Source organism: Xyrauchen texanus, chromosome 34 (assembly GCF_025860055.1).
Source record: "Xyrauchen texanus isolate HMW12.3.18 chromosome 34, RBS_HiC_50CHRs, whole genome shotgun sequence".
In the NCBI taxonomy this organism is placed as follows: Eukaryota; Metazoa; Chordata; class Actinopteri; order Cypriniformes; family Catostomidae; genus Xyrauchen; species Xyrauchen texanus.
Window position 1 is genome coordinate 37,245,926 of NC_068309.1, and position 72,089 is coordinate 37,318,014.

At 40.2% G+C, this 72,089-nt stretch overlaps 2 protein-coding genes across 4 annotated transcripts; one reads left to right on the forward strand and one right to left on the reverse strand.

Annotated features, from left to right (window-relative positions):
- Positions 1 to 18,775: 18,775 nt before the first annotated feature.
- LOC127627927 (G2/M phase-specific E3 ubiquitin-protein ligase-like) lies at positions 18,776 to 35,415 on the reverse strand. Of its 2 annotated transcripts, XM_052104543.1 has the most exons (9): positions 34,651 to 35,415; positions 33,545 to 33,626; positions 32,431 to 32,645; positions 31,047 to 31,314; positions 30,418 to 30,565; positions 29,574 to 29,810; positions 29,239 to 29,483; positions 27,991 to 28,142; positions 18,776 to 19,530 (listed from the first exon to the last, which is right to left on the reverse strand). In XM_052104543.1, the coding sequence occupies exons 1-5, from the start codon at positions 34,761 to 34,763 to the stop codon at positions 30,470 to 30,472; spliced, it is 774 nt and encodes a 257-aa protein (XP_051960503.1). In that variant the 5' UTR covers positions 34,764 to 35,415; the 3' UTR covers positions 18,776 to 19,530; positions 27,991 to 28,142; positions 29,239 to 29,483; positions 29,574 to 29,810; positions 30,418 to 30,469. The 2 variants fall into 2 exon arrangements, with proteins under 2 accessions (XP_051960503.1, XP_051960502.1); XM_052104542.1 differs by lacking the exons at positions 18,776 to 19,530; positions 27,991 to 28,142 and having other exon boundaries at positions 29,147 to 29,483.
- A 14,446-nt stretch (positions 35,416 to 49,861) lies between these two features.
- LOC127627970 (S-phase kinase-associated protein 1) lies at positions 49,862 to 69,170 on the forward strand. Of its 2 annotated transcripts, none has more exons than XM_052104599.1 (6): positions 49,862 to 49,959; positions 50,573 to 50,669; positions 50,774 to 50,847; positions 57,209 to 57,352; positions 68,593 to 68,733; positions 68,835 to 69,170. In XM_052104599.1, the coding sequence occupies exons 2-6, from the start codon at positions 50,573 to 50,575 to the stop codon at positions 68,868 to 68,870; spliced, it is 492 nt and encodes a 163-aa protein (XP_051960559.1). In that variant the 5' UTR covers positions 49,862 to 49,959; the 3' UTR covers positions 68,871 to 69,170. The 2 variants fall into 2 exon arrangements, with proteins under 2 accessions (XP_051960559.1, XP_051960558.1); XM_052104598.1 differs by having other exon boundaries at positions 49,875 to 49,968.
- The last annotated feature ends 2,919 nt before the right edge of the window (positions 69,171 to 72,089 follow it).

Consider the following 72,089-nt stretch of genomic DNA (forward strand, 5'->3'; position numbering starts at 1 on the left):
GGTAGACACAAGACACAATTGCTCTGATGTCCATGTGCCGTAAAAGTCGGGCTTAAAGTTAGCATGCTCTTGGGTTTGGAGAAGTGAAAGTAGAACTACATAATTAAAAAGATGCTAGCACCAGTGGATATGGACGGTGCTCATTTACTAAAAAATTAAAAAATGAAAAGCAAGATATTCATGTTGCTCTTGTTATGTGAAAGTCCTTTGTATCCCCTATAAAGGTCACAACCATTCCGAGGTTGGAATTGATGGCTGCAGTCATTTTTAGTGGAGGTCATTAAAATCTTAAAAGGTAGAGCTTTGATAAACTGACATCACAGAGTTTTTCTGGACTGACTCCAAAGTTGTTTTGGGATATATCAAAAATGAGGTCAGACAATTTCACACATTTGTTGCCAACGGAGTACAAAAGATTAATCTATGCATGACTCCACAGCAATGGATATATGTCCTAACAAAGGACAATCCTGCAGATCATGTCTCGAGGGTCCTTAGTAAGAGCAATCGCACGAATTCAGCTGCGAATTCATAAGGACAAATCAAATGGTCTTTCTATAGTCAAGGAAAGAGCAAAGCGCTTTATAATTAAACATCTACAAAAACAAGTGTTCCAAGATGAATTGCACGTATTAAGTAAAAGTGCCCAGCTATCAACTCACAATTAATTGTATAATCTCGATCCATTCCTTGACAGTGGTGTGCTTAACATTTTGTCTCTTTGCAGTCTACTTAAACATCCTACAACTATCCCCAAAGATCTTCACATTACAAAACTGATTGTAGCTGACTGCTAAAAGAGTTAAACATAAAGGTAAAGGCTTTACCATCAATGTAATCCACTCAAGAGGTTATTGGATCCCTGGCATCAATCGTATTGTGGCATCCTATGTGCGTAATTGTGTTATTTGTAGAAAACACAGGAGACCAACAGAAGAGCAAAAGATGGCTGACATGCCTTCAGAGAGAGTGAATCCTACTACTCCACCGTTCACCTACTATAGAATGGACTGTTTTGGTCCATTCCTTGTTAAACAAGGAGACATGGACTAATCTTTACTTGTCTGTCTTCATGTGAAATTCATATTGAGATGCTTGATTCTCTGTCAATGGAATCCTTTATTAATGGCTTACTCTGCTTTATACGTGGGGCAGTCTGACAGATTAAATCTGACCAAGGGAGCAACTTTGTTTGTGCTAAGAATGAGTTGGCTGAATCCCTCAAGGAACTTGACTTTGATAAGCTGAATAGCTTTTTGGCTGAGAACCAGTGTGATTTTGTAATGAATGGCTCCATGTGCTAGTCATACAGAAGGTGTATAGGAGCGTCAGATTAGGACAGTGAGAAGTGTCCTTCAGTCCACACTCTTAATTGCTTCTGAAAAGATTGATGATTCATCTTTGAGAGCCTTCTTTATGAGGCAATTTAAATTGTAAACAGTCACCCTCTTGCTGTGGACAAACAGCCATGAACCTATAACTCAAAAAATATAACTGAATTTTTTTATTATGTAATCGACCATTGCTTTACCTCCTCCAGGCAAGTTTACTAAAGAGGACATATATTCCAGGAGAAGATGGCATCATGTCCAATGCAAGATTGTATATGCAGAAGAATTCCAGCAACATGATTTGAAACATTAAACACAATCTTTCAGTTTGGAATGTTGCAACGTCATAAATGTTACTAAGAATGGTAACTATAAGGCTTAACTTGATATAATGCAATGATGTGTAAAATCAATATGATTTTGTAACCAGGGATTTTCATGTTTTCTTACCTACATGTATACAGTGCATCCAGAAAGTATTCACAGCGCTTCACTTTTTCCACATTTTATGTTACAGCCTTAAATTCATTATTTTCCTGTAAATTCAACAAACAAAGTGTGTTTGAAATCTTTGCAAATTTATAAAAAAAAGGAAAAAACAAAAATCACATGTACATAGTATTGAGCAAAGGCTGTGAATACTTTTGTTGAAGCACCTTTGGCACCAATTACAGCCTCAAGTCTTTTTGTGTATGATGCTACAAGTTTGGCACACCTATTTTTGGGCAGTTTCTCCCATTCTTCTTTGCAGGACCTCTCAAGCTCCATCAGGTTGGATATGAGCGTCGGTGCACAGCCATTTTCAGAACTCTTCAGAGATGTCCAATCAGATTCAAGTCTGGGCTCTAGCTGGGCCACTCAAGCACATTCACACAGTTGCCACTCTTTTGTTATCGTGGCTGTTCTTAGGGTTGTTGTCCTTTTGGAAGATGAACCTTCACCCCAGTCTGAGGTCCAGAGCGCTCTGGAGCAGGTTTCCATCAAGGATGTCTCTGTACATTGCTGCATTCGTCTTTCGATCCTGACTAGTCTTCCAGTTCCTGCCACTGAAAAACATCCCCACAGCATGATGCTGCCACCACCATGCTTCACTGTAGGGATGGTATTGGCCAGGTGATGAGCAGTGCCTGGTTTCCTCCAAACATGACGCTTGCCATTCAGGCCAAAGAGCTCAATGTTTGTTTCATCAGACCAGAGAATTTTGTTTCTCATGGTCTGGGAGTCCTTCAGGTGCCTTTTGGCAAACTACAGAGAGGTTGTCATGTGCCTTTTACTGAGGAGTGGCTTCCGTCTGGCCAATCTACCATACAGGCCTGATTGGTGGAGTGCTGCAGAGATGGTTGTTCTTCTGGAAGGTTCTCCTCTCTCCATAGAGAAACGCTGGAACTCTGTCAGAGTGACCATTGGGTTCTTGGTCACCTCCCTGACTGAGGCCCTTCTCCCCAGAGCAGCCAGCTCTAGGAAGAGTCCTGGTGGTTCCAAACTTCTTCCATTTACAGATGATGGAGGCCACTGTGCTCATTGGGACCTTCAATACTGCAGACATTTTTCTGTACCCTTCCCCAGATCTGTGCCTCGGAGGTCTACAGACAATTCCTTGGACTTCATGGCTTGGTTTGTGCTCTGACATGAACTGTTAACGGTGGGACCTTATATAGACAGGTGTGTGCCTTTCCATATCATGTCCAATCAACAGAATTTACCACAGGTGGACTCCAATTAAGTTGTAGAAACATCTCAAGGATGATCTGTGGAAACAGGATGCACGGTGTCATTATGGGGAATTGTTTGTAGAATTGAGGAAAATAATGAATTTATCCATTTAATGAACACATTTTGGAATAAGGCTGTAACATAACAAAATGTGGAAAAAGTGAAGCGCTGTGAATACTTTCCGGATACACTGTAACATCCATAAAAAATGTAATGTTTAAGTACGTACGCGTTTGCTGGCGTATGCAGAGAAAGCTGATGACAACGAATATCAGGTCTCTTGTACCATTCTCAAGATATAAAAGCTCATGATTAAATATGCGCTATTTTTGAGTGGGAAATTTGTAAGTCTGAAACAAAGAACCATAACTCAACTGTCGGAAAAGACAGCCCAGCTGACCATGTGACTCTGAAAAGTCACTTCTGATTGGCGCAGGACACCTTTGGGGATGTGGCCAATTTCAGTTCAAATATTTCCAAACGGGAAGAACACCCTCTCTCGTCTCTTCTCCGGTCTCTTCTCTTCTGCCTTCATGTGCTTCATCTTCTGCTTCACTGACTGCTCAGACTTCGAGCTGACTCTTCCCCATGTGAGGTCCAAGGGAGCTCGGAATTCGACGTCCCGAGAAAACTCATCACTATCTATGGCCTCACTTCAAAATTATCATTCATACAGACAATATACTTCGATCATACAGAGATTAAAACATCGACGGAACAAACTTTCGACCAAGCGCCAAGAAACAAAGCACACAAGGAAACACTACAAAGACAAGCAAGTACATCTCCAATATTGTGCTCAAAGTGCATCAGATTTATCCTCTTCATTGCATTATATCAAGTTAAGCCTTATAGTTGCCATTCTTAGTAACATTTATGACGTTGCAACATTCCAAACTGAAAGATTGTTTAATGTTTCAACAGTAATGCATATCCTCTTGGATAAATCTGATGATAGGGTATATAGTGATCATTAAGGACAAGGATCTACTCAGGCATAAATGGCCTTTAGGTAGGATTGTAGACGACTCTTGATTCAGATGTGAGGAGAGTTAAAGTTCGCCTGAGTGACAAAACTCGTGTTTTACTCTAGTGTCAACGGATTAAACATGTTGGGAAACATCAGTTAAGGAGTCCTGGCCATCAATTCAGTTGGGTAGCTACAGGCGTTCCATACAGATGGAGGCAGATCTGAAAGAAAGTTTATAATCAGTTGTGGAGGACTACACACACTGTAACAGTTCCACTATTACAGGGTGTAATTTTCTCCCGGCCACTAGGGGTCACCGGGGAGAATGTTGTCACTAGGACCTGGTTTCTTTAAAAGAGGGAGAGAAGAAGTAGGGAGGACAGGTGCTATGGGGAGATGGTGATTTAACTGTTTGGGGCCCTCCACTACGGCAGGGGATACAATGTTAAGTGAATGTATTTCAATGCTTGACATATGATGTTTTGACATATTGCTAAACATTGACAGAGTATTGATATACTCTGTGTTTGGAGTCTGTAGAAAACGCCTGCAGGAATGAGAAAGGTGGCTACATGCAAACATGACTGAAGGGACTGCGGATGAAAGTGGATACAGATTTTTTCCATGCACCATTTTTTGGATTGGATTTACTCTACTGCTATTGCTTGGACTCAGTCTTTTCTAATCATTTCCATCAGAGACTTGGCCTAGGTCTTCCATGCACCTTTGGACTCTAACAGATAAGTCATGCTTTATGTGATTGTCTAAGTAATGTTGTCTATGGAATTGAGGAGTATTTAAAGGAATGGGTAATATTGGAATACTGCTATTGTGTCCATCTGAGAGGGAAACAAGCTGCTTATGATTGTCAACGTATAAGTTTTGGTATTTCTATTTTTTTTTTTTCAATGTTTTGTTAATTCATATGGCTATTTTTGATGGGGTTTTTTTCATTACACGGTGTAGTTAAAAACATTAAAAAGAGGAAAAATCAGAGGGTTCTCTCATGACCTGAAGATTCTGGTGTGATTTGCAATAGGCAATTTTCAATGGGTGGAACCCCTTTCTTTTGTGTAGCCTTTACCTAGGTATAGTAGGGAGGTGGTTACAACACTGCCAGCAACCGCTTTCGATGGGGAAGAAGTTTGTTTGCAGCAGGCGGAGGAGGACGGTGAGCAGGAGAACACAGATAATGATTTTATTGTGGGAATCAGGCCTTATATATTTGAGCCATTACCTGCTGAGAGTACTAAGGGTGACCTGAACGTGGAGGCTCAGGAGCAAGTTCACCCTTGAGGAGCTAGACATCGAGAGTTCACATTTTTCAAAACGAATTGTTATTTGCCCTTACTGCTGCAACCTTTAATAAATTAACCGCTGTTTAATTACTGCCTTTTGGCAAGGGTGCACTGCTTAGAACAGTTGTCTTGGCCATTTGAGTGCGTGTGCACACGACAGGAATTGTTCAAAACGGTCCCATACCTAAAACATGCCAAAGCTCAGTGCACTTATCCCACACTAAATCCACACTAGTGCGAATACTACTTTCGAGCGGTCTTTTTAGTGTATCCCAGAGTTCAAGTTTAGGAGCCACACCCCGCTTACCCGGTGTATTTTCACCATGATGATGTCAAGGGAAGCTTTTCAACATAAGTTATTTATTATCAGATACTGAAATGTAAATGACGCGTATAAATAAATTTATTCAACATTATGTAACGTATTTGGGATGAATTAATAGGAGCATCATAATTACAAAATATTATTTGTGTATATTTATATACTTCTTTGTTATCCATCTCATCCAATAATCACATTATTTTGTTTGTTCTTGCCTAAGACTGCTGGTGATTTTTGTAATGTATCAGCCAGTGTGGCATACAATATGCAGTCTAGTAAATGTTGCTTTAAAATTTACAAATTATTAACTACTACCATGGTTTCTTTCTCATCTTTATGTATTTAAAATAAATGTTGTAATGCATTTTATTTGTTGTATTAAACCACATACTGATAAGTTGTGCAAAGCAGTCTTTGGTTGTCTTGATATGCATTGACTTGTCATTTATATATTTAAATGGTTTGTATTAGTAGATATTAATGAATCACAAAGGTTTATTGAATAAAGTTAGTATTTTGTTTTTTATTATTAAGTTTTATGCAGTGAATTGAGAAACAAACTAGAAAGAAATTGCTTATATTCATATTTTTAACAGTAAAACAGAATTTTACAGTTAAACCTTTTAATTTTCAATACTTTGCACATTAAAAACAAGTAAAAATAAAGAACATTTACAATTTTCACACAATAAAAACATTATAAAAAATTGACTTACATATATTCTACAGCACAAAACACTTCCAACAACCAGTATGTATGTAACAGTGTATTACTATATGGACAAGTGGGTAAGTAGGCAAGACCAAAATCGCAAGTGGGGGTATTGGGACAGGTCCTGTGTCTAAATATATAGCTGACAGACAACGCAGCTAGCAACAAAATCTGTTTCAGACGAGCTTGCTAGCTAGTTTCACCTTCCCTCAAACTTTGTGAGGTACCAAGCTGTATCTGTTAAGGACAGATATTTCACAAACCCAATGTTCTGTGGGGGGTTCCGTCAGTGTTCTGTCCAATTTTTGAAGCATTCGTGGGCAAAATGCCTCGAACATAACTGCGATCTCTCTGATATCCCTCCTTCTTTGAAATGCAAAAAAAAAAAAAAAAAAAAAAAAAAATCAAGCCGGGGCTTTTGGTTTTGGGAAAAGAGTTTTGGGATATGGAGGCCCAATCCTGCATAAATAATAAATGAATAAATGTAAAAATAAAAAAATAATAAAAATGTCTTGATAAAACAAATATAATTCGTTTTTTATAAAATTTATTCCTGAATTTATTATTGTATGACTTCATTCCTTTATTATTTTCTATATTTATTTTTAACTTTATTTTTATTGTTTTTAGCTTTTAATTATTTATTCATTTTGCATTTTTTTTTTTTATTTATGTGTTAATTTATTTTTTATATTTATTTCAATATTTATATATTCCCATATATATTTATTTATACATGTATTTATTTAAACTTTTCTGTGTGCAACATGGAAATGAGGGAGGCGGTCCTTGCGGAGCTCCAGTGCATCATTGGATGAGAACTCTATTGTACTTATCGGAAGCAGATGGACGTCCCACCTTAGCACCCGCTGACTCGCACAGATTTTGAATATGCAGGGAAACATTTTGCAGAGAGTTTAACAATCCAGAATGTGCTTCGACATTCATACCAGCCTACAGCTCTCCTAAAACATCAATAAGCACCACTACTCTAAATGAAACATTTGATGCGTGGTTATCGACTTAATTCGCATGTCGCGCAACTCTCTAGATATATGTGAAGAGTCAGCTGTAGATTTTTTATGTATACATACATAAACAATCAGGGAAATGAAGCATGGTTGTATCTTATACAATGAACAATCATAACAACAGAAAACAATATTATGGATTTGCAGACATCAAAATATGAAGTTATATACACAGAAAAAAAAAGAAAAGGACAAGGTTAAATCATATCATTTATGAAACTTGCTCATTTTGTGGTTTTGTTGCAGAAACAGCTCCCCATTTATTTTGTGATTGTAGTATAACCAATAAATCTTGGATTGACTGAAGCTCTTGTGTTTTTAGCCCCACAAATATCTATAGTTTACACGCGATATGGCGATGACCTAACGTCACATCAAAACAAGTCAAGAGTAATCGAGCACACGCTTCAATCTACAATAAGCCAATGGTAAGCAGGACCCGCCCACATAATTATCATACAAGAGACAGAAATGTAAGAATAAATACAAAAATAAATGTGGGAATATTTAAATATAGAAATAAATAAATGTGGGAATAAATAAGTATAAAAATAAATGAATGCATAAATAAAAAAAAAAACAACAAATGAAAGAATAAATGTTTTAAAAAATAAAGGAGAAAATAATAAAGGAAAAAAAGTCATACAAAACTAAATTCAGGAATAACTTTCATTAAAAACTAATTATATTTATCAAGACATTTATTCCTTTATTTTCTTATTACATTTATTTATGTTTTTTTTTTTTTTTTGCATGTTTTGTCCTCCATATTGGGAGAGCCATGACCTAAAACGCACCTCCTCACAATCGGTGTTTGTTACACGTCTTTTTTACTCTGTCAAAGCTCGACACAGACTGGCGGTTGGAGGGGAGTGGTTATAGCATGTTCTGCCCAAGCCGTCAAACTGACGTCAGAGAAGGAATGTCATTCCAGAGGTGAAGCTAATCGTCCGATTTTGAGCGATAATTCCGAAGATAAACAAATTTTCTGTGGATTAATTTGCAAGGATGAATTGTTCACCTCAAGACTATTAATGTAAGCTAACAAAGTAAATAGGGTAACATGGAAATTTTAAGAAACATTTTAAAAGCCACAGATTATTTTTGCAAAATTGCCAAGATCACATATGTATGGAGCCCCTAAAGGGACATGGTGGTGAAAAAAGTATGAGATGGGAGGAAAAATATTTTTTTAAATATTTTGCATTCTCTCGCAAAGATATTTGCATTCTCACAAACCCTGTAATGTTCTCTCACGAAGCATGTGTCATCGTTGTTGATGTGACATCATTGTTGTAGCTCAACGATAGACGAGGATCAACAGTTTTTAAGGTCACGACATGTTCCCAAAGAGGACATCATTCACATGAAAAGGGACAAGTTGGATAATGTGTCATAGTTCAATGGGCCTACATTTAGCTGATATGTTAATGATAATGATGTAACCAAATATGTTGGTGTATCCCTATGTGTGTAAAAGTTTTCAGGGTTCGTACGGTCATGAAAAACCTGGAAAAGTCATGCAATTTTTAAATGGCAATTTAAAAAAAGAAGATTGTGACAGCAACCCCGGACAACTGCAGCCAGCTGGCCCTCACCCCACACTGGGGGCGGAAGAGGATGCAGAGGCCTTCCCGACCTGTTTGAAAAAACAGCGGAGATCTGGGGCTGGCCAGGCTCCTCCCATTACTATCCAGGGAAGCCCAGCTTGCTTCCCAACATTTTCCGGCAACTAACCTCCTGGCATATGCGGACCTGAAGTAGGCTATCCTGCAGCAGGTGGGTCATAGCCTGGAACAGTATCACCAGCTGTTCCGGTTCTTGAAGCTGGGGAAATCCGACCACCCATTCCTGCCCCACGGAGGCGAGGAGCTCCGCCACCGCTGCCAGATCCCCGCGCAAGATGGTGGACACATTAGTGAGAATCATGCAGTGCCTTGACCAGAGATGCATGGCTGGATGTAAAGAGCTTTGCACATGCCAAATGAAAAGAATGTTGCACATACTTGTTGAAGCTAAACACAGAGGAGGCAATGTGTGATGACATCCTTAGAGAGCTTAGAGAGTTTTGTGGTTTGGCAGCTCTTCAGGCTAATTTCAACGAATTTGACCCCAAAACAGATCGAGTGGACACCCTGCTGTATGGGACAATGGGGACAAAACCATAATTTGTGGGATGTGGTGAAGAGTCTACTTGTCTTTTCTCATGGGCAGGCCAGGGTTGAGAGGATTTTCCATCAACAAAGAATTGACTGTGGAGAATCAGAAGGAGAGGTCTCTTGTGCCTCAGAGGCTCATTGTTGACCATGTCAGGTCTGTAGGGGGCAGAACCAAGGTAGAGATCACAAAACAACTGCTCCTTTCGGCTGCAGGAGCCAGGCAGAAGTACCATGCCTACCTGGATGAAGAGAAGAGTAAAAAGAACAACAAGCTCTTGACCTGAAGAAGAAATCCCTCACAGATGAGCTAGATGATTTGAAAAAGAAGAGGGCTAGGATGGAAGCTGATATTTGTGCCCTTGAGAAATCAGCAGATGAATATGCTGATAAAGCAGAAGCTTCAAGCAATCTGACCTTTATCCCTAAATCCAACAGATTCTGCCAAACTTCAAAAGAAAAGAAAGCATCTCTGCTGAAGATCGAAAATCAGATTGATGAAAAGCTTGCAGAAATGAAAAAACTGTGTGGATTGTTTTTGGGAAATTGAAATAGGGACGTTATCTTAATGGTAAATAGCAGGCATAGCTGTCTTAAAATCTTCTTATTTACAACATATTGTATCCCAAATGACAGTTTGTCTATAGCACTGATGCCTTCTACAGTTAAGGTCAGTGTTACTGAACACTTTTATTTCATTTTTTTCAAACATTCTTGTTCCTCTGAGTCATTTATGTTTATGAAGGCTACACAACGGAGTTCTCTGGGTTTGACACATATTATTTAACAGTCATACATGTGTCAGTGAGCGTTCTTTAAATAAAGGTTTATTTTGTAGTAAACCACATAGCTTGTCAGTTGTCATTTTAGTTAAGATAGGCTGTGGTCAATTTTCACATGGATTTTTCTTATTTGACGTGTGCATAGACGTTTTAGGAAATGTATGGTCATGAAAAATGTGTATAAACCCTGGGTTTTTATATTAGAATTGATTTACATACCTTACATACTTTACTGGTTCACGAATTATGGTGTCCTTGTTAAATATAATAAGAGGGATCATGAAAATTGCACTTTTTTTTTTTATTTAGTTCTGTCCTGATGAAGCTGTTTTAAATGAGATACTTACATTTAATTCACAATAACCTAAATTACACAAATTATATTTGTTATGTTTGGATTCCTGGATGATCAGTGACTGTATCTTTTGTGATTTTGTGTCCCTGCTTTGTCCTGAGAATAAAAATGCTTACTGTTCCTGAGAAAAATCCTCCAGCTACTTCACTTTGTTTGGATTTCCAGCATCTTCTGCACAGTTTAGCTGTTTCCTACACTGTCTATATGATATTGATGAGCAGCTTTTCTCTTAGGAAAGTTTGAGACTTGTGCATAACTATAAGAAACAATACAAACATTTATTGATGCTCAAGAAGGCAGCACAGCATTTTAACAACCAAGGGTACATTTTATATCAGGATATGATCTGTGTAAACCTATTATTTTGAGGAAATATGAGGGAGAGTATTAAATATAATTTCTCATATATAAATTACACTTATCATATAATAAAAATTTTTTTTACCATAATTGCATATAATGCATCACCTTCTTGAGCATCAATGAATGTTTGCACCTTCTATAGTAGTTGTGCATGCGTCCCTTAAAGTGTCAAAGCTGCACCTCAACCTCATAGGCAGTACTTGAAAGACTTATACATTTATAGTGTTGCATATCTATTAATTCAGAAACTTTTATCCAAAGTGACTTACAAAATCAGAAACAATGAATACATTTATCTTAAGAGCTATTAACAATATCTGCAGTACAAGTTTGTGTAGCAGCAAATTAGACTAGACCACAATTAAAAAAGCAGAAATGAGAATGAACAAGGGGTGTTAAAATTACGTAGTGGTGCGTGTAAAAACAAAAGGGCACACGGCTACCAATAACAAAACAGGGTCTTTTAATATTTCTCTGTCAAAATGGTTAAAAAGGTAATTTAAATCTTAGGCTTCACAGACAGGTCATACTACTTTAACAATACATCACCCATGGGCTGGGGTACTCCAATAAACCAAACCTCTTAGAACAAAACAAATAAATCAAATTCAAGATACCACCTGCCAAATCACAGCAATCCAAAACAAAATAAAAATACAAACTTAGTATACCCAGACCATCCTGATAACCCTTGCTGTAATATGACCCAGTCAGCTCAGAGAGGATTAGAGCATATAAATACAGTAGATTAATAAATATAATAGTTATGACCCCTTTTTATATTAATCAAGCTCTAGGTACACAAATGGCTAAAGGTGGTATAAGCAAGCATAAATCACATGAATACAGTGGTGGCGCACACACACACCTACACACATCAATATCACACATTTCCATTTCAGTATAAAAGTACACAATCATCAATATACTCACTTTTATAACATAGGCGTCACCCCACATGTGGATGTATATAGTCTCTGTAGAACCCACGTTTCACTTGAATCACCACTATTAACAGCATAAAACAAACTAACATCTTATCTTTAATCAATTACAAAACATTAAAACAATAGGATCCATCAAATTTCATAGTTTACACAACCGTTAACAAAGCTACTGACCTGCTATTATTCCCACACAGCCCCAGCAAGATGCGCTCCCACCGCGCTGTATTTGCCCACGCTGTTTGTTTGGCCGCACGCTTTCGTGATTAAACTCAAACCAGCAGATCACTCCCGCTTGATTGTTCCGGTTAATATCAGCCTCCGTATGGCTGACGTCATAACGTTCAGATTGAAGTCTTAAAGGGCCCTCACTCTTATAGAAATGAACTCCAAAATCAGGTCATCTCCCCCCACAGTAATCACCTTAAAGTAACACACGCCATTTTATGGACCCCCCTACTTACACCCCATTACAATTACAAATAATTTTTGTTCTTGATCAGTTAAGAGATTGTTTAAAAAAGCGGTTTTGAAAGTTGTGTTAATCACAGCAAATCGGGTGCAGTTTCTAAACCATAAAGGAATAGTGAGAGTAAAGGTTCTAGGAAGTGATTTTGTCCCTTGTTCTAGACTAGAGCAACAACCAGGCACTGCTCGTTCACGGAGCGTAGAGGTTTCATACACATATACAGGGCTGGACTGGTAATCTGGCACACCAGGCAATTTCCATGTGGGCCGATGCACTTTGGGGCCAATCAGGGGTGGACAGGCTATCGGGAGAACAGAGCAGGTCAGTGGGTCGGCTGCAAAACAGGCAGAGATAAGCTAAAATGAGCTGCCGCGTTATGCAGAACGGACCACAAAACGGTGCCGCGATACACAGAAAAGGACAGTGAAATAGCTTAATCAGGGCAGTTTTAAATAATATTTGGTAATTTTTAGTAATTCTTATGATACCTCTTATTTTTAAACTCTTGTAGTCTGCAGGGTGGGGAGCACACAATGCACTTAACTGTAATTACAAGATTAAAAAAAAAAATTCATTATAATATTGAATATTGGCATAATATTTGCAATTTTTCAGCATGGCATGTACATGATGTAACGTTTGATGCCCAAGGAATGGAAGAGAGGAGATGCTGGAGTAGAACCTTAGAATCTTTTAATTATAAACACTGGAGTAGAACATTCTCAGGGGTGGAAACAAACGCATCCACAAACATAACCATTCAAGGACTGACAAATACTAAACAAAACTAGGACACACACACACACACACACACACACACAGAAATGGAATACAGGTGGGGAAGACAATGAACAGATGAAGTGATTAGGGCAGTGGACTCTGGGAAACGTAGTGCTAGGAAAAACTTCAAAATAAGAGTCCTTGAACACAGTGGAGACAAACTGTGACTACCTAGGTCAGGTAAGGACTAGGTCAGGAAATGGAACTGCTGAAGGAGGAGACTCTGGGGAAGGAGCCGTGGAAGAGTCAGAGGGCAGAGCCAAGGAAGGGCGAAGCCATGGAAGGCTTAAGGAGAGGAGCTGAAGGCGGAGCCGTGGAAGACTCTGGGGCAGAGCCATGGAAGGCAGAGCCGTGAGAGGCTCGGGGCTGAGAGCCATGGAAGAGAGCACTGGCAGAGAATGGGGGATGACCTCCATGGTCATAAGCACTGACAGAGATTGGGGAACGGCCTCCATGGTTGTGAGTACTGGCAGAGATTGGGGAACGGCCTCCGTGGTCGTGAGCACTGGCAGAGATTGGGGAACGGCCTCCGTGATCGTGAGCACTGGCAGAGATTGGGGAACGGCCTCTGTGGTTGTGAGCACTGACAGAGATTGGGGAACGGCCTCTGTGGTCGTGAGCACTGACAGAGATTGGGGAACGGCCTCCATGGTCGCGAGTACTGGCAGAGATTGGGGAACGGCCTCTGTGGTCGTGAGCACTGACAGAGATTGGGGAACGGCCTCCATGGTCGTGAGTACTGGCAGAGATTGGGGAACGGCCTCCATTGTCGTGAGCACTGGCAGAGATTGGGGAACGGCCTCAGTGGTTGTGAGCACTGGCAGAGACTGTGGAACGGCCTACGTGGTCGTGAGCACTGGCAGAGACTGGGGAACGGCCTCCGTGGTCGTGAGCACTGGCCTCCGTGGCAGTGGAATCTGGTAAACGTAGTGCTAGGAAAAACTTCAAAATAAGAGTCCTTGAACACAGTGGAGACAAACTGTGACAGATGAAGAGATTTGACTGTTACTTTTATTGTGTTACACATTTAAAAGTTACACATTAAGTCTAGACTGTGTTAATTTGTGTATTATGAATTCATGGGTGCATTTATGTTCTTTCAAGGACTAATATATAAAATCTGATCTTTATATTTTCAGATTGACAAATATGTGCTCTCTGTTATGACTGATGAGGAAATAGCAAAGTATATCAGTTCAAATGGTGACTGACTTGCTGTCCTCTTCTTCTGTCAACAAACAGCAGCCTGCTCTGATAAACAAAACTCTTACAGAATTTGAGAGAAAAAATGTAAGCAAGGAAGCTGGGATCAAAGTCAGCTGAAGCTTTGCATGGTAAAGCCTGTGTCTTCCCTAAGCACCAGTATTCGATGGCAAGACACAAAAATGTATCTGCAGAAAAAAAAGAATTGAAATTGGATGGCTTCAATTCTGCCGTAATGGATACCAACAAGTGAGGGCCAGCAATGGTGGTGGCACAAGACATGAGACAGTTCAAAGAAACTGTTGAAACACAGTTTTACAAATCATGGAAATGGAAAAGAACCTTTTTTTCCAAATGGGGAGCCACCAAAAGATCCAGAAACAGATTTCACTTTTCATGTCTGTGATTTTAAAAGAAAACATATTCCCTTGGATAACACTGTTGGAAACCTGTATGAACAAACCAAACTGAAATTGTTGAGATTTTAAATTTGCACTAAACAAGAAGTGTGTCTCTCAGACTTAGAATCTTTATCTGATGGAGATCAAGAGGAATGGAATGAACAATCATTACTACAGGACGGATTATACAGTGATACTGAAAGACCTGCTGAACAATTGTCCAGCCATGGATCTGGCTCGCTTTCAAGTGTTCAAGGACACAATTATTAGATGCCAGACATTCATCTAACAGAGAATCCAGGAGGAAATTTAATAAGATCATGAAGGCTTTGACTTCAGGTTTAAACTTTTAGTTACTTGAATGCATTTTTGGCATCATTTTTAAATACAGTGATAGAAGGGATGTAAATTATAATTTAAAAGTTAATCATTGAACATTTTGTTAGATGTTCTTCAGAAACGAGTAAGAACAAGGTAGAGAACAAGGAGAATGGAGGATTTCCACAGACTGATTTGACCTCAAAGACCACAGATATGGAGACACCCAGCACTTCACACAACTCTCTTTCTCCATCGAAAGATACCCAAAGAACACACACAGTCCAAAGGCTCATAAGCAGCTCACGCGATGATGACTTGTGGAATAATAGTGTGTTGTATCCAAAGAGTCCACAGCATTCACATGAGCTCTGTGATATTCAACAAGGCTATATCAAGTAAAAAAAAAAAATGTTCAACAGTGTTAATGTTATTTGTATAATTTATAATGTCAAAATTAATCAGATATGAATTACATTTCAACTGTAAAGCAGCTCTACAGCAGACAATAATGTCAATATTTAGCTTAAGTCAGTTCCGTGCTAATTCAATTCAGTTCAGTAAGTGTAGATGTTGCACAGTTCATCAGTTATGAAGCGACTTCAAATGCAGCTCTACAGAAGACAATGTCATTATTCAGCTTAATTCAGTTCAAGTTTTGTTCTCATCCGATAGTGTAAGTGCAGTCAAATCGATAATATTACAGGATATTAGTTGTCTTTTTGTCTGCTTTTTTGCTTCTCACTTGTTATCAGTGACACAACTTTTTTACTTCTGCTTTGACAATGTGTCTCACTTTGATTTTATGCATGTTTATTGATCCTCTAGAATTCAGAGTGAATGAAGATGAAACTGAGGCTCCATCACCACCCTCAAGTAATGGCAATGCTGTACTGCAGGTAAGAGCTAAAAACATGTTTTGCATGTTGAAGCCCTTTAGAAAACAGATGTTGCTTCTTATTGGATAATCAGTCCTAAAAGACCTGCACAGTCAATTCAATACACAATTGCATATTTTTGTGTAAGATTCAGCTTTTGTTTGTTTAGAGAAATAAAATTTTTATTTAAAAGAATGCACAGAAAGGAATAAAGATGGGACAAAGATTGTATAGGTCATATATTCAATACATAATATATTATTATGATGGGCACTAGGTGGGAATAATTGTTCTAAATTGTTTTTACCTTACGTTTTCTAGATGGACAGCAGAATGCCTTCACCGCCAGAACATTTGCCATCCCATTGCTGAAAATCCAAAAGATGTGCACACTTTAATACACATGGTAAAGGTTGTGGGAGATCTTGTGGCTGTATTCATGGATAGCAGCATAATTCAATCTACATTAACAATGTAATGTGTAAATGACAATGCTGTAGATGATGATGGAGTGTCCAGAGAAGTTTACAATGCATTCTGGTGGAGTCCTTGATACGTGGCTTGTCGAGACAGGCCGTGGGGCGTGGCGAGACAGGGCAAAGCCAATGGAAATTGGGGCCCTGAGAGGCTTGAGGGGCAGAGCCTATGGAGATGAGGATCAAGGTGAAGCCACAGGGATGGAGGTCCCCGGTGGAGTAGAGGCGGGCCTGGACCATGGAGCGGAGGTGGGTCTGGACAGTGGCGCAGAGGCATGTCTGGGGCTTGGCAAAGACATGGCATGGAGCAGATTAAGGTTTGGCTGTGACATAGCCTGGAGCTGAATCTGGCGTGGCTGTGACATGGCCTGGAGCTGACTGTGGCATGGCCTGGAGCACACTGAGTACACTGAGCACAAGCTCAGTGACCATGGTGTGGAACTCTGGCTTGGCGGCCATGACGTGGAACTCCGGCTTGGCGGCCATGACATGGAACTCGGGCATGGCAGCCATGACGTGGAACTCTGGCTTGGCAGCCATGACGTGGAACTCAGGCGTGGCGGCCATGATGTGGAACTCGGTGTGGAGGCCATGATGTGGAGCAAAGTCGTGGAAAGGAGAGCCATGGGAGGCTCAGGTTTATTTTCTAAATAGTTGTCCTCCAATGGGAACAGGGACATACAGTGGAGAGGGCACAGCAGCTACAATTGTTGTCAAAAATATTGGCACCCTTGGTAAATATGAGCAAAGAAGGCTGTGAAACAATATCTGCTTTGTTTATCTATTTGATCTTTCATTGAAAAAATTCACAAAAATCTAACCTGTAAAACAATTGAAAGAGGGGAAATATCTCATTAGTAAATAAATATTTTTTCTCCAAAACACATTGGCAACAATTATTGGTACCCCTAGAAATTCTTATGAGTAAAATATATCTGAAGTATATTCCTATTCATATTTTAAATGTTTTAGTGTGCACCTGGGTGACTAGAAACATTAAATTGTTCAGCCATGACTTCCTGTTTCCCAGGAGTATAAATATGAGGTAACGCAAAGGCCAAATTCCTTTAATCATCAATCGCAGTTGGTTAGACTAAAGAATATAGTTCTGATTTGCGGTAAAAGGTTGTTGAGCTTCACAAAATGGGAAGTCGCTATAAGAAAATAGCCAAAGCATTGAAAATGCCCATTTCCACCATCAGGGCAATAATTAACAAGTTCCAATCAACTGGAGATCTTAAGAATTGGCCAGGAAAAGGATATGTGTCTATATTGTCTCCACACACAGTGGTTCAAGTGGCCAAAGGATCTCCATGGATCACAGCTGGAGAATTGCAGAAATTAGTTGTGTCTTGTGGTCAGAAAGTCTAAAAAAATATATCAGACTTCACCTACATCACCACAAGTTGTTTGGGAGGGTTTCAAGAAAAAAGCTCTCATCCATCAACAAACTCAAGTGTCTTAAACACTACTGGAACTTCATATGTGACTGGGATCTATGGTCAGAAGAAACAAAAAACTGGCTTTTTTGGCAGCAAACACCACAGATGGGTTTGATGCACACAGAGATGAAGAAGTTCCCAATGCCCATGGTTAAATGTGGTTCTGGATTTTTAATGTTGTGGGGCTGTTTTTCTGCCAGCGGTCCTGGAAATCTTGTTCGGACGCATGGCATCACGGCTCTATCAAATACCAAAAGATAAAAAAGCTAAACCTGACTGCCTCTGCCAGAAAGCTTACAATGGGCCCTGGTTGGATCTTCCAGCATGACAATGATCCAAAACAAATATCAAAATCAACACAAAAATGGTTCAGTGACAACAAAATCAAGGTTCTGCCATGTCCATCCAAGTCCCCTGACCTGAACCCCATCGAAAATGTGTGGGGTGAACCGAAGAGAAGAGTCGACCAACATGTATCTCTGAATTTGAAGGATATTTTGAGATTCTGTATGGAGGAATGATCTCAGAGCCCTTGCCAGGTGCTCTCCAACCTCATTAGGCATTATCAGAGAAGACTCAGAGCTGTTATCTTGGATAAGGAGGTTGCAGAAAGTATTGAATAAAAGGGTGCCAATAATTCTGGCCAATGCGTTTTGGAGAAAAATATTTATTTACTGTACATGGCCATGGTTTGCTGCAATGCATGAAGCTATTGGGAGGAGGCCATCTATAGAGCATACTGTCCTGAGAGATTCAAGTGTTGCACAATCCATGGCATGTTCTACAGCTGTGGCCTCGGACTGCTCATCACCAACTACAGCTACTGTCCAGACGAGTGTGGAGGAACAGGAGGATTCCCCCCCCCTCCCTTTGATTGGATACATTTTAAACTGAGACACTTAGCAGATTTGTGCAATTCAGGACACTGAAAGTTGTAAGGTGTTTAGGGTTGATATGGAAATATTAATCTTTTAGGATTGTCAGAAATTTTTAGTCTTATCAATACTTGAAAGAAATCTGTACAAGCATGTGAAGAACACACACATAGCTTGACTGTTGTAATAAAATTATATTCATGGTTTAAGCTACAGACAGTGATAATAATGTGCTATCAGTGGAAACAGTTTGGGGAACATCTTGCAATTACTATATTTGTGTGTGAAACAGATTACCAGCTCACTAGAATAATTTAGAATCACAAACCGATACTAAAATGTATGTATGACGTGTCATAGCATTACTTTTATACATGTGTATGGAATATTTGATAGTAGTGTAAACACTGAACGTGTGGAGTGAGGCTGAACATTTATATCAATATTTAGTAGTGTGCAAATAGCAATGAGTGTAAAAAGGGCTACAGAAAACCATGTCAAAGAGAAAGAGAAAGCTAAACAACCATTTGAGCACCTTCAGCATGTCTTCAGCATATCAAAGTCCCTCTCGTGGGTGAGTGAGACATTCCATTTTACAAATCCGTCTTGATTTGATTCCTCTTTTCCTTTTCTTTTGACTTCGTCGACTGATGATCTCAGACACGGAAGCAACTGAGATTCGTCCTCCGCCACCCGGATTGAGGCGAGTCACTATGCCACCACGATTCCAAATTGGGAAGAAAAGGGGATAGAAAAAAATCACATAATTTAAACGAGACCCCCAAAGAATATGCAAATTAGCTTTCCAGGAGGTCTCACGAAGCATTCAGGGGTCTGAGACCCCCTGTAATTCATACCATGCTGGAAATACTGAAGTAGTTCTTATTTCAATGTTTTTAAGTACCAATTTGTTGCACAGTATTTCACTAATATACAGATATGCTTTTACTGCCAAACAAATAACATTTTTAGAAGAAATAACTTAGATTAATGTAATTGTCATTATCACTGCTTATTATTGCATGTTTAATAAAGTACATCCCCATCATTATGGAATACATGTTCCTTGTTTTTACTTCACAGTTTTATTGTAGCCTACAGTTTTAACAATGTTACTTGCACTGTCTGATGAGGCTAAAAATGTAATATTAACATTTTTAACTAATTAATCACTGTTTTCTGTGATTAATCACATGTACATTAAAGGTACATTACAACAAAAATTTTAAATGAATCATAAATATATTTACTATGTCTCTAAGATCTTGCAAGAAATTGGTTAGTCATTTATTTAATTATTTTAATATATACATGCTAAAATTTGTAGTTTTTGGGGAGAGTTAATTAGACATGTTTTACAGGTATAGATCTTTTGATACAAATATATGAATACATGCTATAAAATCAGTACACATGCTGTATTTAAAAGTTGGGCCAAATTTTCCAGTAGAATTTATTTATATATCAAATGGGAAGATTCACTTCATATCAAGATCAGCTTAAGTGTGCATTGCCTATACATTATTAGACACTATACATACAGATATAAATACAATTGAATGCTAAAGATTAATTTGCTTAAATTAAAAATCTCAAAACCATTATTTGTTTTATTTCAAAAGATTTTTTAAATGGAATATTTCAGTTATCTTTTGCATTGGGACATAATGCCTACACAAGCATTTAACATGCTGAGGGTTGCCAGATAAGTGATGCAAACTCCCTCCTAAAGTATCGATACTTCCGATACTAATGTTGTATCAAATATATTGATTCAAACATACTGTAGTAGCAACTATGATTAATTGTGTGGTAACTATGGATGAACTAAATCCCATGGTTAAACTATAGTTATGTGGTGAAACCATGGTTCATTTTTGTAAGGGTAAACAAAACAGAAGTCTAATAATTTTCTGTTTAGACTAACAAATGTAAAATAAATAAATTAAATTAAATAAAAAAAACACAAATTATGGCAAAAAAAAAAAAAAACATTTAAAATTACACATTTTATCCCAAGAAAAAAAAAAAGCTATATATTTTTTAGAGAAGTATTTGTATCGGTAATGACGATATTGGACTTATCGGATCAAAAAGAAAATAAGTGGTATCGCCCCTCCCTATCTAGCGTCCCCCTACATTTAAAGTAATATGACTGACCTGCATGCCATCTACAGTTGTATTTATGTGCATACAGATGTTCTATAAATCAAATGACTGACATGCTTTCATGTTGTTGGTATTTGTTGCAACAATCTCATTTCACATGCATGCTCTCCGTTTAGAGGAGAAAAGTCAACCTACAGCGATAGAAGAGCATTGACAATTGATTAAGCAGGGCGAGACAGAGAAAGAGAGAGATAATGAATACGAACGACTCGGTTACTAACGTAACCTCGGTTCCCTGAGAGGAGGGAACGAGTATTGCGTAAGTAGCTTACGCTATGGGAAAACTCTGTTTCTCGAGAAATATTGAAGTCTTTATGTAAAACGCATTGCAGCTGCACAGCAGACAGTAACGAGCGAGGCAGCTCGGTCATTGGCTGTGCTGCGGCAACTGCTCGAACCAATGACGGGGCGACTCTGAACCATTGGTCGCTACCAGCGTTCAGCGCTCAGAGCCCGCCCGAAATTAGCATAGCCAGGCTATATAATGGGCACCCGTCATACGAGTTCCTTTAGGTTCAATCGACTGAAGCGAACTGACCAAGCACAAGCACGGCAGCTTACGCAATACTCGTTCCCTCCTCTCAGGGAACCGAGGTTACGTTAGTAACCGAGTCGTTCCCTATCGAGAGGTCTCTCCTATTAGCGTAAGTAGCTTACGCTATGGGAACACCATGTAAAACGCCGTGCGTGCTGACTTCGCTCTATAAAGCCAGAGGCAGATGCCTGAGCCTTAAAGCAAAGTGATTATTCCACGAGCCGACCAACGGCGAGCTACATAATGGGATAGTATAGAGCCCTTCCAAGGTGGTCCATGGTGGGCGCTCATAGTACAAACACAAGCACATATCTTATGTACTGAGTTTTCTATGTACTGATATGCATAAAAAATCCTTTAAGTCAGTCAGAGACGGACCTTGTAAGGGAGGAGGTAATGCTCAGCATATACATACTCCAGTCCATTCTACAGTCAGGCTGATAGAATGTTGGAATGCATTTTTCTATGTACTGGCATGCAAAAAAATCCTCTGAGTCGGTCAGAGACGGACCTTGTAAGGGAGGAGATAATGCTCAGCGTATACATACTCCAGTCCATTCTACAGTCAGGCTGATAGAATGTTGGAATGAAATGAGGGGACCTGTAGGTTATAAAACCTGATAAATGTCGAGGCGAGGCCCAGTCCGCGCCGCACAAATATCTTCAATGGGTATCCCACTCGACCAAGCCCACGAGGAGGCCATGCTCCTCGTAGAGTGAGCTCTGACGCCTAAGGGGCATTGAAGGCCCTTGGCTTCATAAGCTAGCGCTATAGCATCCACTATCCAGCGCGATATTCTTTGCTTTGAGACTGCGAGACCTTTAGTGCGGCCGCCAAAGCATACGAATAATTGTTCCGTCTGTCTGAACAGGGCAGAACGTTCCAAATATACTCTGAGCGCCCTGACCGGGCAGAGTAAATTAGCGTCGCTTTCGTCTGCTGGGGGCGATAGCGCTGCCAGAGCTATCAACTGTGCTCTGAAGGGTGTGGAGAGCACTTTAGGAATATACCCGTGCTTTGGCCTAAGGACAACTCTGCAGTCGTTAGGTCCAAATTCCAGGCAAGCAGCGCTTGATGACAGCGCGTGCAGGTCGCCCACTCTCTTGACTGAGGCGAGCGCCAGCAAGAGCGCAGTTTTGAGCGAGAGCTGTTTAAGGTGCACGGTTCGGAGAGGTTCGAACGGGGCACTCTTGAGTGCGTCCAGGACCGTGGCCAGGTCCCAGATCGGCACCGAGGGGGCGAGGAGGGTTCATCCTCCTAGCCTCTTAGGAAACGAATTATTAGGTCGCTTTTCCCTAATGAACGTCCTTTATCAGGATTGTGTGACGCCGCTATGGCAGCCACATAGACTTTGAGCATGGAGGGTGTGCGGCCCGCCTCCAGCAGCTCTTGCAAAAAAAGGTGAGTACACTTGGTATCTCGCACGATTTGGGGTTCAAGCTCTTGGTATCACACCAGTCACTGAACACTTTCCACTTTTGGGCATATAAGCGCCTCGTAGAGGGTGCTCGCGCCTCAGTGATGGTTCTCAAAACTCCACTGGGGAGGTTCTCGGGAACCCGTTGAGGGGCCATGCATGGAGGGCCCACAGAAGAATCATCCCGTTGGCCTGCCTGAGGAGGTCTAGCCTCAACGGAATCGGCCATGGGGCAGATTGCATCATCTGCATCAGTTCTGGAAACCACGTTTGGTTGTTCCAGAGTGGGGCTACCAGGAGCACTGCACATCTCACTTCCCTGATCCGACTGATGACCTGAGGTAGCATCGTGATCGGGGGAAAAGCATACAAGGGGCGGCTCGGCCAGACTTGGGCGAGCGCGTCCGTGCTCTTTGAGAAGAAAAGGGGCATTGCACGTTTTCCTGGAGGCTGAAGAGGTCGACCTCTGCCTCGCCAAAGTTTTGCCATAACCACTGAACCGTCAGGGGGTGGAGAGACCATTCTCCTGGGAGAACCTTGTCTCTGGACAGCATGTCTGCTCCCTGGTTCAGGGCGCCTGGCACATGCGCTGCTCTCAGCGAGAGCAGATGGTGTTGTGACCATAAGATGAGCTCCCTGGCCATAGAGTGCAGGGAGCTCGACCTGAGTCCACCCTGGCGATTTATATACGAAACTACCGTCATGTTGTCCGTTCGGACCAGGAGGTGTTTGTTTTTCAGATACGGAAGCAGGGCTCTGAGAGCCAAGGCGACCGCTTTCATTTCCAGACAGTTTATATGTAGGCGCTTTTCCGGGTTTGACCAAAAGCCTCGTAAAGGGCCCCCCATCCTATTTTGGAGGCATCTGTCGTGATAATTTTTCTCCACGTATTTACGCCCAGACTCACGCCGGTTTGATACCAGTTGACGGCTTTCCAGGGCGTCAGGGCTTTTATACAGCCGTGATTCGCTCTGATCAAAAAGTGGCCCCAGCACCACGCGTGAGTGGGGACACGGCTCTTGAGCCAGCGCTGGAGAGGACGCATGTGCAACAATCCTAGCTGGAGTACCGCTGATGCCGAGGCCATGAGACCGAGCATTCTTTGAAATCGTTTGACGGGGGCGTGTGCGCCCGTTCTGATTGATGTTGCAAGGCGTCGAATAGAGAGCGCGCGCTCTGATGAGAGGCACGCTGTCATCTGCACTGAGTCTAGCAATATTCCCAGAAAAGAGATATTCTGGCTGGGGGATAGCACGCTCTTTGCAAAATTGATTCTCAGACCCAGGCATTCTAGATGGCTGATAATCCAAGATCTGTGCGTCGTTAACTGACCCTCTGATTGTGCTATGATTAGCCAATCGTCCAGGTAATTCAGTATTCGCACTCCCCACTGTCTCAGGGGGGAAAGTGCCGCGTCCATACATTTCGGGAATGTATGGGGGGCCAATGATAGGCCGAATGGTAGTACTGTGTACTGGTATGACTGTCCCTCGAAAGCGAATCTCAGAAAAGGCCTGTGATGAGGCGCTATCGGAACGTGAAAGTAAGCGTTTTCAAATCCACTGATAGAAACCAATCCCCGGGCGAACTTGCGCGAGGATATGTTTGGTTGTTAACATTCTGAACGAGCGAATCATTAAAGCTTTGTTCAGATGTCTGAGATCTAGGATGGGGTGGAGGCCACCTTCCTTTTTCGGGACGAGAAAATAGCGGCTGTAAAAACCCGCCTCGCTCATAGAGGGAGGAACAGTTTCTATAGCGCCCTTCTCTATCAGTTTGAGCACCTCGTTGCGTAGAACATGTGACACATCTTTTCTCACTTTCGTCTTGACCACCGCTGAAAAGCGGGGTGGTCTGCGAGCGAATTGAAGTGAGTAACCGTGTTTTATTATGTTCAAAACCCATTTTGGCATGTCGGGGATTTTTTCCCAGGCTTTTGCTCGCACAGATATGGGCTGAATGTTGGCTGGGGGCGTGTCGCAGTGACGTATGGGCCCCACCGGCAAATTGCCTTGTGCTAACACTGAGTTTACAGCTCCCAGAGGCGCAGGTGCGTGCTGAGCAGCCGTGTTGAGTGCCGAGTGCAAACTCACCCGCGTGAGTTTCCGTAATGCTCCCATCGTGAGCTGGAGAAATGTTTGAAACTGTATAGACAGTGTTTACAGGTGAGGGTGCATACATTGTAATAGGCACACGCGCCACTTTCATAAAGCTTCCCGCTCTTAGCAGGGAGTTTCTTGGCTCGCGCGTCGCATCTGCGATGCTTGCGGCATGAGACGGAGAACTGTTTGAAACTGTATGTGCAGCTCTTATGGGTGGGGGTGCATCTGGCAAGCCAAGAGGGTCAGAAATACGCCACAGATTCGCGTTTAAAGCCAAACTCCGTCAAATACGGCGTTTTAAACCGTATTGAACGCCGTAAAATACGGCGTTGTAATTACAAACGCCGTAAAAGACGCGCGAAATACGTCAATGACGCCGTATTTGACGGCGTTTTAGTGTACATGGAAAGCGCCGCTTTTTACGCCGCTCATCTCGTCATATGACGCCGTAAAAACGCCGCTTTGGTTGCACAGAGCGCGCGTTATTTTACGGCGTTTTGCTTGTATTATAATGAGCCACGCCCACTGATTTCCACAGCCACTAAGTTTGAACTGGTCTCTCCCAATCAATGATGAACTGAGTCAGACCAGACCAATTCAGCACGGATCATTTGTGGTAATCCAATGCTCCTAAGGAGTTATCGACATTAAAACAAGGAAAATAATCCAGTTCGCTAAAGATGGACAGAAGAAGCTTCATTTTGCGCTGCAAGCGAACATTAAATGACTGCTCTCGTCAGCTAACACAGGATGCTGGACCCAATGTTCAGTCAACTTTAGTGAGGTAAGTATTGCTTTCAAACATAAAGCAAATATAGCGTAAAATATTTTACGCTGCTTGTATCAATGCATTGCCCAATACTACGAGATTGTTGTGATTTTTTGGTGTACATGTCATCATCATTGGTCTTCATCTAAAACAAACTGTAGAACACTTTGGCTGGGTGTAATATTATAATTATTTTATTGTGTAGGACCAGGCCTATCCACTAGTAAAATACCACCAGTAACTTGCATACATTATCAACGTGTATTTTAGGCTATTTTCTCAACAAATCCTTTTACATTTACCGCCAGGTATATGCAAAACAAGAATGAAAAATATAAGTGAATACATAAAACAGTGCCATTCATTAGGCCACAAACAACAGAACATTTTTAAAATATAAAATATTGGTTTCAGGCTGGAAACAATGCAGAGAAGTTTTGAATGGGCAAGAGGGAGGCTGATCATTGTGCCGGCAGCGGATCGGTTACTCCTTGACATAGCGGAATATATTGCAGAAGTAAACGCACGTAGGCAACATGAAGAACAAGGTACATTACAAATCTTTGAATTATTATTTAACAGAATGTCTTTGAATATAGCCTACAATAAATTATTACAAATCTACAGGTACTGATATAATATTTGTTTATGTAAGCTAAGTATTTATGGGTATTAACGTTAACTAGCATTCATTATTTATTTATTTATGTAGTAAAACTTGTAGTAAAGATCACTTAGTCTACATAGTGGACGGGCATGGTTATACTGTTCTGACAAAGATATTCGTAGCACAGATGACAATTCTTACCATTTTAAATACATTACATTTTAAATTTAACGTAAAACATTGTATTCCCTTAATATTGTGTTTCTAGATAAACCTCTCTTTGTGACTTGTAAAACTTGATTGGATTACAATTATTTATCCTTGTTATTATTGTTGCAGCCAGTTCCAGTTATCAGGCTCCACTTACTTGTAGTGGAGGTAGAGGAGCGCCCCATTACAGCATCACTAGAGAGCAACTTTCTTTTCTGACCTCATGTGGTTTTTCTCTTCGTTTGATAGCTGAGATTCTGCAAGTGTCTTTGGCTACAGTCAAACGACGCATAAAGTAAGTTGCATCAAGATGTAGGCAAATTTCATTTTAAACTATTTGATGCGCATTAAATGAGCATTGTATTTACATTTAACTTGTGCATTCCCTTTCAATTCATGCATTCCCTGGGTATCAAACTTGCATTTTTATAGTGCCATGCTCTACTATTTGAGCTACAAGAACATGTTTAGCATTATCTTGATAATAAACAATAGTTATGTTTGAATTGTTTGTTTCAGGAAGTTCAATTTGAATCAGTCTGTGACATATTCTGATGTAACTGATGATGCCCTCGATGACATGATCAAAGATATTGTGGCTGGGAATGACCAGCTTGGGTCTGAGGCTGTCAGGGCACAGTTACGGGCAGGTGGAGTACGGGTGCAAAGAGACAGAGTGAGAAGGAATTTAGTGCGAATCAACCCCAGTGCTGCAGCTCTAAGAGCAATGTCACAAAGACCACAGAGGCGACTGTACAGTGTAGCTGGCCCAAACTCCCTTTGGCACCTTGATGGCAACCACTAATTGATAAGGTACAGGGCTATGTTTTTTTTTGTATTATACGTTACATTTAATAAAGTGTATAAATTATAAAAAAGTGTTCATAAACTTCCGATTATGAAAATATTTCGAAGATGTACTGTAATGTATATTCGTTTTGTTCTTAATGTCTTGTATTATAACAGTGTTTCTCTATGTTTTAGATGGAGAATTGTCATTCATGGAGGTATAGATGGCTACAGTCGCCTCATAGTCTTTCTCCGTGCCTCAAACAACAACCGCAGCAGCACTGTAATGGATTGCTTTTTGAATGCTGTGGACAGATATGGAGTGCCTTCCAGGGTCAGAACAGATCATGGAGGTGAAAATAATTTTGTCTGTGTGATGAACATTTTCAGGGGCTCAGACAGAGGCAGTGCTATCAGAGGCAGGAGCACTCATAACCAGCGTATTGAGAGGCTCTGGGGTGACATGTGGCGGGGATTGACTAATGTTTATTACAACCTCTTCCACTTCCTTGAGAGTGAAGTGGACATAGACAATGAAATGCATCTCTGGGCCCTTCATTATGTCTACTTACCACGGATTAACAGGGACTTGACTGCATTCATCCAACAATACAGATTTTTGTCCGAGGCTGCCTGGGACAACAAGGACAAAGAACCACAGCGATGCAAGAAATCTTTGGCAGAACAGCTGGGCCAGCAGATGAAATTGTTGTTCAAGGACCATCTGAACAAGAAGAAACGACATCAATGCAGGGGGCACCAAATGTTGACTGGCCAGACAGAGTAGCAGTACCACAGAATCACTACTCTGTGAATAACGCAACTTGCTGCACGATTTAATCCACTTGGTGGGGCACAAGCAGAACTTGGATTAGACATCATTCGAAATGTTTTGTCTTTTTTGACATCTTTAAATCAAGCGTAAGAAAAGGATGAGTTCATCCCAATATAGAAATTATGACTGCATGTTATGGTTGACTTTCATTAAATGGACAAAACATAGAGCTAACCTTTTAAGTTTGATCAGAGTATGGTCCATTATACATTATTGCTTTCATCTTCTCTTTTATTTAATGACACCAAAAACACTGTGTCCAAAACATCCACAACCTTTTTTTGTGTGTGAAATTTGGTCACCGTTTTACATTTCTATGGACCCAAATAATTGCTGCTTGCAGCTATGACTTTAATAGTCATTATTTAAGGTCATGTGCCTCAATGTTAAAGTCTTCTGAAATAAAATTGTCCATTTCCCACACCAAGTGTTTTGTGATTTACTTATTCTTTGACTATCAAATACATTTAGATCTTGCACCCAAATGTTTACCAGAACTGTTATAAAAAAAAAGTAAAGATTCAGATGTTTGCAAAACATTAGTCAAGTTTTTATTGAATGAACATAAACATTGATTTGTTCTGTATTGTAATACAATAACACCAGTATTAAATATTTTACAAAATGTATACATGTTTCTCTAAATCTTAATGTTTCACAATAATTAATGGATTAGTTCACTTTCAAAAAATGTTTGCTGATAATTTACTCACCCCGATGACATCCAAGGTATCCATGTATTTCTTTCTTCAGTCGAAAAGAAATTTAAGGTTTTTGAGGAAAACATTCCAGGCTTTTTCTACACTGTTGGTTTCCATTAAAGTCCATTCTGTGTAGAAAAAGCCTGGAATGTTTTCCTCAAAAACCTTAAATTTCTTTTCGACTGAAGAAAGAAATACATGGATATCTTGGATGACATTGGGGTGAGTAAATTATCAGCAAACATTTTTTTTTTTAAAGTTTTTTAAGAAGGTGACGCTTATACCTTCCCAAAGCCAAGAGATCCTTTTATTGCAAGGAACATTAATTCCTTGAAATCCTCTTCTTCTGACACACCTCTTGGTAGGCAGAGTGTCAGGGCACAGGTTGAAGCATACGGAATTCTTCTGGTTGGCTCCTCTTGGTCATAAAACTCCACTTTGCACTTTTGCTGAAACCCCAGTGGAGGGACAGAATCTGCTGCAGTTACAAACACTAGGACATCCTCAAAGCATATGCCCACATCTTCTTCTGTTTAAGTTTGCAAAACAGAAAATGTAAAAGACAAAAAGCTAAATCTAATTGCATAACAAAACAGTGTGCAGTTAAAGAAACACTTACCTTGAATCGACATTAGCCAGCATTCCCACAGGAAGATAGTCTCCTCCTCAAGGTCTCGCCTGTTGCTCCCTGGTGAACTCCAGACAATGTCGAAGAGGTCTCTGACTTCATTTCTTGTTAGGGCACATCTTGTGTTGGTAAACAAGGGAGGAACGCTTCCAATTATTAAGCACTACCTCCCACAACCGGCCACAGGAGTTCAGCCCAGAAGTGAACTGCTGGATAATACTTGCCACTCTGAACAGAAAAAAAAAGTAATAATAAGACTTAAAAAAATCGCTGTTGTCAAGCCACCTAATATTTATACAATACAAAGAGTCAAAGCAGCATCTCAGTAAAAAACCTGATACCTTTAAATATTGAAAAATGTGATGACCCTGATCTTAATAGGAGACCAGAGATAACCATATATTTTATGTGTTAAACATTGACTGGTGAACACCTAAATTCATTAGTCATGAACCGAAATCGAATCAACTTTTCTTACGGATAGTGATGAAGCAGACAGGTGAGTAAAATAATACTGAAGTTTATTTTCAACAGAAGCAAGGAAATCAGCAGATGTAAATGGTGAGTTGAACACAGTGAAGATAGATGAATGGAACTTAGCTGATGAATAACAGTACTGTCCTTTACATATGGTTATCTCCCCCCCACAAACTACGCCCCTGGATGGATGGATTTAATGACTTGACATATGTATGTATGGAACAACATGTCCACTCTAAATATGGACATTTCTTTACAATGGCAGAGACCCAACATAGTACACCTTATTAGGATATTTTTAGGAGACATTTTTGAGACAGCTGAAAGTTAAAGTAAATGTTATATATTTATTTACCTGTGGTAGATGAAGTGGGTCACTAACTGCCCATAAATTGTGGGCAGATCACTCATGTGAAAATATTGGGTACCCCACAGTCGCAAATCCAGTCCCCCAGGGAGTTTTTAAGCTCCATCAGCTCCTCTGTAGTGCTGCACCTAACAACCTAAAATCATAGAAAAACATGTGGACTTGGAAAATATTAGTTACTGAATACATTGTTCTCCTTAAAGGTGCTATAAGTGATCTCGTGCGTTTTTTTAGGCCAAACTTTTTTTTTTCACCTACCGCAAACATCTCCTCACTATCCGCTAGCTGCCTGTCCCCTGAACACACTGTAAAAAAAACGCACTCTGCAGACAGACCAAGCTCCACAAACAGCAGCAAAAACAAACCGAGCAATAAACAGAGCGACCCGCACTACGAAACATAACAAACTGTTCCAGCCAATAACCGACAAGAATGATGTGGGGTGGGGTTTGGGGGGTTATTGCGCGGATGAGGAGGAGGGAGGGTCTAGCTAGCCTCCGTTTTGTTTGATAATAATTTAAAACATCAACATGAGGTTACGCCAACTGGGATCACTTAGAGCACCTTTAAATGAGCACATAACTACATTATGTGGGATGTAAAATTACTTTAGTTACCTTTGCCAGCTTTTCTGCGAGGTCATTTTCCAGAAAGTTATTAAGATCAAATGTGGTGAGATCTGGTTTCTGGCCACACATGATCATAAAAAGCTCCTTGTTAATGGACTTCATGCCTGGTCCATTGTGAAGTATGGACCAGGCCATTAGTCTTCCTGCTGTATAGAATTTATTTTCAGCTAGAGCTTTTTGATCATAGCTGAATAGAAGCTGTCCAGGTTTGCCCTCAAAAATTCCAAGATTGCTTTGGAGCTCAATCATGAGGAGTCTAAGAAAAAAAAGAAAAAAGTAAGATACTGTAGCCTAATAACAATGTCACAAAAGTCTGTAAATTTTGAAACAATCATAAATCCTTAACATTTCATGATAAGTTTGCGTTGTTAGGAGAAATGTTAATTCATTATCTAATAAATTTATAGAATTTAGGGTGTAACAATATATCGTGCCACAATATATCGCAGTACAAAAATGCAACAATACGTATCGTGGATAGTGACAATATGTATCGTGGATTTCACACAAAATAAAAATGACTGTGTGAGAAAAAAAAATTCCGAGTTTTAGTGTCAGTAGTACTACATTAAACTACTATATAATGTTGATTATAATGTATAATAATGTAATGTTAAGCATATTTGTCTAAAATAATTCAGTATTTTCAGCTTTAGAATCATGAATATTTTATACATTATTCTGGTGTCACCTTTGTCCTTGGGTTACAAGCACCAAGTCCAAGCCTATTCATTTAAGCCCACAATGTAATATCAAAATTATCATTTTAATCAACAGTACATTTTTTTGTTTACCTTATGTCTTTGGAGAATCGCAATAATATTGTATCGTGAGTTCAGTATCGTGATATGTATCGAATCATGAAATGAGGGTTTCATTAACACCCCTAATAGAATTGTATTAAATTAAAAAAATGTATTAAATCATGTACCTATTAAATATCACTGTATTCAAGATATAGGAAAAATTTGATATTTCTAAAGCATCTGAGCTGAAAGTGTTCCTGTAGCTCAATTGGTATTGCATTGCATTATCAGCACAACGGTTCAATTGGGTTAAATTCCCAGGTAACACACAAACTGATACAAATGTATAAATTGAAAGTAACTACAAATCAAGTTTAATCCAATAATCAAACGTCACAGCTGCCAAAGGGGAATGTCTAACTGTCACATATACTGACATTATTATGTCATTATAAATTTATATTAATTTATTGCTGCCTATTTAATGTTGTTTAATGCATTTACGGGAATACCAAGTAAGGACTTAAACTGATATTGTCCAGAAACACACTTTGAAACCTAGACATTTTCAAACTTTTGAAGGTCACTTTAGACATTACTGTATATACGTGTAATACCTAATGTACCTGAAAAATTCTCTCCTTGGACCTCCATAGTCCTTAGCCATTTCTCCCACAAACTCAATATTGGGAGTTTTGTGCCACTCAAAGTACCCTCTTGACAGGGCCACACATGCACTCTTTAAAATGTTTTTGCGTCTTGCTATAACAGTTATGTGGGAATAGAAGTCCAGGTTGTCCTCACGAAGCTCCTGTAAAATTGCTGGTAGCTCTCTGTCAAGCTGAAAATACAAATAAATAAAAATAATTGATAATACATCTATAAATAAAGTAGTGCAAAATGCCTGTGCAAAATCAGTTTTCGTGTGTGTTTTTAGTACTTGTTAGTTTGATGTGTTTGAGTGCTCATTGTTACAATTATCCGTCGGACTAATGGTTCGAGAGATATACGCTTAACAGACAGACAGACAGACAGACTTACATACAGATAGACAGACTTACATACATACAGACAGACATAGAGACAGATAGACAGACAGACAGATAGACAGACGTGTCGTGTATGTAATTTATAGATAGATAGAAAGATAGATACAGTAGATTATAATATATATATATTATATATATATATATAAATATATATATATAGAGAGAGAGAGAGAGAGAGAGAGAGAGAGAGAGAGAGAGAGATTACAGGATTGTCTGTTAACCACATATTTCTCGAACAGTTAGTCCGATGGATTTCAAACTTGGCAGGGGTCTTGCTAGGTTTATTTGGATTAGAAATGCAAAATATAGTGTTAAATATATCGGTAAAATAAGCACACACTGGCTTTTGCCGGTCTAGCCGCTGGCAGTGGCCATTCCCCCTCTCTCACTGCAGCCACCATCCAAAGACATGCAGATTAGGAGAATAGGCTCTATGCACGAACGCTGCTGACGTATTTCCGGTAGAATCTCAACCAGCGTATTTACTTCCGCATAGCACAATCTATAGCAAATGTACTAGCAGCAAAACTTTAGGCTTCCGACGCAGCACCGGACGTAACTGGGCGGGGTGAGACAAAACGCGGAAGCGATCGTGCATAGAGCCTATTGCAGTCACTAAATTGACTTCAGGTGTGTAAGTGTGAATATGTGTGAGTGTTAGATTGAAGGATAGATGGATAGATATACATACGATTGGACTATTACTCCTGACCGGAGAAGCCAGGGTTACTTCTTCAATGTCAGATCCTGATGAGTCTATATAGAAGTCCTCTCTAATTGTTACAAAATAGGTACAAAATTGAAAAATATATTTATAATTAGCATATTTTACACAACATTTTAACAATTTAGAAAATAAAATACATCTTCAGAATTTCAGCAATACAAAAAACACGTCTTGAAATGGCATCTTGCATTTAAAAACACTTATATGAAACTAGCATATATACGGCTGGGGTGTACTTTGGGATTGTGTTGGCGTGGGCTGCATGGCTGCCACATGTGGAGGTGTGGGCTGCATGGCTGCCACCTGTGGAGGTGTGGCAGGGTGGCTACAGGTAATAACAATTAAAATTTAAGACTTTTTAAGACTTTTTAATACCACTTCTAAATTAAATTTAAGACCAAACTTACGATGGAAATACAAATCAAAAGTGAAAATATACAGTAATATTTCCAAGTAAACACACTGTCTGTTCAAAATGAACAGTATGGTAAAATGATAATAACCAATTGAGTTTAAGAACATTGACTAAATGTGTGTAATGCGAAAGGATAACACAACAATGTCATTTCTGTCCTAAATTATATTTATTAGTACAATATTTTCTAAACATTTAGGTCCAATGAACAAATACGTATAAAATAAGTAAATATAAAAAAAAGTTCCTTTTGAACAAAATAAATAAAATAACAAATAAATGACAATTCCAGCTGCTTTTAAAATTTAGACATTTAAATAATAGATTGTGTGTGTGTGACAGAGAGGGAGAAACTGTAAACTCAGATAAACTGTAAATGAATAAATAAAACGCTCTTCCTTAAAATACAGGGGGCATAAGTATAGACACCCCTATGTTAAATTCATTACATATTGTCAGGTTAACGCCAGACTCTACTACCATTCTAAAACTCAATTTGCCTGTTTTTAATACATTTTTCATTTTAATTTGTCTAATTAACGTGTAGTGCCCTATCCATAGTGGTTATTCACTTGACAAATTAGTAAAGCTTAAATTATATGATACACAAAATATACAAGAGGTTAGTTAATGAATATAGTTATGGCAAACTTACTTTGAAATGCTGAAGTAGGTCCTGGGCAGTTGCATGGCCCATGAACTGTGCTCCATAGAACCTTGACTGGACTGGACGTGGTCATTTAACCAATAACGCACATGCAAGTCCATTTGTTTGCTTTTGGTTGTCTGGTGTCTCGTCGAACATAATTACAAACGCACCACATTTTTGAACTTCGGTGATGAGCTCTTTTTTTATATATGGCGCCAATCCAAATTTAGCCACGTATCTGGTCTTGTCTTTTCCACAGGTAAATGACTGTACAAGCCCGGAATCTGGAAACATTGCTTTGAACACTTCTTCAACCCCGTCATTAGACCTGTATGAATTGTGGCTTGTAACAGTCATCAGCACCCAAATCACCTCTGCTCCGAGTGTTGGCGTAGAGCCACAAATTGCGCGGAGGTCAGCTGGCATTGTTGGCTGTGGATTTCCCATCATAACATCCTGCGTTGTAGCGTTAACATCGTTGCTAGCAGTGGAAATGTTGGAACAGAAGCTAGCAATGGCGGGCTGCTGGCGTGTCTTTACATAGTCTCTGTGTTTTTTGCTCTGTACGTGCGATTCCACCGCTCTGAGCCCCATTGTCCCAAGTTTGAAAGTCTTCCGACACATAATGCAGTTCGCTTCATAAATATTTCCAGGCACCGACCTTAACCAAGAATACTCTTCTTTTTCAAGCCATTTGTAACTGAATTTACATTTCCCCATATTTCTAAGTGGCTATCAACCATTGCTATATTACCTGTGGCGAAATAACGAATCCCGCCAAGACCACCACCTAAGCAGCTCGATTGGTTAAGGTTAGGTTAGCCGATTGGTCAGGGATAGGTCATGTGCAAATGAGATTACGCTACCTTGTAAAAAATATTCGACCCGGCTGGAAGAACGATTGCCTGCATCTTTGCGGTGACGTGACACAAACATATTTAAGACCTATCCAATCTGAATTTAAGACAATTTAATACTTTTTAAGGCCTTATTTTTAGGAAAAGTGATTTATGACTTTTTAATACTTTTTAAGGACCCGCGGCCACCCTGTGTAGGCTGCATGGCTGCCACCTGTGGAGGTGTGGGCTGCATGGCTGCCACCTGTGGAGGTGTGGGCTGCATGGCTGCCACCTGTGGAGGTGCTTTCAGTGGTGTGGGCTGCATGGCTGCCACCTGTGGAGGTGTGGGCTGCATGGCTGCCACCTGTGGAGGTGTGGGCTGCATGGCTGCCACCTGTGGAGGTGCTTTCAGTGGTGTGGGCTGCATGGCTGCCACCTGTGGAGGTGTGGGCTGCATGGCTGCCACCTTTGGAGGTGCTTTCAGTGGTGTGGGCTGCATGGCTGCCACCTGTGGAGGTGCTTTCAGTGGTGTGGTCAACCTGGCAAGAACATTTTTAAGGAAATTGAAATTACTGGAAAAATCATACTGACATAATCATATGACTGAGGAGAGAGTAAAAGTGAAGGATTTTTTGTATATTTTTGTGCTTAAATTAAGATTCCAAACTTGCTGACTATCCTATAAGTGTTTGTCACACAAGTTTCATCTCATGATACAGATTTAACAAGCAAAGGCCTATGGGAAACTACAACCATACTTTGAATATTTTTAGTATTGTACTGAATATTTTACTCACCTTCAGACGAATATAAAGGGCAGATCTCCCCAATGCATTAGTTGAATGAATCTGATTAGGACTCAAACTTTCTAACTGCAAAGGGAAGATCTGCCTTTGGCTATTAACTTTACATAGTTCAAAATCATCTGTAAGATCAGGAAATTTAACTCTCAGGGCCTGTTTAAATTCTTCCTCATCTGCATCTCGGCGCACAACCACACGACAGGGTGGAGTGGCATCTGGAAGTATAAAAAAAAAAATCACCTTTCATTTCAAAAAGCATTAAATAAAAATATTAAGAAGAAATTAATAATAATAAAAAAGGTATTCACATATGTGAACTCACCTCTGTGTGATCTGTAATGGGTAATGGTTGGACTTTTTAGCACAGAAACTTTGAAAGTTAATTGTCTAGGCCAGTAACCCACTCTCTGTCTGGTTTACCTTCCTAGCGAACATCTTGGAGATGGACTGTTTTGAAAGTTGCTCCTTGAGGTTCTGGGAATACGCAGCATCCTTGGATACCTTATCGGGGTGAATTTTAGTTAGGTGCTCCTTTAGACGGTACGTTTCATTGCCTCGTTAGAGAAAACCTGCTGGCAAAGCAGGCACATCGGGAGCTGGATGTTCGTTGGTGAGGGAATAAAGCCATACCCAATGTACTCAACACTATACTGTCTGCACTTCTTCTTGTTTTCCGCCATGATGTATAAATGTGTTTTGATATCAAAATTGTTTTAGCCTATGTAATTGTGCTTGTGTGCATTTTGATTGGACACATTAAAAACCGCGAAACTTGTGTACATTTTGATTGGACACATTCTTTCTACCACTCTGACAGCTGCGGCATTTGTTTTTAGGCGTTGCTATGGAGATCATTTGCCGGTAAATAGCCGAGTGGGTTATTAGCAACATTTAAATATGAATTCATTAATTTGCACAGACATAATTTTATTTTACATTCAAATGAACATTGTATGTGTTGTCAGAGGCTTAAACGTTGTGATGAATAACAGTGAGTAACGTAGGGTGACCACGTAGTATATTATTATACTAGGTGAATAACTGCAAAAAGACATCTAATATAAAATCAATATTTATATTATTATGACTTTATTATTCCCATCGGCCAATTACACATTGCAGAGTAGAGGCGCGGATCAGCTCTAACGTCACCCGAATCAGCTGTTAAAAACAAACTCACCATCACCAATGATTTTCTCCGATTAGATATCCGCACCCAATCATCACATTACAATTAAAATTCTCATGGCCAGATGTAGGCCTACTAACACTTTTGCGCCCACTTCAGGCGTATTTGTTTCGCAAAGTGCGCATAAAACCATGGCGAGGTATGTACGAACGGGACGCACCGAGATGAAAGCGCAGATTTTCGTGTCATGCATATGCTTTCATGGGATGGACAAGGGGAAAGTGGGAGTGTCACATAAATAGATGGGAGGGAAAGCGTAAACTGCGCCTTCTTATGCGCCTAATTATGTATTCCGCGTTATGTACAGAAAAAGCCGGTGAAAGCGCGCCTCTATTTTGCGCTGAAAATTCTCCGCCTCTTAAAAGCATGTGTAACTTAGGAAGCGGCTCTCCTGGCATATCCTCCTGGTGAAGTGGCAGCAGTAATCCGAGCAAGACGAAGACATAGGCTAAGGAGAAGAGCTGAAAAGATTTTTGCGCAGGCCGCCTGTTGAGTACCTCTGAGTAACGCCCCCCATTTGTGCCTGAGCGCCCCCCTCTTTGCTGCCTCGTTCACACCGCCCCCCAACACTGTCCAAACGCCCCCTAGGGGGCGGTACCGCCCCCGTTGAAAAACGCTGTGCTAAACAGATTACGCTGAGTGGAGCGGGTGACGGTCTAAAATGGCGGCCCCATGGGGCGTCTATCTAAAGGAGTTCTGGTGAAACTGACTGTTTACCGTTCGAAATTAATAAATAAATGCGCTGGCTACATCAGCTGTGAGTAACCATAGCAACAGGCAGTCAAAGTATCCGTTAACAATTTAAAAAAACTGTTCTACGAGCTGAGCGGACTATATCTTTGGTTGCTAAATAAACCGTCAGGCGTAACCAGGGAATCCAAGTTATTGTTTGTAAAAACTTTAGATTTCGATTGTAAAACTAATTAAAATATAAACTGATGTTTTAAAAATGTATTATTTGGCAAGTGACCATGGTATAAGCGGGTCAATGCCCTTCGAGGTGTCCATAGTCTAAAGATAGGTATTAACTTGATGGACTTCGGCGGAGGCAACCGTCCTCCGCGCACGCCTCGCCGTCGTCCATTAACGTTAATAACGTTACCTGACAATGGACACCTCGTCGGGCATTAACCCTTACTTAAACAAAAAGATCATGATTTAAGTATTCATGGTTTTTAGGCGTAACTTACTTGTGTGTAAAACGTAAAGTTTAAAACTGAGGAAAAAAATATGGCTAACGCGTCTTACGAAGCTAACTCGTCATTAAGAACATTACACTTTTCAAATGTATAGAATTAAGTGATTAAGACATTTACTGAATAAATTACAAAAACAAATCCGAAATAATGCAGTTTTTTACTGTTACTTACCCGTCGAGAGCAGATGGAGTGGAGATTGGAAATCCCTCAGTGATCGCGGGTTTTCTTCTTTCCGCGCACGCGCAGATTCCTTTCTTCAAGGACGTAAATTTTACTTGATTTTTTTAATATTTGCTTTAAGTACTTGATTAATGCGTGTAAATATGGCAGAGAGTCAGAAGTCAAATTTACTTGTCTGTTGGATGTCTAATATTTACAAGTAAAAATTTAGTATAATTAGGATTTACTTAATATTCTAAAGTTTTCATTTTTACAAAATGATTCTTAGCAAAAGATACATGATTTTTCCTGTTTTATTTACTTTGCCATAAAATAATTTTTTACAGTGATGTAAGGCGGCGGCAGAATCACTTTCATTGCGGTGAACTGAAGGGCGCCGAAACTCAGCTTGTGCCTCACAGATTTGAGAAATATAGGCTATCTGTTATAGAAAGCTTGAAATGTCTACTTTTAAACGAAAATATTCAAAATCAAAAGAAATAGGCTAGTCTACTCTCTGATTATGAAATCCATATGAAATGTGCATTTATCTCTGGCGTTCATGGCGAGTCCGCATCGTCAACTTCATCTTTGCAGCGGGCGACACAGAAAATTAAATGTCTCCTTGCTATTTTAGACACATTCATAATCATTACTTTTACCGATTCTTTGTGGCAAGCTTTACGCGTGTGGTCATGCGCTTGAGTGAGTGCGGCTATATTACGTAAACGCTCATTATCCTGTGTAGGCTATAAAGACTATTTAAGTAATTAAAATAATATAGCCTACTATTTGTCCACGAATGGCTTTATATGAAAAACTACTAGTCGACTAGAAAAAAAAAATTAGTCGGAGGCAGCCCTTATTCCACATATTTTCGAATCAGCAGGCCATTCTGTGCTGAGCGAGCGACCCTGCGGAATGAACGAGCGGAGCGGAATATTCAGAAATGGGCTCTCCGCTCACGAGCTCTGATCGGAACAAACCCCAATTCACTGTCTGCTGAACTTGTGCAGAAACATCAAAATAGACATAACCAGCTTTTTAAAATTGTTTTTAAAATAAACATTTAGACTATTTTAGCACAAATGATGAGCTTATTGCCGATTTTTTATAAATCTTGACAAAATAAGAATAGGCTAGCCTATATTAAAAGTTTTTTCTTTTTGAAGAAAAGTTTTGGGTGGGCCTAGGCCCGCCATAATGCCGTGCCTGGGATATCTAAAGGTTAACATTTTTACCCTATTCACGTAAGAAAAATAATGTTTGGCTATAGCCTATTTGGGTCTTTTTCGGAACTTTCCCCCAATGGGATTCTTCGGGGCTTTTTTTTCCTTACTCAGGACATATTGAGGATACAAAATCAGTTGAGTTTGATTCTGTTGCAATTTGTTCACGATTGACCCCTATTTTGGCTTAAAACGCCTGGACTATAGGTTATTAAAGCTAGTTGACAAAAAACAAACACAAAAACAGGCGAAACATTGTTCCATTTAAGAACAAACCAGTTAGAAGACATTTCACTCCACAACTTATGAATTAACTGTAGTAAAACAAACTTTTTTTTGCCTGTATGTCCATATTAAAAATGCTGTTATATTAATAGGCTATAGCTAGTCATGTATAAATGTATTAAATGTAATGCAGTAGGCTAATGTTTTTTATTAGAAGTTATTTCAGTTTATTTATTTAGCATTTATATTTAGCCATACTATATTTTTGGGCTGTTTTTGATAACACATAGGCCTACAATAGGTTTATAGAGAACACAAACATAGCTAATTCAATAGCCTATATATATTTTTTCAGGAGTTTTCGCATATGATGGTGAAAAAAAAGTTAAAAGTAAAAAATCACCACCATGTTATAGCCTATGTATAATAAATATTTTTGAGTATTAAAAAAGTGGCCCTTCTAGATTATTTTATCCACTTCGTGACCCCTGCTCTGAGGATACAAAATCAGTTGAGTTTGCTTCTGTTAATTGCAATTTGTTTAACCTTTTTTCATAAAATGACTGGACTAGAATTATTTAGTGTTCCGATTTTTTTTTGTTAAATCTATGTTTTATTATTTGGCTTCGTTATTTCCAATATATTTTGTAATATGAAGATTAAAATATTTTGCCCTTTTCGATCATCAGTTCATAGCCTATAAATAAACTTGTGGGAAAAAAATCCCACCGGAGGTTAGAGAGGTTTGGTTCAGTAGTGTCTTTTTATTCGAATTTTGAAAGAATTACCGTCATTTTAGAAGGATAAAACATAAGGGAGCAAATAAATAAATAAAAATAACATTGTTATTTGCCTACTTTACCAACATTTGAGTCATTATTCTTAAAATGTACATTTTGTTTGCAACAAAAGCTGTAAGTTTATTGGGCTGGATGAGACTCCCGGCCTGAGATTGTTTCCTAGACCGGCATTAAGTAGGCTAATTCGTGTATATTTCTAAATATTTGTGTCTTAAGAGAGCAAAATGTAGGCTACAGTTCTGTGGATGTTTTGGCCAGCAGGGTTAACTAAAACTATTAAAAACTTCTATGCCTATCGACGTAAACCTGAAATAAAGGTTGTTGTTTACTTTTATTTAAAAATTTGGTTTTTTTTCAACCGACAAGATTAGGCTGTGCTGTGTTAAATTAAAATCGTCTGTGACCCATTAAAAACACACAACATTTTTCCCCCCAGGGGTTTAGTTTAAGCCTGCATGCACAAATAGCTGCATAAAGAACAGAATCATCATCGTATAGGCTATGCACCTGTAGCACTTCTGTGGAAAAAAAGGCTACACGAAATTTCTTTCGGTTCATGGTCAAAATGATCGCTTTTGAGAAGCAAGTTCACGGAAAGGAAAGCTGTTTGTTTTCTTCATTATAGGCTACAATGTTTTGTTTTTATTGTGAGTGTAGGTATAGGCTACACACACACACACACACACACACACAAACAACAACAAAAAAAAACATTCACAGATTCGAATGATCCTTTGCTATAATGATCCGTGCTGAATTGGTCTGGTCTGACTCAGTTCATCATTGATTGGGAGAGACCAGTTCAAACTTAGTGGCTGTGAAAATCAGTGGACGTGGCTCATTATAATACAAGCAAAACGCCGTAAAATAACGCGCGCTCTGTACAACCAAAACGGCGTTTTTTACGGCGTCATATGGCGAGATGAGCGGCGTAAAAAGCGGCGCTTTCCATGTACACTAAAACGCCGTCAAATACGGCGTCATTGACGTATTTCGCGCGTCTTTTACGGCGTTTGTAATTACAACGCCGTATTTTACGGCGTTCAGTACGGTTTAAAACGCCGTATTTGACGGAGTTTGGCTTTAAACGCGATTAATCTATGGCGTATCTCTGACCCTCTTGGCGATACATCTACTGTAGTAGGCACGCGCGCCACTTTCATAAAGCCTCCCGCTCGCGGCGGGGTGTTTTTGGCCATGCATACAGTGTTTGTAACTGTGGGAATGCGCGCTTTAGTGTGGACACGTGACCCCTTAGTAACACAGGCAGAAAATGTGCTAACACTAAGCTTACAGCTCTCAGAGTCGCAGCCGGAGAAATGTTTGAAACTGTATAGCCAGTGTTTACAGGTGGGGGTGCATACATTGTAATAGGCACGCGCGCCACTTTCATAAAGCTTCCCGCTCTTAGCGGGTAGTTTCTTGGCTCACGCGTCACATCTGTGATGCTCGCGACATGAGCCAGAGAATTGTCTGAAACAGTATGGGCAGCGCTTATGGGTGGGGGTGCATATACTGTAGTAGGCACGCGCGCCACTTACATAAAGCCTCCCGCTCGCGGCGGGGTGTTTTTGGTCATGCATACAGTGTTTGTAACTGTGGGAGTGCGCACTTTAGTGTGGACACGTGACCCCTTAGTGACACAGGCAGAAAATGTGCTAACACTGACCGTACGTTCACACCAGAGGCGGCGAGAGCGTCAAATCGACCGGAAGTCATTCATTTTCAATGACAGCCAGCGTCTTCTCGCCGCGGCGAGTCTTGGGCGGCGTGGGCGTCAGATGGAAGTTCAAGTGCAGTCAACATTATGGTAATGAGCTGTGACGCGTTTCGGCGGCAACCTATTGGAATATAGAAGTGCTCCGCTCTAGCGAAGTCTAGAGAACACAACCGTGTAAACTTTGGTTCCCACCAAGCATTCGTTCCGAAGATAAAATGGAGGAGAAACGAATTATTGCCGTGACGGGTTTCCCTGTAATATATGACCAAGACCACAGTTATTACTACAAATGTATTTTATTTTTTATAACAAACAACTATAATTTTAATTACTTACTGCCATCGATCGATTAATTATCTTCACATTTTAAAGAGTACATGAGGATATATGCTACTTGTGATAGGTCGGCAAAAAGTAAATGGTCGACATGTCTGGATGTTTAAATTGCGGCCCCTTTAAATATAGTTCACAAAACAAAGCATTCTGAACAAACGTTGCCGCCTATTTCAACTACGTCAGAGCGTCCACGAGCGTCCTTGAGCGTCGAAGGCAGGGCAGCCAGAGCGAATTTTGACGCTCTCACCGCTTCTGGTGTGAACGTACAGTGAGTTTACAGCTCTCAGAGGCGCGGGCGCGCGCTGAGCAGCTTTGTTGAGTGCAGGGGTGCGTGTGAGATTACAGGCACGCGCGCTATCTCCGTAATGCTCGCAGCAAGAGCCGGAGAAATGTTTGAAACGACAGTGTTTACAGGTGGGGGTGCATACATTGTAATAGGCACGCGCGCCACTTCCATAAAGCTTCCCGCTCTTAGCGGGGAGTTTCTTGGCACGCGCGTCGCATCTGTGATGCTCGCGGCGTGAGCCAGAGATCTGTTTGGAACTGTATGGGCAGCGCTTATGGGTGGGGGTGCATCTACTGTGGTAGGCACGCGCGCCACTTTCATAAAGCCTCCCGCTAGCGGCGGGGTTTTTGGCCATGCATACAGTGTTTGTGTGTAGGGCTTTTACTGGGGAAGTGTTTATAACTGTGGGAACAGTGCTTGTGTGTAGTGGTGCATACATGATAGGCACACGATCTACATTTATGGGGCGTCCAGCTCGAGCTGGGAAAGTATTCGGCACTGTTTGGACAGTATTGATGTGGGAGTGCACATTTTAGTGTGGACACGTGACCCCTTAGTGACACAGGCAGAAAATGACTTGTGATTTCTGTGTGTTGCCGTTAAAACGGCGTTTGATTGCAGGTGAGCGAGTTCTGTGACTGGCCCATTGACTGCTGTACAGACATTTCCAGCCACCTGTAAGGGGACTGGGTAATGTTTTACACGTTTTGCTCGCTGCAGTGAAGCGTTCAGCGAACTATCTTACCGTGCTGGTGCCCGTGCACGTGTCCGCTAATGTCGACGGCGCGGGGTCGAAGGCCGAGCCCGGCCAGTCGTCGGATGCAGCGCCAATTGGAAAGGCTGTCATCCTTTTCACCGTCGTCCCCTGGCGTGCCGAACGAGATGAGACCCACCGCTCTGTTGGAGGGGTGCTGGTCCATCTGCGTGAATTGGACTGGCGGCGGGGAGTTCTCGGGTGGTGGTGAAGCACGCGGGGACTGGCCCGGCGTGACGTCACTAAAGTCTGCGTGCTCTGGCGGCCTCCGTGAGCGGCGCTTTTTCTTGCGCGGCTCGAACAGAGGGGACGGCAGCACGGTGGTAGCAGGCTCGTTCGCGGTGAAGCGAGCGCACGGCTCGTTGAGGCCCAGGGAGTCACATTCGGGGCATCCGCCTCGAGTGAAAGCAGCTTCTGCGTGGTCAGGTCCCAGGCAGCGAGTGCAGATAATGTGACGGTCCCTGTCAGGAAGAAGGCCTCTGCACGAGGCGCAGGTCGAAGGCATTTGGAACAACGCCTCGAATTTGCTCTTTTACTAAAGACAAAAAGTGTCGCAAAGGCGAACACTTGCAAAGTAGCTTAGTAAAAAGGATATAGTGATGCGCGCCGGATGGCGTAGCAGAAGGCTTCGAAGGTGGCTGAAGGCGCCGGCGTCCTCTTAGCAGTCCTGCTGTAGGCTTGTCAACGGCGGGCGAAAGACTCCAACAATCCGGAGAATCCAGCGAAGAGAAGGTCTTTGCTGAAGGAGATTAAATCTAAAGGAACTCGTATGACGGGGTGCCCATTATATAGCCTGGCTATGCTAATTTCGGCGGGCTCTGAGTGCGCGAACGCGAGGCGTGCGCCCATTGGTCGCGCGTTCAGAGTCGCCCCGTCATTGGTTCGAGCAGTTGCCGCAGCACAGCCAATGACCGAGCTGCCTCGCTCATTATTGTCTGATGTGCAGCTGCAATGCGTTTTACATAAAGACTTCAATATTTCTCGAGAAACGGAGTTTTCCCATAGCGTAAGCTACTTACGCAATAGGAGAGACCTCTCGATAGGGAACCCCTGATCTGTAATAAAGTGTAGAGATAAGTGATATGAATATAATTTTGTCATTGTCAAAAATCATTGTGACACAGTAACAAACACTGATGGTTCAGCATCACACAACTGATATGTTAAAACACTAGACATATTACATATTATCTCCAAAACAGTTTCATGGGAGGCATTATTATCAGATAGATCCATGTTTAAAAATAAATAATGAAGAGACAAAAAAACATCCAACACTACACCGCTGCCACCCCTGATTGATTTTACTAGGATCATTTTAGACTTTGTCATTGTTCAATAATGTAGTTTAAATACAAAACAAAATTGTAACACAGTTAAAGGATGGGCAACGAGGAGGCGAGAACCGGCTTGTCAACATAAATAATATTTAATGAAAACTTAAACCAAAAGCACAAACATAAACACACATGCCCGTAATTCTCTCTCTCTTGAAGCATCGTCACCGGCCGCCTTTATCCCTCGCGCGCCTCATCAGGCCGATTGGGGACCGGGCGCGCGATATTCCGACCCGGCCGCGCCCCCCTCCGATCCACACTCCTACCGGCGTTATCTCAGGCCGGGGTGCCACCGGCATGACGTACACCCCCCCACCCCAATCCCTGGGGCGGGGTGTATCTTGCGTCCCGCGTGGTCATCCCCGCATTCCTCGCCCTGGGAGGAGACAGGAGGGGAAAAAACAACAACAGCAACAACAACAACAAAATAGGCAAGGGAAAAGGCCAACACGGTGCGAAAGGCAGAGAGAGAGGAGAGAGAGAAAAAGCTCACTCACCGGTTCTCTTATGTACCGTTGCGTGGTCCTCGAACACTCCTCCACACTCAGGCGGACGACAGCCGCTCCAACCCCGGGCGAACCGGAGTCAAACCTTCGACCCCCAGCGGGCAGAACGCCCCTCCGCTTTTCTGGCAGCAAATGGGGACACTCTTCCCCCCTGGCAGCGGCCCTACCGCTCCGGGTGGTCGGAGAGTTTCTTCCCTCCTCCCCTCACGGACGGCGGTCTCCCTCGACCCCTCTGCATCTCTGGGGACGGCAGGGCACTCCTGCGCCCCCGGCTCCCTCGCTCCAGGCGGTCGGAGTATCCAGTCCCCACTTGCCCCGCGGACGGCGGCCGTTCCCCGCATCCGGCCGGACTACTCCGTCACCCGACAGATGGCAGCGGTCCTCCCCTGGGTGTCGAGGACTCTGCAAAGGGCATCCCTCCTCCTTCCCGGCTTTCGGCACCAATGTAACACAGTTAAAGGATGGGCAAGGAGGAGGCGAGAACCGGCTTTTCAATATAAATAATATTTTAATGAGAAACTTAAAAGACAACATAAACACACACATGACGGACATGTCCGCTAACGATCTCTCTCTCCCGCACGATACTCTGCAGTCGACCTTTAAACCTCAGAGGCTTGATTAGCCTAATACGGGACCGGGTGTGTATGATCACGACCCGGCCCCGCCCTCCAACCTGCCACAAAAATAAAGAAAGAAAATCATAAATAGAAATACCCCACTGTCTGAATGTTTGACAAGTTCAATCAGTGATAGCTAAATGATTAGTAATTAAATACTAATTGCTAAATCATTAGTTTAGTTATAAAACAAACAAACATATGGTTCTACATCTTAAAGGATTGCCGTAGCTCTTTACGGAAAATCATTTACATATGTAAACTTGACGTTTTACGTAATAAATTACATCATCATGTGATTTAGCTACTTTTAGTGACATTTCAGCAACCCTTTGGTCACTTCCCATGAGAAATAGTCAGCAATAGTAGTCTTGCAGGATGCAGATGGATATGCTGAGTTCGGAATGGCATACTACCCATACTACTCTTACTACTTCTGCCATTGTGAACTTAAAACCTGATATGGCCCCTGTACCAAAATAATTGCCCACCCCTGGTGTAGAGTCACTGAATTTTCTTTTTCACAGTGATTTTCACCCTGCATCACTTTACAGTACTGTAATGAAGGCTTACTCAAAAAAACTTCCCTATATATTCCACTGATCAGCCACAACATTAAAACCACCTGCCTAATATTGTGTTGGTCCCCTTCGTGCCATCAAAACAGCACCATTCTGAGTACATTCTAGAGACTGTTGTGGTCTCCTCATTCTAGAGACTGTTGTGGTCTCCTGGGATTTTCACACACAACAGTCACTAGAATTTACTCAGAATGGTGCCAAAGACAAAGTGAGCGGCAGTTCTGCGGATGGAAATGTCATGTTGATGAGACAGTTCAACTGAGAATGGCCAGACTGGTTTGAACTGAAAAAGTCTATGTTAACTCAATGTGCAATGTATTTTTTAAATAATTTTATGTTCTTCCCTGTGGTCTACTGATGTTTTTGTTTTTTTTTTTGCACCAAAACAGTCATAATTTAGTAATATATTATAATTTTCGACCCTGTTTTTGGCCCTCAGTCTGAAATGCTTGGTTTTGGCATAAGTGTCTTCTTTCAATATCAGTGTAAACGCCAACTGTTATGACTGGCTAACAGCGTGCAGCCCCTCAAATTTAGCAAACTCAATTGGAAGAGAATGAACAAGCTCAACAACATTATAAAACAAAATTTCAGGGTTTACACATAACGCACATCCAACACATTTCATCTGAATATATTACACTGTTCATCTCAAACACATCTGTTAACACCCAGCACCATAAACAAATCAACAATCAAATCAAACAGTCATGACAATTGAAATAAATTCCTTTGCAAAGCTTGAATCATATCATGAGCCAAAAAAAAAAAACACACACACATATTCCAAAGCCAGAAATACATCGAAACGGTCAAAGACATCCAGCTAGTTCATTTTTTCATACACCAACAATTAAAAATAGCACAGACGTGCAAAAGAATGTGTCCATGTGCTCAAAACAACAAGAGACACAGCAGCTGAATGAAAGAGAATTGCATCTCCTTATCAGAGTTGTTACTTGACATTACATCTTTTAAAAGTGGCGAGATACATGACAGCGGTCAAGTCTGTGTAGTTCATGTTTATATACAAAATAATTCTAAATAGTTCAGATGCGTCCCCTTTGGTGTTCAGGAATAGTTAGCCATACCTGTCCTGCTCTCTTGAACTGCACACCAGTGGGTGAGGCCTGGTGCAACAACGCCTGTTGTGGGACGTGTAAATACAAATGAGCAAGCGTGACGTCACGAATACACCGATTTCAAAACTAGATGTTTCAGCAGGGTGGTAAATATATGCTCATTATAGATTGGGCAGGAAGTTTTGAGTTCTGAATTTTACAGTATGTTTTTATAGTATAGTTACCTGTAATATGTCTAAATATCAAGGCATTTATGCTCCATTTCATGACCGCTTTATTAATAATTTTACAAGAATTTTACAAGAAATCTCTTAAGTGTTTTATTTTGCAATGGAATAACATTATAAAGTGAAAATATTATGTCATAGCGTCTCCCTCACCCCGCCCTGAAACTTCTGGTGCTGTAAGGCTGCAATTTGATATCTCAGCAACGATGCTCCCTTGTTTTTATGGTGCATTCTGGACATTTTTAGGGAGTGAATGTTTCAGTGCACTTGAACGATTTTGCGATTGCGGACAGCTCTAGAAATGCCCAACTTCCTGGTCAGTGCCCTGACTACTGAACTAGGTAGCGGATTGAGACATTTTTGTTTTGAAAGCACACAATTTCTGATCTGATATATGCTATGTGAAATGTAATTTAAGAAGTAAATATTTACATTTTACTTAAACTAAAAGGTCCCATTCATATTTATGAAGCTGAGAATGGGACCTTTATTTTTAGTTGAAGTAAAATGTAAATATTTACTTCTTAAAATACATTTCACATATCAGATGTAACATTTAAACTTTTAATATTTTTTTACAAGTGTATATTATTTTCCAATATTTCTTCAAAGGATGGCCCCATTTCTATAGAGTTCTAGTGAGGTACTATTGATTAATAAGCATGGCTACTTGTAATGAATAGTTATACATACAATTTTAATTAAATACAAGTCCAAACACTGTGTTGAAATGGTTTCTAAAAATGATTAACTACTAATATGGTTACTAGTAGATTTGAGGAAAAGATAAACGTTTAAACGGTTACCATTAGTGATGTAGGCAGTGTCATTAAGCGCGCTTCCTGACACTGCGAGTGTGTGCGTGAACGTGTGTATTTGTGTATAGGTGTATTAGCAGAGATCAATTTAGCAGAGATGGGCCACTCCTATAAAAATAAATGGGAGAAATTGGAACGCCAACCAAGATTCTCTGAGCGCCCAACGGTCAACGGATGTAGAACAGATGTCCCGCCTTATAAAAAATAGCCAATCGCATTTTAGATACAGTCATCATCTGTCAATCAACTCTAGAACGCGCATGCGCGTTAGCTATACACGCCGGGAAAATCTAATTTTTAGCGTATTATGAGGTAAAGAATCACAATTTATGATTCCGGTATTGTTAGATTTTATTGTTGATTTGAAATATGTTCTTTGATTGTAATCCTGACAAACCATTTTTGAGAGTTCGCTCTTTCTCCATTTAAGTAGATTGGAGCTGCACTGTCATTACTGGAAATGGCCTCCCGAGAGTGTTCCAAAGATGGCCGACACTTCCTATAAAGCTTTGGTATTACTCAGCCATAAACACTGTTGCCATTGAGATTCAGGCCTTGTTGACGTTCAGTTTGATAATTTCTTCGCTCTCACGATCACAGTCACGGTTAGAACGGTATCGTATCTACGACTCGAACGTGTCAGGTTTCATAGTCATATAGTGAAGTGATGTTTTTTGTGTGAAATGTCTTTTGCTATTAGAATATTTTAACTCAGCTGAGATTATGAAAATAGCGGTTGCTTTTATTAGAGGCCTTTAGCCGCGCTGCTAACATTAGCTTAGCTCCACACACACAGATGCTGTTTATTTTTATTATGTTTATAATGCAGCGTATGAATCCTACAACAATAACTGGAATATTGTTTTAAATACATGTTTAGTTATTTGAACACATTGAACATTTTTTAGATATAAAAGCGAGTTGGATCGTGCTGGACAATAAACTGGTTAAACTGATTTTTCTCAGTTTCAATACGTATCATCATCATCATCATCATTTTTGTTGTGTAGTAAACACCACTGAATTCAATTTATCACAACAAAATCAATGTATATCATTGGCATTTTTTTTAAATTTGATTATTAGTTTAAAGTGAGCTAACACAGCTAGCATGAGTCATTAACACATGAGGGATTTTCATATTCCTGTGCTTTCATATCAGTGTTTATAACTCTTCAGATATGTCATTATTAGTTTTTTTTATTGCCATTCCTGTAGATGCCGACTATTAAACTGCAGAGCTCTGATGGAGAGATGTTTGAGGTGGATGTTGAAATCGCCAAGCAGTCTGTAACTATAAAAACCATGCTTGAAGGTAAACTCAGCTCAGATTATCATGTACAAACTCATGTTTTAAAGACCCATTCACACTCCATTATCTAGTTTTGGTTGCATTAAATATGAGTTTTGTATGGTCAGATTTGGGGATGGATGATGAAGGCGATGATGATCCAGTCCCTCTGCCCAATGTTAATGCAGCTATCCTGAAGAAGGTAAAACATCAACCTCATTGGCATTAGGCTCAACATCACTTAAAACATTTTGTCATTTGCTAGGCTCACACACTTTTCACTGTCAGCAGAATGTCTAATTCTCATGTAGCCTATTTGGGACAAAAAAAAACTCAATTTAACGTGTTTGACAGACTGACATCTGAAGCAATAAATCATGTTGTTTAGGGACCTTCTGATACCATTTTTAATGTAATTTTTTTGAGAGTGTACCAATACTTCCTTTTGGGTACTCACTAATGCCTGTTTTTTTTTCTTAATTCTTTCTATATCAAAATGGTGTCTAATAAATAAAAATATTTTTTTATCAAAGAAAAAGCTTTTAGACAAAACCTCACATTGTCAGGTGAATTGCTTCATAACAGAGCATCACAGATTTAGCTTAAATTTAATTTAAAAATGACTATTTATTAATTATATTATTATTAGTATCACAGTGAATATTACAAATATATTTGTTGTACTTTTTAATTTAAATTGAGCTTTTATTGTGGTGGAAGCTTTTATTTAGGTGTGAAGCCCTTTCTGTTTTCTGTGTGTTTTTAATGGTAGCTACTCCCCTCCAGAAAAGCAGGTTGCAACATGACCCAATGCGATAATAAAAATGCAAATGGCAAATGCACTACAAATAAATTAGTGCTCTGCTCGCTGTCATCTGCTACAAACAATGATGGTATTTTCTGTGTATGAGACAAGGGGCTCTCGGCACAACACTGGCACCACACATTTACTTTGAAGCATACAGCACATGCAAAGTAAACATTTACAGGGCTCCAGACTGCGACTAAAATGGTCACAAATTTAAAGTCTAGTCGCCATATATATATATATATATATATATATAATTACACACACACAATCACACACAATTACACACCGTTGAAGTCAGAAGTTTACATACACTTAGGCTGAAGTCATTAAAACACATTTTTTAACCATTCCACAGATTTAATATTAGCAAATTATAGTTTTGAAAGTTGTTTAGGACTTCTACTTTGTGCATGACTAAAGTAATTTTTCCAACAACTGTTCACAGACAGATTGTTTCACTTTTAATTGACTATATAACATGTCCAGTGGGTTAGAAGTTTACATACACTGTTAACTGTGCCTTTTAAGCAGCTTGAAAAATAACAGAAAATGATGTCAAGCCTTTAGACAATTATCCAATTGTCTGATAGGATAGACATACGGAATTGGAGGTATATCTGTGGATGTATTTTAAATCCTACCTTCAAACTTGGTGCCTCTTTGCTTGACATCATGTGAAAATCAAAAGAAATTAGCCAAGACCTCAGACAAAAATTGTGGACCTCTACAAGTCTGGTTCATTCTTGGGAGCAATTTACAAATGTATAAACACATCTACTCTACCACACAGCCATCATTTCACTCAGGAAGGATATGCATTCTGTCTCCATGAGATGAACGTAGTTTGGTGTGAAAGTGCAAATCAATCTCAGAACGTCACCAAAGGACCTTGTGAAGAAGCTGGAGGAAACGGGTAGACAAGTATCTATATCCACAGTTAAACTACTCCAATATCGGCATAACCTGAAAGGCTGCTCAGCAAGGAAGAATCCACTGCTCCAAAACCACAATAAAAAAAAAAAGCCAGACTACAGTTTGTAAGTGCACATGGGGACAAATATCTTTTTGGAGAAATGTCCTCTGCTCTTAATGAAACAAACTTTGAACTGTTTGGCCATAATGACCATCATTATGTTTTGAGTAAAAGGATGAGGCTTGCAAGCCGATGAACACCATCCCAACCATGAAGCATGGGGGTGGCAGGATCATGTTGTGGGGGTGTTTTACTGCAGGAGGGACTGGTACACTTCACAAAATAGATGACATCATGAGGAAGGAAAATGATGTGGATAAATTGAAGCAACATCTCAAGACATCAGACAGGATGTTAAAGCTCCTCACAAATGAGTCTTCAAATGGATAATGACCCCAAGAATACCTCCAAAGTTGTGGCAAAATGGATTAAGTACAACAAAGTCAAGGTATTGGAGTGGCCATCACAAAGCCCTGACCTCAATCTGATAGAAAATATGTGGGCATATGTTTCAGTTTAGGAGCCAATGGATCCCTAGTTATGTTCTTAGTCTGGAGCCCTGCATTTAACTCATGAAATTACAGACTTTGCGGTTTTAATAAACACACTAGGACATAATGTGGTTTTAAATTTGTGCACTGAATGTTTATGGAATCACATTTGTATGTCAAGTTTTTGGTATTCAAGCTTTATATGAGGCAGAGTACAAGTACATGAGCACAGTATCAGACCCGATACTTTTACCAGTATCAGGACATCCCTAATGTTGTTTTTAAGTGAAGTTTAGGTGCAGGCTTATAGGCCTATATAGGATTTATATCTGTATCGAAATAATGGAAAAGCTCATATATATTTGCATAGTGATCTGTGACTGGCTTTACGTGTGGTCAATTTCAAAAAGTAATAATTACTGGTTATTTCACAAATATACACTACCGTTCAAAAGTTCAGGAACACTTTTTTTAAATAAAGAAATTGATGCTTCTCATCTTGAACGCATTAAATTGATCAAAAGCGTTACCATAAATAATAGTAATGGTGCAAAAATTTTTCTAGTTTGAAATAACTGTTTTATATTTTAATTTTAAAATGATTACCCATTAGGTCAAAGCTCCATTTTCATTACTCCAGTCTACTAAGAAAATAAATAATTAAGAAATTATTCTAATGTGATACTCAAGAACAGAACAGTTTCAGTTTAAAATATGTGTGCAACTTAATAACACGTGGACATTCAGTTGCTGAATAATTAAGTACACTTGCATTTCACATAAGTCAAATTTTTGTTTTAAAAATGGTTGAAAAGAAACTAACCTCTGTAGAATTTCATCAGTTAATGGTTCTTTTTGGGAGATGAAAGTTTTTGCATGCACTTATGTCTTGAAAAAGCTGACTGCTAGAATGCCTAAGGTGTCATTGCTGCAAGTGGAGAATGAACAAAGTAATTTAAATAGTAATTTTAACAATGTCTTTACTGTAATTCTTGATCGATATCAAATCAAATCACTTTATTGTCACACTACCATGTACACAAGTGCAACAGTAGGTGAAATTCTTGTGTGCAGTTCCGAGCAACATAGCAGTCATGACAGTGACGAGACATATACCAATTACAATAAACGACATACTTACACAACACAATTTACATATCAAATGTACACATACTTACACAACACGATAATTATATACAATACACACAATATAGAATACACCATATGCAATACAATGAGTATATGAGAAGTAGTATATTGAGGAGAATATGTTGACAGTCCAGTGTGAGATTACAGTTGAATAAAGTGCAGTGCTAATTATTGATCCTGATAGATCAAGTGTTCAACAGTCTGATTGCTTGGGGGAAAAAGCTATCATGTAGTGGGCTGGTGCGGGTCCTGATGCTGCGATACCGCCTGCCTGATGGTAGCAGTGAGAACAGCCCATGACTTGGGTGGCTGGAGTCTCTGATGATCCTCCGAGCTTTTTTCACACACCGCCTGGTATATATGTCCTGGAGGGAGGGAAGCTCACCTCCGATGATGTTCCTGGCAGTTCGCACCACCCTTTGCAGGGCTTTGCAGTTGTGCGTGGTGCTATTGCCATACCAGCCGGTGATGCAGCCAGTCAGGATGCTCTCTACAGTGCTGGTGTAGAACCGTGTGAGGATGTGTTGGTTCATTCCAAACTTCCTCAGCCATCTCAGGAAGAAGAGGCGCTGGTGAGCCTTCTTCACAACGGCCTCAGTGTGGATTGACCATGTGAGTTCTTCAGTGATGTGGACACCGAGGAACTTGAAGCTGCTGACTCTCTCCACCGGTACTCCATTGATGGTGATGGGGCTGTGTTCTCCGTCTTTCTTCCTGAAGTCCACAACAAGCTCCTTGGTTTTACTGACGTTGAGGGTGAGGTTGTGCTCTTGACACCAGCGTGTCAAGAGTGTGCACCTCCTCTCTGTAGGCGCTTTCATCATTGTCAGTGATCAGACCTACCACCGTCGTATCGTCAGCAAACTTAATGATGACATTGGAGCTATGTGTTGCCACACAGTCATGTGTGTACAGGGAATACAGGAGTGGGCTGAGAACACAGCCCTGTGGGGCTCCAGTGTTGAGGGTCAGTGATGACGAGGTGTTGCTGCCCATTCTAACCACCTGACGTCTGCCTGACAGGAAATCCAGGATCCAGCTGCACAGCGAGCTGTTTAAGCCCAGAGCCCGGAGTTTCTCATCAAGCTTGGAGGGCACTATGGTGTTGAATGCTGAGCTGTAGTCTACAAACAGCATTCTCACATATGTGTTCCTTTTTTCCAGATGGGAGTGAGCAGTGTGTAGTGTAGATGCAATGGCATCATCGGTGGAGCGGTTGTTGCGGTAGGCAAACTGCAATGGGTCCAAAGAGGGGGGCAGAACAGAGCAGATGTGATCTCTGATTAACCTCTCGAAGCATTTGCTGATGATGGGGGTCAGAGCAACAGGACGCCAATCATTTAAGCAAGTGATTGTGGCTTGCTTTGGTACAGGCACAATGGTTGATGTTTTAAAGCATGAGGGGACTACAGACAGGGAGAGGGACAGATTGAAAATGTCCGTAAAAACACCAGCCAGCTGATTCGCGCACGCTCTGATGACGCGGCCCGGAATGCCGTCTGGACCCGCAGCTTTACGGATGTTCACCCATCGGAAGGATTGGGTTACATCCACAACAGAGACGGAGAGTGAATCAGCCTCTGTAGCGTCAGCCGCAAGTGCTCTCTCCGCGAGGGCGGTGGTGTAGTCCTCGAAACGAGCGTAAAATGTATTAAGTTCGTCCGGGAGAGATGCAGGTGTTCATGGCGGAGACTTTATTCCATACTTCTGGAGTCAGTGGTGTTGAACTGACCTTCAAGTTTGTGCCTGTACTGGCGTTTGGCTTCACTGATGGTGTTACGGAGGGCATAACTGGCTTGTTTACGCTGCTCCGTGTTAGAAGAATTAAAAGCGGAGGTCCGCGCGAACCTCGCCGTTAACCCGTGGTTTCTGGTTGGGGTATATCCGTATAGTTTTGGTCGGAACAACGTCCTCTATGCACTTCCTGATGAAACACGTTACGCTTTCAGCGTAAACCTCGATGTCGTCATCAGAGGCAGACCGGAACATCTCCCAGTCCGCGTGATCAAAACAGTCTTGTAGCGCAGAGTCTGATTGGTCCGACCAGCACTGGATCGTTCTGAGGGTGGGTGCTTCCCGTTTTATTTTCTGCCTGTAAGCAGGTAGAAGTAGAACGGAAGAATGGTCCGATTTGCCAAATGGGGGGCGGGGGATTCTTGATCGATTTAAAACATCCTTGGTGAAGGATTTTATAAAAAACTTTTTACAAATTTAAAAACATTGTAATGTTTCTCAACTTTTAAACTGTAGTGTAACTCGGGGCTTTCCCACTGTGACGTGGAGTGAGAAAGCAACCTGTAATCAGCTCTGCAATGGTCAGGAAGTAAAATAACTGACAAAGACACGTGTACAATGAGTGGCAGGGGAACATAAGCAGAACTGCAAATACATTGCTCGCAACCAGCTCTCTCCTCAGAAAAGGCTGTTTGCGAGGATCAGATATAGTTAACTTCTCTCTGATGCATATCTGTTGAATTATGTCATGCGACGCACATAAGCGCAAGTGTGGTTTACTGTAGTGTGCATAATGACACCAAATAAAAATCACACATATGAATATAGTGACCCGCGTTGTTATTTATCATTGCATGCTTGTGATAAAGGAAAAGTACCGGTGGTCAACAGAATCAGAAAGCGTCTGAAACCAGACCAACATTGCGGGGGTACCAGGAATAATCACACTCCGATTTGGACGGCAAGCAAACATGCACAGAATGAAAACCACCTCAGACAACATAACGGAATATACAGCTCTGCGCATGGATGTCCAGTAAACTTGCTACCAAGTGCCTCAAACCAATATCTAAATGTCTTTCAAGATTTGGTGCCACTAACCTGACAATCTTTGACAAATCCTGTGATTCATTTTCCTCAAAGCGCTGCATGTTTTACACCAGCACCTTGGTAACATTACTTTGAACTTACTAAATTGTTTGCAATATGCATCAGATGGTCAGTGAATGCATTGCTGGCAGTTCATGGGTGTGCCATCTAAAGGCTGTTGCTGTGTCAGTCACTCTGGTATAGAATGATTTTGCTCTTTCATTGGCTTAAGTGGCTTTTATCTCTTATTTCTACACTTCTACATAGTTTTTTTCATCCTGTACTGAGCCTTACAATGTCTTTAATATGCTAACAGGTAATTCAGTGGTGCACCCACCATAAAGATGACCCTCCTCCCCCAGAAGACGATGAGAATAAAGAGAAAAGAACAGATGACATCCCTGTGTGGGACCAGGAGTTCCTTAAAGTAGACCAGGGCACCCTCTTCGAACTCATCCTGGTCAGTAAAACTGATGCCTCTTTTTGTGCGTTGCCTGTTATGTGCTAGATGTATAGCATGTATTGGTTGGAAACTGGGATTTGATGTTATTTGGTAGAAGATCTTCAGGAGCCGGTTGCATAAAACTTTTATTAGACCAGTCTTACAAGTTAGTTGTCTAAAAATGTGGTCTTTAATTTTTCAGTCAGTTACATAAAATGTTTTCATTTAAGACAAAAATTGTAAGACTGCAGACCCATAGGCTAACTTTCATTTAAATTCCATGTTGCCATAGAAAATAACTGTCAGCAGAGCTTGTGGGGGCTTCAGTTGAGGGCTTAGATGACTTGAGTTGAGACTTTGTAGAAGATTTGACTTCTACAATGGTAACAAAATACCTTAAGTTTCTTTTAATATTTGGGTTAAAATCACTAAATTTTAAGCATTGCATGCATCTGATATTTTCCTGCAAAGAAAAAATGTTGAGCACCCACGGTCTGCCATTTTATTTTAGCTATTCAGTGTCTTACTGAAGACAACTGTGAGCTTTTTTTTATGCAACAGGCTTTCTATTGTGTCTTTAGCTAGTCAGACTAATTGTTAGACAAAGTCTTAAGTTAATGGCTAGGTTTATGCAACCATTCCCAGGTCTAAAGGTCTGTAGAGCAGTCCCACGTGGTTTAATTTTCCTTTAGGCCTCAGTTTTTTGCCTCATGTTATAAATGTTAATGGCATTGGGGATGATGAATTAGTTTGGGTTCAATATAATCCCAAAGTTTTATAGACTTAGGCTATAGAAATATTTAGGCTATAGAAGCTCCCAATATAATTAAGTACAAGACACTTAAAGGAATATTCCAGGTTCAATACAAGTTAAGGTCAATTTGTGGCATAATGTTGATTACCACAGAAAGATAATTATGACAGAAGGTAACGCAATTGGTGGCAGCGTACAAGCACTTGGTTGCTTTTATTCACAAAACCTCATCACTGCAGTAGAATGCCACAGCAGTAGGTGTAAATCGGACATTTCATCATGATACAATCTTATATAGATTCTCTTGGTCTACAATTCGATATTTGCTGATTCTTCAGAGTCTGCCGCAATAATATTTCAATTTGATTTGATTCAAGGCCCTGCGATCGATATTCTGATATTATGTGCCTATGGCACATCAATTATTACATTTTTTGCCCTCAAATGCAACCAAAAATTTTTAAAAATTCTAATTTGCAAATTTAGTATCCACATTGGGACATCCACAACAAAAAACTTTTAAATATCAAATTCTCATGAAAAATTCAAATGGGTTGCATGCGCAACGATATCGATGGAAGCCCGAATTAATCAGACATGTGAGCCTCTCTACATTTGTCATGAAAGTCTGCATTTAAAGAAGTGCCCGGTTGATGTGCTCCCACTGATCCGGTCACTGGAGCTCGCATATTGCGGGAAGCTCATTTGATGCGCGCATGGATAGCAGAGCACAATTTGGCTTCACAGACATCCTTGTCCCATGAGAAAAGGGTATTTGGCACTCATAAAGTGAAATTAATGTAATAAGGTTGTTTCATCACCTGATGGAAATGTGTACAGATGTGGCTTACATGAGATTATTCAAATAAAGATGCATCTTAAAAACTTGTTGTATCGATAACATTGGATCGTTGGTTATTGGATCGATGCATTGAACAGCATGGATATGGCATTTGTGCATTTTTCATGCGACATGTCAAATCAAATCACTTTATTGTCATTCAGCCATATACACAAGTGCAACAGTGGGTGAAAGTCTTGTGTGCAGTTCCGAGCAACATAGCAGTCATGACAGTGACGAGACATCTACAATAAACATCAGACTTACACAACACAATTTACATATCTAATATACACATAATTACTCAACAAAATATACAAATAATAATATACAATGTACAGTATTTAATACAATATAGAATACATTGTTTACAATAAAAAATAATATATATAAATGTGCAGTAAGTTTGTATAGTGTTGTATTGACATTCAAGCTGTCAGTTGATAGTTGAGAGAAATGTAATTATGACAGTCCAGTGCGAGATTAATAAAGTGCAGTGCGGATATATGTTCAAAGTGAATGAGTTCAAAACCCTGATTGCTTGAGGGAAGAAACTGTCATGTAGTCGGCTGGTGTTGGTCCTGATGCTGCGATATTGACTGCCTTATGGTAGCAGTGAGAGCAGCCCATGACTCGGGTGGCTGGAGTCTCTGATCCTCAGTTCTTTGTTTTTTTACACACCTCCTGGTATAGATGTCCTGGAGGGAGGGAAGCTCACCTCCGATGATGTGTCTGGCTGTTCGCACCACCCTTTGCAGTGCTTTGCAGTTGAGGGCGGTGCTGTTGCCGTACCAGGCAGTGATGTCTCATCTAAATCATCTTACTTTGCAATGCAAAACCACAATGTTGTTGTACGAAGCTGTTGAAGCTTACGTTCGAAGCTGATGCTTTTTGAACAGGATCTTAAAGGAGGAAACTACACTTTCCACATTTGCGACAGCATTTCGAGAAACGCCAGATGCAAGAGGACCCGCTGATGTGCAACTTCATAAGACTGGCAGAGAATTTCAAGGAGCGATTTAAGAGCTTTAACCCATCGAGTGAAATACTTCTGTTCCTAAGACAGCCGGTCTCAGTTCCAGCAAATGGCCAGTGGATTGTTGAGGCCAAACATCTGGCTCCATCCTTAGACGAAGGATTTGTTCAGCTGGAGATTTTGAAAATGTTATACTCTAACTTGCTCAGATCGCAACACAAGAAGTTAGTGTGAGTGGCTTTTGGACAAACATGGTTCCCCAAGCTAAATTCAAAAACTGTAGAATCATTTCAATGTGCCTACTTTCAATGTTCCCCTCCACCTACATCTGTGAGTCATCGTTTTCTATTATGAACATCAAGAACCGTGAGAAACAGACTGTTAAGTGCGCATCTTGATCAGCGTCTCAGGATTGCTACAAAAGAGTATAGCCCCAACATCAGAAGTATTGATTTTGCCAATCGCTGTCACATATCTCATTGAATTGTGAGTAGATGTCAATGAATACAAATACAGTTTGACCCCCATAAAATCAAAGAAAATATTAATGCTAATAGGTCTAATTATTGAATCTGCTGTTTTGCTAAAGTGCAGGGAAGCGATCCCATTTAGAGATGAGCTGGAACAGTTGACTTGCATGGAGGACATGGTTCCATAATGGTTCATTTAAAGTTTTTTTTGTTAATTGTCAAATGACAAAGTTGTTTAGAAACTCATCAGTTTCAGATATTAGTACGTTTTAGACCAAGACCCTATAGGTTCTCAGTTTGATCCGTTTAGTCTTATTTGTCGAGAATCTATACTGAACTCCCCGTTAACCCCAGTCAGTTAAGTTCATTTTTACAGATTATCTGTCCTACTCTTACCGTGCGTTCACACCAGAGGCGGCGAGAGCGTCAAATCAACCGGAAGTCATTCATTTTCAATGACAGCCAGCGTCTCTCGGCGGCGAGTCTTGGTCGGTGTGGGCGTCAGATGAAAGTTCAAGTGCAGTCAACATTATGGTAATGAGCTGTGACGCGGTTTGGCGGCAACCTATTGGAATATAGAAGTGCTCCGCTCTAGCGAAGTCTAGAGAACACAACCGTGTAAACTTTGGTTCCCACCAAACATTAGTTCCGAAGATAAAATGGAGGAGAAACTAATTATTGCCGTGGCGGGTTTCCCAGTAATATATGATCTGTCCCTGTTTGCTTACAGGGATATAAATCAACCAAGACCACAGTTGTTATTATTACAAATATATTTTATTTTCATAACAAACAACTGTAATTTTAATTACTTTCTGCCATTGATCGATTTCTTATTTTCACATTTTAAAGAGTTCATGAGGATATACGCTGCTTGTGATAGGTCGGCAAAAAGTAAATGGTTGACATGTCTGAATGTTTAAATTGCGGCCCCTTTAAATATAGTTCACAAAACAAAGCATTCTGAACAAACGTTGCCGCCTATTTCAACTACGTCAGAGCGTCCTCGAGCTTTGAAGGCAGGGCAGCCAGAGCGAATTTTGACACTCGCCGCTTTTGGTGTGAACGCACGGTTAGTATTCCCGTTTTATTCTACTTCGCTAAGTCCTTATAGATTCTCGGTTCGCCGTTTAGCCTTTTAGTAGAAACAAATGGGTTACTTCTGAAGTAGCTTAATTAAAACGACTCTGACCATAGATTTGTAGTTAATAAGAAGTCTACAAAAAAAACCAGTACTTTAGAATGAATCAAGTAACAATTTATTTTATCAGGTGATAGTAATACATTCAAACAATCCAATTAAAATAAAAAAATCAAACTCAAAGCTATCAATGAACCAAGCATAATAATATAATTAAAGTTGCATTCCAATCAAACATTTACCAAACATAAGAAATTCAAATTGCTATTACCTTGTGGACTACACACAATATTGTATGTGTGGGAGAAATCTGGCTGCAGAGAGACCCTGATTTCTTTATTACGCACTGCTACTGTGTGGGAGATCTGAATACAGATTCCTATATTAAAACTACACACATCAATTGTGTTGGATTGTCTGACTATAGACTTCATGAACAATGTGTCACACTTCCTTAAACACCCAAACCATAAACCAAGGGAATTTTGGTAGTGGTTAGGTTTGGAAGACCTGGGGTCATATCTTATTTAACATACAGGCAATGTATTGGACAGACCTCCAGAATTATACAGCATTTGACAAAGACCTTATAACTTCGTAACCATTAGTTTTATCAGCATGGGAAAAAGACCATTATACCAGTCACACTGAGACTTTTTGAATGATACCAAACATGCATGATCAGAAAAACCCTTTACATTACAGAACAGGATAAGTCATAACTTTGTGTTTAAAGTGAGGGGGTGAGATATAGAGCAGATGTGAGCTTTGTATTTAATCAGCAGGGTCCATTGTCTCGGGTGGAGATGCTCATCTGTGTAAGAGTTTTATGACGTTGGTTCTCACAGAGTTCTTTGACTTACGACATCCTGGTGCCTCAAAATAATACTAAGAAAAAGAGCCAAGAAAAATCTGAATATGACACAGAATGTGTTGTGACAATAACAAAATCAATAAAATAAAATTATAGCAGCAGCACAAGTACTTTGTCATAACATCGAGCGTGGTGGCCCTTGGCATTGTATCACTGACAGAATTTGGCCCTTGGTCAAAACTAGTTGAGGAACACTGTACTTAACTATCATTGTGTGTGTGTGTGTGTGTGTATATATATTACAGATATACAGTATACAGTAGATATACATTACAGATATACAGTATGTGTATGTATATATATATATATATATATATATATTACACACTCACCTAAAGGATTATTAGGAAGACCATACTAATACTGTGTTTGACCCCCTTTTGCCTTCAGAACTGCCTTAATTCTACGTGGCATTGATTCAACAAGGTGCTGAAAGCATTCTTTAGAAATGTTGGCCCATATTGATAGGACAGCATCTTGCAGTTGATGGAGATTTGTGGGATGCACATCCAGGGCACGAAGCTCCCGTTCCACCACATCCCAAAGATACTCTATTGGGTTGAGATCTGGTGACTGTGGGGGCCATTTTAGTACAGTGAACTCATTGTCATGTTCAAGAAACCAATTTGAAATGATTCGAGCTTTGTGACATGGTGCATTATCCTGCTGGAAGTAGCCATCAGAGGATGGGTACATGGTGGCCATAAAGGGATGGACATGGTCAGAAACAATGCTCAGGTAGGCCATGGCATTTAAACGATGCCCAATTGGCACTAAGGGGCCTAAAGTGTGCCAAGAAAACATCCCCCACACCATTACACCACCACCACCAGCCTGCACAGTGGTAACAAGGCGCCAAATTTACGCCAAATTCTGACTCTACCATCTGAATGTCTCAACAGAAATCGAGACTCATCAGACCAGGCAACATTTTTCCAGTCTTCAACTGTCCAATTTTGGTGAGCTCTTGCAAATTGTAGCCTCTTTTTCCTATTTGTAGTGGAGATGAGTGGTACCCGGTGGGGTCTTCTGCTGTTGTAGCCCATCCGCCTCAAGGATGTGCGTGTTGTGGATTCACAAATGCTATGCTGCATACCTCGGTTGTAACGAGTGGTTATTTCAGGCAAAGTTGCTCTTCTATCAGCTTGAATCAGTCGGCCCATTCTCCTCTGACCTCTAGCATCAACAAGGCATTTTCGCCCACAGGACTGCCGCATACTGGATGTTTTTCCCTTTTCACACCATTCTTTGTAAACCCTAGAAATGGTTGTTATATACAAAACATTTCCTTTCATTTAAAATTTAGTTAAAAGTGCTAAATGATCCATCAAAATGGACTGGGACTAAAAATCAGCCCAGAACAGGGCAATGGGGACACCAAATGAAAATATTGGCTAATAATTCTGCTTACTGAAAATATGGAATAATGTTATGGAAAAATATTCAGACCCCTTAATTTTTTTTTTCACCCAATTTGGAATGCCCAATTACCAATTCCCTTTAAGTCCTCATGGTCGTGTAGTGACTCGCCTCAAAGGGTGGCGGAGGACGAATCCTAGCTGCCTCCACGTCTGAGACAGTCAATCTGTGCATCTTGTCATGTGGATTGTTAAGCACATTGCCACGGAGACATGTGAAGCCTTCACGCCATCCACCGCGGCATCCACGCTCAACTCGCCATGCGCCCCACTGAGAACGAACAGCATTATAGCTTACATGAAGAGGTTACCCCATGTGACTCTACCCTCCCTAGCAACCAGGCCAATTTGCCTGGCTGCAGTCACTCGGCATGCCCTGGGATTCAAATTCCCAGGGGTGGTAGCCAGCGTCTTTACCAAGCCTTTCCGTTTCAGAGATTCTCTGACTCAGTCATCTGGCAATAACAATTTGGCCCTTGTCACTCAGTTCTTTACGCCTGTCCATTTCTCCTGCATTCAACACATTAATCTACTAGACCTTGACATGTGGCCTTGTTCGGAGATGACTGTTATTCGCTTCATCTGTGAGTGGTCATAATGTTTTGGGTCACCAGTGTATACAGATAAAATAAAAATACCTATATTTTAGATCACAAATGTAACTTTACAAAAATATAGGCTAATTTGAATAAAAGTACATTTGAAACTACTCTGTGTCTTCCAAAACGTTAAGATATTGGTTTTAAGTCAGTTCACTGGAATAATCATACACTTAAAAAAAACAAAAATAATTAAATACACCACCACAATCATAAAGTCCTGCTGTTCAGGCATGCTATTATAATAATATCAGAACTATTACAAATGTTTTTCTTTGCCAACTAATTGACAGACTGTTAGGGTTTGGCGATTTTAAAACAATATTGATATACAGTGAGGAAAATAAGTATTTGAACACCCTGCTATTTTGCATGTTCTCCCACTTGGAAATCATGGAGGGGTCTGAAATTGTCATCGTAGGTGCATGTCCACTGTGAGAGACATAATCTAAAAAAAAAAATCCAGAAATCACAATGTATGATTTTTTAACTATTTATTTGTATGATACAGCTGCAAATAAGTATTTGAACACCTGTCTATCAGCTAGAATTCTGACCCTCAAAGACCTGTTAGTCTGCCTTTAAAATGTCCACCTCCACTCCATTTATTATCCTAAATTAGATGCACCTGTTTGAGGTCGTTAGCTGCATAAAGACACCTGTCCACCCCATACAATCAGTAAGAATGAAACTACTAACATGGCCAAGACCAAAGAGCTGTCCAAAAACACTAGAGACAAAATTGTACACCTCCACAAGGCTGCAAAGGGCTACGGGGAAATTGCCAAGCAGCTTGGTGAAAAAAGGTCCACTGTTGGCGCAATCATTAGAAAATGGAAGAAGCTAAACATGACTGTCAATCTCCCTCGGACTGGGGCTCCATGCAAGATCTCACCTCGTGGGGTCTCAATGATCCTAAGAAAGGTGAGAAATCAGCCCAGAACTACACGGGAGGAGCTGGTCAATGACCTGAAAAGAGCTGGGACCACCGTTTCCAAGGTTACTGTTGGTAATACACGAAGACGTCACGGTTTGAAATCATGCATGGCACGGAAGGTTCCCCTGCTTAAACCAGCACATGTCAAGGCCCGTCTTAAGTTTGCCAATGACCATTTGGATTATCCAGAGGAGTCATGGGAGAAAGTCATGTGGTCAGATGAGACCAAAATAGAACTTTTTGGTCATAATTCCACTAACCGTGTTTGGAGGAAGAAGAATGATGAGTACCATCCCAAGAACACCATCCCTACTGTGAAGCATGGGGGTGGTAGCATCATGCTTTGGGGGTGTTTTTCTGCACATGGGACAGGGCTGACTGCACTGTATTAAGGAGAGGGTGACCGGGGCCATGTATTGCGAGATTTTGGGGAACAACCTCCTTCCCTCAGTTAGAGCATTGAAGATGGGTCGAGGCTGGGTCTTCCAACATGACAATGACCCGAAGCACACAGCCAGGATAACCAAGGAGTGGCTCTGTAAGAAGCATACCAAGGTTCTGGCGTGGCCTAGCCAGTCTCCAGACCTAAACCCAATAGAGAATCTTTGGAGGGAGCTCAAACTCCGTGTTTCTCAGCGACAGCCCAGAAACCTGACTGATCTAGAGAAGATCTGTGTGGAGGAGTGGGCCAAAATCCCTCCTGCAGTGTGTGCAAACCTGGTGAAAAACTACAGGAAACGTTTGACCTCTGTAATTGCAAACAAAGGCTACTGTACCAAATATTAACATTGATTTTCTCAGGTGTTCAAATACTTATTTGCAGCTGTATCATACAAATAAATAGTTAAAAAATCATACATTGTGATTTCTGGATTTTTTTTTTAGATTATGTCTCTCACAGTGGACATGCACCTACGATGACAATTTCAGACCCCTCCATGATTTCTAAGTGGGAGAACTTGCAAAATAGCAGGGTGTTCAAATACTTATTTTCCTCACTGTATATTAGGGGGAAAAATTTCAATATCGATGATAAACTTTTTCTATATTTAGCCTATGTTGTACATCTAGATGATTGAATCGTACCGACGTGTTGCTAAAAACAAGCAATTTGGTAGAGTTATAAACACAACTAGCTAAGTGAATCACTGTCATGTAATCAGTCTGTTAGGAAGTATTAACAGACAGCCCTGCTGTCATGGAATGAGGCCAAAGTTTGTCTAGCAAGTCAGTCCACTCTCGGGCATCTTCGGAACGGTCTCGGGAGTACAATCTACTTGAATGGAGAAAGACGGTTGGTCATGAGTATGATCAAAAAGTATTTCAAATCATCAATAAAATCTGACAATACTGATATTATAAAATGTAATTCTTAACCTTCTATTATGCTCAAAACCACAATTTTCCTGGCTTGTGTAGCTAATGTGTATGCGTGTTCTAGAGTTGATTGACAGGTGATGTCTGTATCTAAAAGGAGATTGGCTCTTTTAACTGTAAGCGGGACTTCCATTCTACATTCGTTGACCATTGGGCACTTAGAGCTCCTTGGTTGAGCGTTCCAATTTCTCCCATTCATTTTAATAGAAGTGGCCAATCCCTGCTAAATAATCTTTGGTTAGGCTCAGTAGACGCTAGCTATCCAGCTGATTTAATATTGTTGTGTACCGAGCAAGACAGCACTGACTATACATTACAGCTATTGACTGAGCACAACAATATCTCTGACATCAACACCATTGCTGTTTATTTATGTACTATTTTGTTAAATGTTTTTTCATGATCCATAGCGCTGTCACAGGCAAGAAAGTGTTTCTTCTTCTTGTGAGGTTTATTGACTGTTCACAATCCATCTTATGGTGCATTACCGCCACCTAGTGAGCTGTAGTGTGGAGCGTCACAAGAAAGTCTTTCAGTGAAGTCAAACATCCGCTGAAGATGATGAAATTGGCAAAATTTAATCAAAAAGAGGTCACACACTTTCTGTAGGATTAAATCCTAAACTGAGTGTACTTTAAAGGTAGCTTACCCTCTGGAGTATACTTGGAAGCAAACAAGTCATCTTTAATTCATTCTTAAGGTCGAACAGATTTGTGGAATATTGGGATATCACTGGTTGGAAATACCCAGATAAAAAGAAATAGTTTCCAAAGTGTGCATGAAAAATGTATATGATATAAACATGTTATATTCCTATAGCATTTTTAAAGGAATATAGTTTGCATCAAAAAAGTTCAGAGAACTTTTCACTCAATATCACATGGCATCTCAAATGTTTTTTTGGTAATGCTAAAATAAAAAAACCTGTCATGAAAAGGATTGACCGCTATTACCTCCCAGAACTTTTGCTCCATAAGACATCAGCCACTGAATGTTGGCAAACATCAATTTCATCTGAGTGTTTTATCTGCACGCTGTAAACCGCAAGTCATTTATTAATTTCATAAAGGAACCATAGTGGCTATAACTTCCATTTAATTTCTAATCTGTGCAAATTTCCACAATGATGGGATAACACTTCCTTTTTTGCAAATTTGTCTTTGTGATATTACTATTTATGATTACTTTTTTCTGCATCTTACATGAAGATATTACACTGTTTTCCAGAGTTGAGGTTGTGATTAATGCAGGAAAGGCAGTAAACGTTTATGTAATATTTATGTAAGTTTTGCACATGTGGATTTGGTTAAAAGCTCTAGCAGCATTCAGTGACACAGTTGCTAAATGTTATCTTTTGTTAATTTAGAGTTCTTTACCTGTGAACATCTGAGCTCACAGTAGTGTTTGTGTTCCAGGTGCTGTTCTGTACACACCCACCAGATGGCATCATTTATTGACAGATTCAATATAAAAAAAATCCTCAAATAAAATTAAGCAGAAATGTGTAAATATTGGTAAAAGCGGTCACCAGGCAATATCTACTACTAGTGTAATGCAAAGTGTTGCTGTCTATGTAGAATGCAATGTAGCTCACTAGATTTTGGAACAGACAGAGCCCGTGTGTTTCAACAGGTGACGACACTGCCATCTGAGCAGATAATATGCCACCCTCTTACATGATGTCGCCACAAAGCTATCGATGGCCTTACCACAAGTAGTGACATGAGTCGTCTTTCATGCATCAAAGAAGCAGGGAAAGAACATTGCAAATCAAGCAGCAGCCGTCGTGTTGCGTGTAAACGCAATGTTTGTAATGGCCTCATCAAGCACACTTCCATTTCCTCACTTTCATCTTTCTTTCCTTTGTTTAGGCGGCAAATTATTTGGACATCAAAGGTTTGCTAGATGTTACTTGCAAGACAGTTGCGAACATGATCAAAGGCAAAACCCCAGAAGAGATCAGAAAGACTTTCAATATCAAGAATGATTTTACAGAGGAAGAGGAAGCCCAGGTAAAGCAAATGCTCATTTCCTGTTTCTCCTTTTGTTAAACCGTGCATGCTGTAATGTTCTTTGACTTACTAGAATGTTCTGTGTTGTGTGTTTGCTGCAGGTACGCAAGGAGAACCAGTGGTGTGAAGAAAAGTGAAGAATATCCTGATACACTTTAACACTACCGATTGTTCCAGAAAACAAAAACGATTGAAAGAAAATGCACTGCGCTGTTCATATTTGTTAAGATTCGACACAAATAAACAGTCAAATCCCTTGTGTTTTGCTAGCATGACAATTTTCATTGCTTTGTGTGGTCCAAAAGCTTTTTTCCCTGTTTTTCCGTCTTTTACTACTTCACTGGAATGAGCAGTCTTCACCCTTATTCATGTAGAAAACATGCACTCCCTTTCATGGCTGCTGTACACAAGTCGTTTTTTTTTTTTTTTTTACAGAACTTTGTCAAGTAAACAGAATCCTTTTTCTTTACTTTTTTGAGAAATGAACATAGCTTGAGGGATTTTATAAACCTAGCCTTATTTGTGCTGTTGAAATGTAACCATAGGAAATCTGAAGGTTGAAATGTTTGAAACATGTCTTGTAAACTGGAAGTACTTGTTAAAGTTAATTTACTCGCTCATTGTATAGAACTGGGCGTCTTTTACAGTTCTGCTCGTAAAAGTGGCTATTAGGATTATCAATCTTTTATTTTCGAAGAATAAAACCATTATTGTGGGATTTGTCTTTGTTGGTGTATCTAATTTGTTCATTGTTGGTCTGTCTTTACGGAGTCTGTTGCTGACTGATTGTTCAAGTTCTGTCATTGCATCTGGTGAAAACTGAATTGTAAAGGCTTGTACCAGATTGTGGAAATTAGTTTTGTAGACCAATATAAATTGTTCCTACTGTAGATTTCTTGACAAATACCTTTTTTGGAAATTGACAGAAAATCAACCAAGAGCATACAAGGGAACTGATTTAAAATGTTTTCAAAAGCTTCTCGGGATGCTCCTCCTGAAGTTGGTTGAGAGAATGTGTGCAGAGCTGTAATCTACACAAACTGGCTTTCTGATGAAGCTCAGATATAATACATATTTTTTTTTATTGTGTTTACACCGTAGTTTCTAAACTATCTGTAATAAGAAATTAAAGCAGTAACTTACTGAATACTGTAAAGTATGTACTCTATACTATCTGCTATTTATAGAAAATAGTATGCATCAATCAATGCATCAATCAATGAAAAGCTTTTGGCTGTCCAATCTAAATCAAGAAGGAACTTTTAAAAATGGTGATGACAGCGGCGGTTCATTCATCACAATGGAAATGGAGTGAAGCGCATACTGCAGGGATGGAAATTGTAAGGAATTAAAACATTTTAGTACTTGAGGAATTATTTGGAAATAAATGCTATTCTTATTGCATTTACTTCACACAGAAGTCTGTTGCCAAATAATGAGTTCATTTGAGATTTTGACCACATAAACACTCATACGGTTGATTTCATTCTTGTAAAAGGCTTGTTTACACAGACTTTTAAGGGCATAAATTCAATCCAATAATTGATCCTAAAACGTTAAATAAAGATTCTAAACCATTTTTTTGATATATAAAATTTAACTGGTTACACAAAACTTAAACTACTCATTGTCATATGAATAACCAATCAGTGTCTGCACTGATTGAAGTCTCACAGACCTTAAAGTGACAGTTCACCCAAAAATGAAAATTTTCATTTACTCACACTCATGCCATCCCAGATATGTCTTCTGAACACAATATTTTTGGCAGAATATTTCAGCTCTGTTGGTCCATACAATGAAAGTGAATGGTGACCAAAATGTAGAACCTCCAAAAACCCATAAAAGCATATGAATAATCCATGAATCCAGTGGATTAATCTATATCTTCAGAAGCGATATGAAACAGATCAATATTTAAGTCCTTTTTTAATATAAATTCTCCTACCTGCCTATGCATGTTTTCACCAAAAACAAAATAAGTGAAAGTGTGGATTGATCGTAAAAAATAACAAACATTGTTCTGTTTCTCACCAGCACTTATCAAATCACTTCTTTGAAGACATGGATTTAAACAAGTCACATGGATAAAAATGTTGGTCAACATTGTAAAGACCCACAGATATGAGATATTCTTCTAAAAATCTTTGTGTTCTGCAGAAGAATGTCACACATCTTGGATGGTATGAGGGTGAGTGATGAGAGAAGTTTCATTTTTGGAGGAACAGACCCTTAAAGTACAACATTACACACAGTAAATGTTATAATTTAGAGTTGGACATGACAAACGTCATTACTTGCTGTAAGAATAATTCAGTAACGGATGCATTTTGTGTGTGTTTTTGATTAGATTAAAAGAGCTGGCTCATAGGAGTCATTCATTTGGGAATCACACTACACTGACTGGTCATGTTGTAAGTTTTTGATTTACTAAAAAGAAAATCAGGGAATCGGACTTGCTGTGAAAATTCACAACCCTACCGTTCAGTGTGTGCTGATATACGGCACGTTCACACAGCGGCAGAATATGGTTGTCAGTCCTGTTTTTTTGTGCTTAATACGGTTACGCTCACACACAAGTCGGTTATTTGCGCGAGCGACAACCGCATTCTATAACCGAACTGACTCCGGCAAATTTCCAGGACACACACACAACCGCGTATTCTGCAAGCCTGTGCTGTGTGAACAGAACCATACTGAACAACTAGTTGTCCGTCATATAATGTGAAATCCACCTGTACACGCGCGTCTCGTGTGAATTATGGGGGTTTTGTTTGGAGATGAGGTATGAGCTCAACCGCTCTTTCACTGAAGCTGCTGGACGAGCACTCAGTTAAAAAGCATTCAAAGCCGCTGTTGCGCCTCATTTGAAATTGTTTGTTTAATAACACGGAGTCAGTTGTGGTAAGACATGCCGGTGATATGGACGTCGCCATCTGTGATATTTACTTTAGTCATGGTCACTATTGTGACTTCCGTTGTTCGTTCACACAGACCGTATTAAAGCCGCTACTAGAAGATGTTGTATGAACAGGACATTTCGAGCCTCACACATGTAAGTAAATGCGGTTGTCAATCCCAAACACGGCTTGTGTGAATGTAGGAAGTAGACCTGCACACAGAACACTTGCACAGTCTGTACATCCTGCAGTAAACAGTCACAGATTGTACAGCAGCGTCTGGTAGTGTTTATTCCAAACCCTCAGACAATAAAAGACAACAACACTCCTGAAAGAACTGCGTATCCTTTAAACAGAGTAAAAAATATATTTTAATCAATCTAAAGAAGGATTATCGTTACATCAAAAGCAAAACGACAAATGAAAAGGGCAGATTGTTTGGCATATATTGATATT

Coding starts and splice junctions, on each gene's coding strand:
- LOC127627927 (XM_052104543.1), bottom strand. CDS start 34,763: ATGGACTTGCATGTGCGTTATTGGTTAAATGACCACGTCCAGTCCAGT. Junction 32,646..33,544: donor TCAGGAGTAATAGTCCAATC/GTATGTATATCT, acceptor TTGTATTTTCAG/CTTGACAGAGAGCTACCAGC. Junction 30,566..31,046: donor TCGCAGAAAAGCTGGCAAAG/GTAACTAAAGTA, acceptor CTATGATTTTAG/GTTGTTAGGTGCAGCACTAC.
- LOC127627970 (XM_052104599.1), top strand. CDS start 50,573: ATGCCGACTATTAAACTGCAGAGCTCTGATGGAGAGATGTTTGAGGTG. Junction 50,670..50,773: donor TATAAAAACCATGCTTGAAG/GTAAACTCAGCT, acceptor TTGTATGGTCAG/ATTTGGGGATGGATGATGAA. Junction 50,848..57,208: donor ATGCAGCTATCCTGAAGAAG/GTAAAACATCAA, acceptor ATATGCTAACAG/GTAATTCAGTGGTGCACCCA.